The 62303-nt window shown below is 35.3% G+C and overlaps 7 protein-coding genes across 15 annotated transcripts; 3 read left to right on the top strand and 4 right to left on the bottom strand.

The window, feature by feature from the left end:
- The first annotated feature begins 1576 nt into the window (after window positions 1-1576).
- On the top strand, window positions 1577-5012 carry LOC110785750 (zinc finger protein CONSTANS-LIKE 15). Its single transcript, XM_021990256.2, has 4 exons — window positions 1577-3085; window positions 4030-4221; window positions 4317-4561; window positions 4661-5012. The coding sequence occupies exons 1-4, from the start codon at window positions 2084-2086 to the stop codon at window positions 4785-4787; spliced, it is 1566 nt and encodes a 521-aa protein (XP_021845948.2). The 5' UTR covers window positions 1577-2083; the 3' UTR covers window positions 4788-5012.
- Window positions 5013-11750: 6738 nt separating this feature from the next.
- LOC110785751 (leucine-rich repeat protein 1) lies at window positions 11751-14700 on the top strand. The gene is made up of 7 exons (XM_021990257.2): window positions 11751-12103; window positions 12226-12358; window positions 12566-12637; window positions 13627-13770; window positions 14022-14093; window positions 14179-14250; window positions 14342-14700. The coding sequence occupies exons 1-7, from the start codon at window positions 11842-11844 to the stop codon at window positions 14418-14420; spliced, it is 834 nt and encodes a 277-aa protein (XP_021845949.2). The 5' UTR covers window positions 11751-11841; the 3' UTR covers window positions 14421-14700.
- Window positions 14701-15145: 445 nt separating this feature from the next.
- Window positions 15146-19823, bottom strand: LOC110785748 (uncharacterized protein At2g33490). The gene is made up of 10 exons (XM_021990255.2): window positions 19342-19823; window positions 19085-19157; window positions 18896-18970; window positions 18694-18755; window positions 18528-18596; window positions 18352-18380; window positions 18053-18260; window positions 17695-17955; window positions 16210-17188; window positions 15146-15614 (listed from the first exon to the last, which is right to left on the bottom strand). Exons 1-9 carry the CDS (start codon window positions 19447-19449, stop codon window positions 16235-16237), a joined length of 1839 nt encoding a protein of 612 aa, XP_021845947.1. The 5' UTR covers window positions 19450-19823; the 3' UTR covers window positions 15146-15614; window positions 16210-16234.
- A 5262-nt stretch (window positions 19824-25085) lies between these two features.
- Window positions 25086-30015, bottom strand: LOC110800932 (uncharacterized). 8 transcript variants are annotated; one of them, XM_056830921.1, is made up of 6 exons: window positions 28816-30015; window positions 27747-27817; window positions 27499-27548; window positions 26502-26594; window positions 25587-25796; window positions 25086-25460 (listed from the first exon to the last, which is right to left on the bottom strand). In XM_056830921.1, exons 3-6 carry the CDS (start codon window positions 27510-27512, stop codon window positions 25148-25150), a joined length of 630 nt encoding a protein of 209 aa, XP_056686899.1. In that variant the 5' UTR covers window positions 27513-27548; window positions 27747-27817; window positions 28816-30015; the 3' UTR covers window positions 25086-25147. The 8 variants fall into 8 exon arrangements, with proteins under 8 accessions (XP_056686899.1, XP_056686898.1, XP_056686901.1 ...); XM_056830920.1 differs by having other exon boundaries at window positions 27499-27597; window positions 29121-30015; XM_056830923.1 differs by having other exon boundaries at window positions 29121-30015.
- Window positions 30016-30169: 154 nt separating this feature from the next.
- LOC110785747 (pyruvate dehydrogenase E1 component subunit beta-1, mitochondrial) lies at window positions 30170-35040 on the bottom strand. Of its 2 annotated transcripts, none has more exons than XM_021990253.2 (16): window positions 34805-35040; window positions 34525-34581; window positions 34377-34430; window positions 33720-33800; window positions 33603-33629; window positions 33417-33479; window positions 33206-33292; window positions 32464-32589; window positions 32173-32306; window positions 32027-32099; window positions 31859-31924; window positions 31636-31674; window positions 31426-31550; window positions 30967-31081; window positions 30712-30810; window positions 30170-30566 (listed from the first exon to the last, which is right to left on the bottom strand). In XM_021990253.2, the coding sequence occupies exons 2-15, from the start codon at window positions 34573-34575 to the stop codon at window positions 30742-30744; spliced, it is 1110 nt and encodes a 369-aa protein (XP_021845945.2). In that variant the 5' UTR covers window positions 34576-34581; window positions 34805-35040; the 3' UTR covers window positions 30170-30566; window positions 30712-30741. The 2 variants fall into 2 exon arrangements, with proteins under 2 accessions (XP_021845945.2, XP_021845944.2); XM_021990252.2 differs by having other exon boundaries at window positions 34377-34436; window positions 34805-35039.
- Window positions 35041-36507: 1467 nt separating this feature from the next.
- On the top strand, window positions 36508-48071 carry LOC110785746 (uncharacterized). The gene is made up of 2 exons (XM_021990251.2): window positions 36508-36893; window positions 47604-48071. Exons 1-2 carry the CDS (start codon window positions 36750-36752, stop codon window positions 47724-47726), a joined length of 267 nt encoding a protein of 88 aa, XP_021845943.1. The 5' UTR covers window positions 36508-36749; the 3' UTR covers window positions 47727-48071.
- Window positions 48072-56510: 8439 nt separating this feature from the next.
- LOC110785745 (NAC domain-containing protein 83) lies at window positions 56511-58296 on the bottom strand. The gene is made up of 3 exons (XM_021990250.2): window positions 57727-58296; window positions 57292-57629; window positions 56511-56996 (listed from the first exon to the last, which is right to left on the bottom strand). Exons 1-3 carry the CDS (start codon window positions 57905-57907, stop codon window positions 56637-56639), a joined length of 879 nt encoding a protein of 292 aa, XP_021845942.1. The 5' UTR covers window positions 57908-58296; the 3' UTR covers window positions 56511-56636.
- Between the last annotated feature and the right edge of the window lie 4007 nt (window positions 58297-62303).

Below are 62303 nucleotides of genomic sequence, written 5' to 3'. Positions count from 1 at the left end.
TTAATGTAAACTATTAGCTTAGTTTTTAATTTTAATTTTTTTATCTTTCTTATCTAGACATTAATTTATAAAAATGTTATAATAGTACATGTTATAAACGGTTTGAATTAAACGGATCGTAAGCGGGTTACAATTTATAAACGATTCGATTTAAAACAGATCGGGTTGTAAACGGTCTGGACTGAAAGAGTTCGGATTGTGAACGGATTTTTTACTTGTAACATTTTCTTTATAGTACTGGGCCGTGCCTGTCCCTGGGCGACAGCCGAGTGCCTTCTCTAAGAAATAATCTCGTAACTATTATCCACCGCATTAATCAATAATTTAAATAATGAAATGAAAAACTAGAAAAATAAAGAAAAGAAAAAATAAAAAGAGTAGAAAGGAAAATAAAAAGCATTAAAAAAAGGGGAAAGGGTAAGAGAGTGAGCTAAGAGGATGGTGGAGGATTTTGGAGGATTGAGCCACAGCATAATGTAGGGAGTAAAACGTCACCAAGCATGTCAGCATACCTTGAAATCTTGAATGCCGCAAATACAAATATTATCTTTCTATTTTAGAACCCCAGATGCCAATCCATGTGCTTTTTTTTAATATTGTTGTTACAACTTAATTACAGGTACGGAGTACTCCATATTTTGTATTACTACTCGACCCTACTCAGTACTCAACCATCATCATCATCATCATCATCTTCCCCTTCGTCTTAATCTAAAAGCGACCTTTTCAATTTAATGCCAATTCTTCATGTATATTCACTAATTTTATCGACTAACAAAGAGTACTACTTTGGTGATTCCGTTTCATAATTTTATTTTTAGTTGGTTTCATAAATTTTTTAACATTTATCAACTTTACTTTCATCTTTTATTGAGGCATAACACATTAACAAAATTTATGGAGTATGTATTCACACTTTGCCATTTGAAGCCAAAGAATAAGAATTGATTGTTTAATGTGTTAACGTGAAACTATTTGGGGTCGCATGCATAATCTTAAGTTTAAAAATGAAATCCATAGCAAAATAACCAACCTACACCAAGAAGTTTACTATTTTGGTTGGTAATTGTTAAATCAATGCTCTTTAACTAGTTTATGTTTATATTCTGTAAATAAAAAGTAAATAATATTCTGCATTTCTACTTGAGTATTTTCTCTATTATTTTTCTGAAACAAATTTTTTCTTTATATATCTTTGTCCCATTCTTTCGTGACATATATTTCTCTATTTTTGAAATCTTCAATTTCAATTTACCCCTATGGTACAACTAATCGAATTTTTAAGGAATATTTTGCAAAAAAGAAAGATAAAAAGAATCTAAAAAAATTACAAATTATGGAGTATATTCGCTTAAGTGCTTGTCAAAAGTCATAAAGTACACATTTTCAGTATGCTAATTATAGTAATAATAGTTATGATGAAAATGGTCTCAAAAATTAGTTATAGTTACTAGAATTGAGGATTTATATTAGGATCACATTAGGGTTAAATTCTAAATTTTGAGTTACATAGTTTGACAAAAAGTACATCTGATCAAATACCATTAGCAACAATCTCCATTTTCCACGTTGATGTTGACTTAAATGGAGAAAATGCACACGTAAAATTAACCTATTCAACCAACAAACAAATAAAAGAAACAAACTATCAAAATTTCAAAAATTCTTTGACTCTACTAAAATTGTTAATTTGAAAAACACGACCTTATTAATTATACACCAGAGTATACCGGGTGAACAATACTCTCACACTCCATTTCGACTAGTACGGAGTACATCTGTACATGGCATGTGGCTTAAGAATGTATCCACATCAGCACCAAAAAGGTAGTAAATCAGATATTTAATGCAAGATATACTTTTTATTATTTTTTCTTGTTTTTTTCGGGTACCCCCAAATTTCTCTTTATATCATCCCATCCCCCCCATCTTCTCTTCTTCTACTTCCTTCCTCCCTCCCCTTTTCCACAAACCCATCCTTCTGTATAATTCTCTCAACCATTTTTGTCCCTTTTTTTTCACTAAAAGAAATTAATTAAATTGTTTATCTCGTTCAGAAAAAGAAAAAGAAAAAGAAAAAGAAATGGGAACATCATCAAAAGGAGTAGGAGTAGGAGTAGTAGTAGTAGTTGGAGAAGAAGAGAAAATGCAGAGTGTAACAACAAAAACTGAACAAATAAAAAATCCATGTGATTTCTGCAACCAACAAACGGCTGTTATCTACTGCCGAGCTGACACCGCTAAGCTTTGCTTGTTATGCGATCAGCACGTCCACTCTGCCAATTCCCTCTCCAGAAAACACGTCCGTAATCTCCTCTGCGACGGTTGCGGAACCCAACCCGCCACCGTCAAATGCTTTACTCACAACCTCCTTTTCTGCCACGACTGCGACTTTGATCTCCACCTAAACGACTCCTACCCTCACGATCGATCCGTTGAGGGCCTCTTCAGCTGCCCCACCGCCTCTTACCTAACCACCGCCATCGGCCTCGATCCCGCCACCAAGAAACCCACAAAACCCGCCGTTGATGATGATTCACTCCTAATCATCGACGGTGACGGTGCTCACGATCCTTGGGCGGATTTGCTGGTACCAGCTCATCATAATGTCAATGTGGGACCCACTTTCCCATGGGGATTTGATGATAACGCGAATGATGATCCTGGGGTGGTTAATGGGTTAATTAAGAACTGTTTTAATGGGAAAAAACAGGAGGCGGCGATGAAGCAATATTTGCACCTTCAAAAGAAGCGCAAGGATTCTGATCAAGAGACTGGTGATATTACTAATAATCCTCTGCTTGTTGTTCCTGCTGTTGCTAATGACGATTTTATTTTAGGATTAGAGAACAATAATAATAATAATAATAATAATAATAATACCACCTCTAATTACGATATTAATCAAAATCAATCAATCTTGTTTCAACAACAACAACAACAGCAACAAGATGAAGCGAATTTCACATCTTTCATGGGGTTGACAACAAATAATACTATAAATAGTAATAATGCTATTAATGTGGATGGTCCTGCTGCTGGAAATGTCATGTGGGAATCTAGTCCCACCAATCCTCCTATACAGGTTTGTTTGTTTAATCTAATCTTTTTGGTTTAAAGTCTTGTTTTGAATTAATTACAATCTAAGTTTGATTTAATTAAATAGAGAATTGTGTTGGTTGCCTGATTTGGTGGAATGCTTACCTGAATTAGTAAGTATGATATTTGTCTTCAGTAGGTTTACCTGATTTAGTAAGATTGTTAATTTATGTTTTGTAGACTTTCCTGCTTGGGTAAGAATGATATTTATCTGTGTAGAATGAGATCAGAACACCAATTTAGCTAAGCTTCCCTGCTCGATCTTTTGAAGTAGTAAATGTAATTTTCGAGCGTTCTTTGATCTTACTCTGTGACTCAGGAGTGATTTCAATTATACTCCGTAATTCGTATATAAACTAAGGTGCTTTTTTTGTTTTTGTATGAACGATTAAATTAAAAAGTTAGACAAATGCAATAGTTCATGGAGGTCGTCTATCCTCCAATAATACATCAGTAACAAACCCTCCCCTCTTTCTTAAAATGAGAATTGGATACTTAAGTACTACCTTATCCAGAATTGAATAGTTTGATCACATTTATATCATTGAGCACTTGGTATTTTAGAATGTCCGGAAAAAGTTTTCACCTTGGCGAGTAAAGTAGTAGTGATTTATGAATAGACTCGACTATATGCTTCGATTTGTTGATCATTAGTTGCAATCCTTAAATCTTTACCAATTAAGCAGGTTGTCATCCACTAACAATCCTGACCTGTAATCGTACAGAATGCGGTTATCTTGTGTACTAGCTAGCTAATTAAGGCCATTTGTACTTAGGATTTGTCTATTGATTGATCTATCACATTCACATTGTAGTGGTGTTAATGTTTTTCTTGGTTATTACTTGAACAATAAGTGAACAAGTAATTATTTGATTACTCAATTGCTCTAGTGAATAATGAATTAACGATGTGTATTTTGAGTGGTTCAGATATGGGATTTCAACTCAGGGAGAATGAGGGATCATGAGGAAGGCGGAAGGTTAAATATTGGGTACCGTGAAAGTGAAGTTGGTTTTATGATCAACACTAACAGCTACAACAACTCACTTGTACCAGAAACTGGTTTGCCAACCTCAAATCTCTATGACATCAATTGCTCGGATGATATCCGAATGTTTAATGTATGTAACCCAACCCCCTTATGAATTATATACTGTAATTGACATATAGTAGTTTGTATGTTACTGAAATTGGGTATTGTTATTTGTAAGTACAGAGTAAGATGCAAAATTCAGCAGTGAGTCAGGGTCCAGCAACACCGGAGAACAACAATGTGGCTATAATAAGGCCATCATCGGGTTCAGTTTTTGGTAAAAATAAAAGCATAGATATTCATTTTATGGATCAAACTGTTTTCCTTGGAGGTGAGAATGGAGTAAGAACAGAGGCCGACATGGAAATGCTTGCACAAAATAGAGGCAATGCCATGCAACGTTACAAGGAGAAGAAGAAGACAAGAAGGTAGCTAGCTACACATTTCTTAATTACTTGATTTTATGATCTAGATTCTAGACTAAGTGACTAACTCTAGTTCAATTAATCTGTTGAATATATGAATAGATATGAGAAGCATATACGTTATGAGTCGAGGAAGGCAAGGGCTGATACACGTAAGAGAGTCAAAGGACGATTTGTCAAGATCAATGGTGCTTCATCTGATCAATGGTCTCCTACTGATACTGTGTAAATATTTTCAAGATCGACTTGTTTTTCTTCTTTTTCCGAACAAGTTTTGTCTACTTCATCATTCTTTTATCCAAATCCAATACAGAATGGTGACGTTTCACACGCCATTTTTAGTTCTTGTAACTCTTATACCCAGCCATGTATTAGCTAGCTAGCTGTAAAAATAATCATAGAAAATAAGGTAAGGAATTCACTGCTAATTTAAGAGCAGTAGAATTTGAATAAAGTACATTTGCTTCTGCTAATAAACAACTTGTTAGATGAATTATGGTCATAGCAACTAGCTTTGTTTTTTGTAATTGAAAGTTCCTATGGCCAATGGGACACACTAGCTGAAACACTTGGTTGGTGCATACCAAATAAAAAACAAAGATATGATGCTGTATTGCTGTGCTGTGCTGTGATGTTGGTTTAAAGAATTCTGTATAAAAAATAATGTAAGAAAGAATTCTGATCGATTCATTCCGCTTGTTGTCTCAAGTCTGAACCAAGAAAAAAAGACATGGTGTTGTTATTATATCAACTGAAATTGTGCAACTGTTAAGAGCCTTAAAATACATTATCGTTTGAGAAACCGAGCTAGCTAGCTAGCTAGCTGTGAGATTGAATTCAATATAAATTAGGTGTATTTAATTCGTTATGTCTGTCAACAATCAGCTGCATTCGATCCCCCACCTCTTGGTTGAATTTCTCATCAACGGGATGTTTATTATCTATAAATACTCCAACAGAATGTTCAAACTAAAAAATCGCATCATCAATCGTTCTGATTTTTTTAAATGAAAATTCAAACACTTTGTTTGTCATATGTACAAAGGGAAGAAAAGATTGTAAAATGCTTAGTCATTCTTGTTGTAGTTTATGTGTTTTCAAGGCTAAAATGAATAACAAGAATGTAAGATTTACGGAACTTGTTGTGCCGTGGTAACCAAACCATTGCCTTGAAAACGAGATTCGGTGCAACCGGGGTGCACAATTGTATTCACCGATTCGTTCCCTAAGGTTTACACAACTCTCAACCCACAATGGCACTCTTGGGTGTGAGATGGAGTTACTAGAACTTAAGCCCAAAAGAGAGGAGAAAATAAGATGATAAGGGAATGATTTTTCTGTAAACAACTCAAGAAATGAAGCATGTATTTATAGGATCAGTGGAGAATACAAAACAGCCCAAAGAAACCAAATGACTCAAAGGAATCCAATAGTATTGAATCACCGATTAAACTCATGATAATGAAGGGTTTATAACCCCCATAATCAAGAGAAATAATTGACCAACTTAATCACCATAATCAGAATGATAATTGTCCATAAATCATACTTAAAAGGCTATTATAAAAGAGGAATCCAAAGAAAAGATAAAAAACCGGACAACACAAAAAACTGATCTTGAAACCTGCCGGTTTCCCAAAACCGGCCGATTTTCGGTGCACTTCAAGAAATGTCTTTTAAGTCCGTTTTTCAACTCGCGCTCAAAACCTGCCGGTTTTGGAAAACCTGTCAGATTTTGAGCGGACTTTTCCATCTTTAAATTCCAACAATTCTATGGTAGCTATTAATTAATCAAACAAGTTATTATGCGATCTGTCAGCAGTACCGGACTCCTGGTATTATATACTTTTATTAGGGTTTAAGGTTAATTTGCTTGCAAAGGTTCACTTTTTCATACCTCCTACGCGGGATTTGGTATTACACTTCTGTTTGTAGTCTCCATCACCATTGGTTCTGTGAATGGAAATAACCAAGGTATGCATATAAAATTAACTCCATAAATTAGAGTGTGTTTGTATTTTAAATAAGCTACTTTGGATGATAAATTATCAAATGATTGATTTGAAATTCGGATTGGGCCAGAAATATTATTAAAGGACTACATTTAAAAAATTGCAAAACCTATTTTAGAGTTGGGCCTGATCTTTATGAAAACCCAATTAACAATGACACTTTTTTATTTGGGGTTTGCACACTGAATTGAGATGATGGACCATAACAAATCTGGGTATACGATCTGTGTCAAGAAGCGGTAATTTCCGTGTTAAAAATTCTACTTCATTGGAACTCATTGGAACAAAAATGAGAGATCTCCAACCTCATAGTTAGGGGTGTAAACGAGCCGAGTCAACCCGAGCTTTACCATGTTCATGTTCATGTTCATTTAACTTATGCGAGCTCGAGTCCGAGCCCGAGCTTTTAATCAAGCTCAAAAATCTGTTCAAGCTCGATTCGTTTAAAAGATTTTGTGTTCGCGAACTGTTCATGAACGGCTCATTTATTAATCGAGCCGAGTTTATAAACAAGCTTTTTTCATGAACGAGCTTTCTTAAACAAACTTTAGAGTATAACCACTTGAAAATCTAACAAATTATAATCATATCTAATAATAAAGATTAAACTACATTACTTTATTTGATAAACAAACTAATAATTTAGAAAGAGTCAAGGAGCATTAATTTAGCAATTAAAATTTTATTTCACAATATTTTTATTCTATTATAGATTTCAAAAGTCAAAAACATGATTTTTATTTATATTTGAAAAACGTATATATGGTAAAATATGATACATAACATAACTAGACGAACTTGTTCACGAACATAAATGAACGAGTTGTTCATGAACTTAAATGAACGAGCATACCTATGTTCATGTTCAAGCTCGTTTATTAAGCGAGTTTCAAAAGTTGTTCAAGCTCGGCTCGTTTAATAAATGAACGAACATGAACGAGTTTTAAACGAGCCCGAGCCCGAGTAGTTTATTGACCGGCTCGGCTTATTTATACCCCTACTCATAGTATTAGAAATTCATTATTAATGTTCGAGTTCTTGCTTGGTTCTAAACTAAATACAAAATGGAAGTAACATTTCAATCTAGTAGAAGTTCAATTTTCCTTTAAATCCAAAAATCCGAGGAAATAATCTAAACAGTTAGTTTGATATGTGGGATAAAGAAGATAATTGAGGTAGGAATATACCGTGAAAATGAGATATTATCCCCTTTATCTTTATGTTCTTTTTTATAAGACGCAATGATTTTTGAGAATGAACTTTGGTAATGCCAAAACCTCGCGGAAGCGCCTTTGAAAAAGAAACGGGTGATGTGTTACATTATTCCTTCCGTTCCTAAATAATAATTAGTATTACGTAGGCATTCCTAGGCAACGTAACATTTGCATTATGAAGCAAATAATCAGAGGGAAGAAATCAGAATTTAATATATGGAAACTAAAGTTTGAATTATATATAGAGTATGATTAAGTGGGACTTTTTGGTATGACTTTACAACAAAAGCAAAATTGCACTTCCAATTTGAAATTCTATTTCTCGTTGGATAATTAGCTACAATTTGTTTACTTTTACAATGAACGCTTGGGTCATAAATCATCATTAATTTTGAAACTACCAAAAATAGAGAATTGTCATTGACTTTCAATTATACTCCGTATATTTCAGTATAATCCTCATTTATATATTCTATATGCCGCGAGAACATTTTCATCATATAATTAGTACGTTGTACATTGTTTATGATACAAGTACAACACATAAGTAGTAGAAAATTGTCACATATAGTAAACCAGACTTAATAAACCATCCTCAAACATGTGTATGCAAGGATGCTTTGCCAATTGTCAATTCATTTAGTACATAGTGTTGACACACGTTTATAAACTGTTTAAATAAAATTGATAAATTAAGTTTTCTTTTACTTATCAAGCGAATAAGTTTGGATGAATCATATAAAGTACAAAAAGTCACAAATATAGTTCTAAAATGTCTATAAATAGATTCCAATAATTCAAATTTGGGTTAAGATTTTTCACGTGAAAAGAAGTAATATACAGAGTATAAGTTCTTACACGTACATTCATGGCACGAAAGTTGCATGAAATAAAACTAGCAATAATGAACGATGAACATGCAAAAGCTACCATAAATCATGCGGAGGTAATTTTACATTCGATGTTGATGGTGATTGCAAAACTTTTAGGTTTGAAGAATGAAAACCTTTCCAGAGACTTCTTGACGACTTTAATTTTGGATGTTTGAAAGAAATTCAATTAAAATTCAAACTTTGATTTAACTTTACTTATTATTTTTCAATGTAGTGCGTGGTGGCGTAGTCAAGTCACCTCTTTTGAGGAACAAATTCTTTGTTGGTCATACTATTTTCCACGACTTTAGAGTTTAGACCCACCATTTCTTCATTGTAATTTGTCTTTTCCTCCATAAAATTAAAGGTGAACTCTTTTTCCATAAAACCATAAATTAAAGTAAGTGAACATATAAAATCTAATCCATGCATATATCTTCAGTCTTTATCATAAGGGATTATGGACTTATGTGGGTTAGTTTTGGCTTTATCTAATTTTCAAGTAGTAATAACATCAAATAACTGATTTTATCAAACATGTTTTAAACAAATAAAAAGTCGAACAAATAACAAAAAGACAACACAAAGATTTGTTCAAACCCACCTTGTGATGTAGCCAATCGTCAATAACCAATCGCCAAACAAAACTAATAAATTGGCGTATGTGAGATATGTCTATATAGATTAAAAATGTAAAAAATGTTTTCTAAGTCACTTGGATTCTAAAATAACAAATTATTTTAACGTAAAAGAACAAAAATAATAACACTCCAAGGCACTGCTTTATTCCTTAAGGGCTATAGGGTATAAACAAAAATATGTTGGTGATATCTTTTTATCATTATCCAGGGAAGCATATATATGTCCACGAGTCATCTAGTAATACTCAATGGAGAATATAATAATATTCCATTTGTAATTAACCAAATTAATTAATCCGTACTTTTCTAACCTCAAAATTTCTAAAGGACAGTCTATATGATACGGAGTATATTAAAACGGAGTCTACTAAATTAGTTTCCCTCCTAATAGTCCCTTCTAAACACCATTAGCTAAACTAAACTAAGTACGAAGTATATCCTTTTCCGACCTTGGTTAATACTGGAGGATATTGCGCGGCATTGTGTAAAGCGAAATATACCATTACTCTTAATCTTGTTCGTGTAGTGTCTTTTGGTGAGGAACAAACAAACTTGGGAAACTCATAACCCTTGTAAGTAAGACTTTGTTTATTTCACCTTATTCTTATTACTTATTACTTATTAGATCAGATCAATTAATCAGAACAGACCAAATCAGATCAAACTCGATAAAAAGAATCGAGCTAAAACGTTACAAATATATTAAAAACACGAGTGTTATTAAACAATAATTAATCATTCATAAAATTGTAATTAATTTGTTGACTATTATTACTTTGAAAACTAGTTTAACATAGGATACCTAAAACGAAGTACTCCGTATTTTTTTACTCCGTATATATTAATGATTAAAAACCGAGTATGGGGAGAGAGATATACGGAGTATATATGTAGCATTGTAGTGAAATTAAGAAAAAGGGAGTATTCCATATGCCATATAAAGGTAGGCAATCGCATATGGCATAAGGTGTGAAATTAAAGAGGAGAAAAGGACTGCCAAAATACATAAGATGATCCATCGGCTCTCACGAGGCTCCGCTGTTATAATATGGATTACGTACTCGGTCTTGTTCAACATCCAATAACTCAATAAGTACGTACGTCGACTATTCACGTACCATTTTTTTTTGTACTCATGCATATCTTACTGACGTGTTTAATAAAGTTGCTCGATCATTTTTCATTTTTCATTTTTCATTTTTCAATTGGAGACTCAATTGTTGGTGTAGTCCAAATTGTCAGTGTGTAACAGGTTTTATGTCCATTATTCCCAACCTATATTTGATATGGAGTACAATGATAACTCCTTCACCATTCAAATTAACACTCGCTTTGACCCTCTAATCCTCAGTTCCTCACCGCACTCGCTTTGTTTTACTTGTATAACTACTAAGAGTACTAAACACTATGTTCCGAAGAAGTCAAAATCGCATGCTGTTATGTTTTTAAAACAAAAAAATTCAATGAAATGGTACATGTTTTAATTGAAATGGTACACTGTTTTTCATAAAATGATACTCTTTTTAATGAAATGGTACATGTTTTTTTTATCGAAATGGTACTCTGTTTAACAAAATGATACTCTTTTTTAATGAAATGGTACTCTTTTTTAAAATAAATGTTACAGTTTGGGGTTATGATGTGTTTGCTCACTCATCACAGCATGCCGTCTTGCCGAGCTCCTACGTCCCCGTTTTCTACTTTGGTTTTTTACTTCTCTGCACTATATGTGGACACATAAACTAGTCCGTCCAATAATTATGTCTATAAATATCGTAAATGACTCCATTACTTTTATACGGAGTATTACCTCTGCTCCTACCTATACAATATTGTTGTAGAGTGGCCAATTTGATACGAAGTAGTAAGTAAAAGAACGATAATGAGTTCCTAATAACACTTCCATGTTTTCCTTGATCAACCTACCCAATAATCACCGGTATGGCTTTGAGTTAGACATCAAAAAAGCAAAAATGATCTAGTGCATCAAATGCTTCACTCATGTAAATAAATGAATAAAAAAGTATGTCGTGATAGTTTCATCATCGGGTATATCTCAAATCACAAATTATCACAATTCATTGAAGATATCCCACATCGCAAATTAGTTGAGTATTAAACAAGTGAAATATTTTAAAGCCTCAAAATAGCTACTAGTTGGATCAATTTCAAAACGTATACGTAATTTCACTGTTAGTTTATACTACTCCGTATATGTATAAAATAAAATACTCCGTAGAATGGCATCTATAAAAATACGGAGTAAATGCTTTTGAAAAAGGTACTCCCCACACCGTACTATATTAAGAGTACATGTAAATACTATATTGCAACCTCACTTAACCACCTTTGATTACCTCTAATACCGATAATTGTTTTAGTATTACTCCTAATTTACAGAACATTGATACATCTACATATGGATAGATAATTCGATCAGTGGTAGATAATTTACCCGGTGGATGGTGGGTACACAATTTATTTATTTTCTTTTACCACCCCCTGCCCTCGGTGGTAAAAGTTAGATTAAAATTCAATGGTTTAATGGTTAAATTGAAGGGCTCTATGAAAGTGGCGTTTATAAATAAATGGGATAGAGCGAACTCCGAAATCACACAAAAAACAACACTGAAAGTACAGTCTTCTTGTCTCTCTTTCTCTCACACAATCAGCGTGCTCTCTCTAAAACTGCACTTTCCTGTCTTTTCCCACTTTTTCTTTAACCCATTAACAATGGCGATTCATGCATTTCTCTTCTTTCTTGCTATTTTATCAAAGCCCCTCTTTCTTCATGCTAATTTAGAAGGTATTTTATTTTGCTAATTAATTTCCTCTTTCTGGGTTCAAATTTAAAATTTAGTTCATGTTCATTTCTTCATCAAAAAAACATATAATTTGACAAATTATTTTTCTTTTCTGGTGCAACAGGGGATGCACTCTATGCACTGAGGAGGTCAGTAATTGACCCAGGAAATGTGTTGCAAAGCTGGGATCCGACCCTTGTTGACCCATGTACTTGGTTTCATGTCACCTGTGACCATGATAATCGGGTCACCCGCCTGTAATTCCTCTCTCTCTCTCTCTTCACCTTTCAATTTCTTCATTTTAATAATTAATTAGCTTAATTTATACTTAAACTAGTTCAATTCAACACAAATTACTTCTTTTTTGGTTAATATTCTATTAAATTGCTAAAAATCTGATAATTTTAGCATTTTTATCTAAATTTTGTGGCTAATTAATGGAAATAAATGGTACTTCGTAACAGAGATCTTGGAAATGCAAAGTTAACAGGAAAATTAGTACCAGAGTTGGGAAAGCTTGAGCGCCTTCAGTATCTGTAAGTAATTCTTCCGTTCCAAACTAATTGTCTCTTTAATTAACTCCTTCAATTCCTAAATAATTGTCGTTTTTACTGTCTTAATTGTTACGGAGTCTAATTTAATTTCAATCAAATAAAGTAGTGATATCTATCTATATTCTGCACATTAAATGATTTACAAGTAATTCTCTGGTTTTTAATTTTTCAGATCTAGTATTTCCTATTTTACCTGCCATTTAATTTATTGTTTCTTAAATTGACATGTGCATTCTCTTGCCTGCATTCATGCTCATCTCCTTACCATCATAAAGTTTAAAGGAAATTTTGAAAATCTTTTTTTTCTTTTTGTTCTTTTTGTTCTTTTTTGGGTACTAATGCAAGGGTATTACAATTTACAAATGAGAAGGGGGATTCGAACATGTGACCTTGTACACAGACACTCAGTTTTAACCACTAGGCCAAGACTACTCTCGAGAATCTCGACTAATTATGTTTAAAGGTGTAATTATGTTATGTTATCGTTGTATCGAACGCAATGAACAAGTAGGACAACTGATGCACCCGTCTTGGGAGAGTCGGCTTTACGAGTTTGGACTTATTGTAGGAGAATTTTTGGAACGGTGTAATAAAAGGGGTATTTTGAGTGTAAATAACTCGGTCTCAGAGCTTGGTTAATCTTTTCTCAAGAACTAGTAGTTCAAGTGCATTAGTCTTGCCCACTTGAGCTTGGTTAATCCTTTTTTGTTTTATCTTAGATGTGCTTTAGTAATGACAAAAATGACTATTGTAATTTCACTATCATTTTAATATAGAATTATGTGGTTGTGGATGAAATTCGAATCTACCCACCACCCATAAATTGAGCACAATGAATATTGTACTGGTCTCTTTTGTTAATTTGATGGCTCCACTGTGTTAATTAGTACTATAATAAGTTGGTAGCAATTAGTATATCATTATGGATGAATAATTAATTGAACCATTGATTTTTGGTGCGGTTTTGACAGGGAACTCTACACGAACAACTTTGTAGGCCCGATACCAAAGGAGTTTGGTGGCCTAAAGAGCCTTGTGAGCTTAGATTTGTTTCACAATAATCTCACCGGTCCAATTCCTTCTTCGCTTTCTAAGCTCTCCAGTCTTAAATTTCTGTAAGTATTGACATTGCTAAGTTCATTTTCAGTTCTCCTGTTTGGCATAACTGTACTTAACCAAAGATGGCAATGGAAACTCATGTAATCAAGAAACCGTGTTTAATCAACATCTTCAAAATTCAAATGTACATGCAAAACACGAGCATCATTTCCAGATTAATATGCTGTAAACAATTTGATATGAATCAAGTTATTCATTTCAAACGGTGTCATTATAAAATGTCTAATGACGCCTCTTGTGCATGCAGGCGATTGAACCACAACAATCTGACAGGAAGAATCCCTAGAGAGCTTACCAAGCTTGGAAACCTTAAGATCCTGTATGCCTCTCAATCATATAACATTAATCCCTCTTTTAGAACATTTAAAACATGTTTACTCATAATCTTCGTTTTGGCGCTGCAGAAATGTATCAAACAATAACTTGTGCGGTACTTTTCCAACGTCTGGTTCCTTCTCCAAGTTCACAGAACAGAGGTGATCACAATCTACAATCTTCTAAGTAATCTCTACTGTATTTTATCAGTTGGACTGACAAATAGGTATTTTCCTGCAATTGGTATTGCAGTTTTGTGAACAATCCCAGGATAGAAGGACCGGAGTTGATTGGGTTTGTCCGATACGACTCAGGAAGAGATTGTAACTGAAGTTTGAGAAGAGGCACTAGATTACTTGGCAAAGTTAAAACCAATTATGTCATAGGAGTATTTCATAGTTAACATTATACTGCATCAAAAAAGGATCGATTACGGGCGTAGAGCCGTAGTCATTTAGGGTCTGTTAAGACAACTCTAATATTGGATGAATCCTTGTTTTGACTTAAGGTTATCAAATGTATTATATCTATTAATTAACACTCAGAACTACTTGTTTTGTAACTGGTTCAATTCCTGAGTAACAAGTTTATTGTGGGGGAAGATTTTTCAATTGGCTGAAACTCGAAAGTTGCTAATTACCTTTTCTTCTGCAAATTTTGATGATTATAATGCTAATTATAGGAACAGATTTCAATTGAACCTTCTGACCTTCAAAATTCTACTCCATTATCAAACTCTGCTTTTCTTCTACTTCAATATTTGTAAAATTTGGATGGAAACTAAGTTATAACATTGATTTCTTTTTCCAGAAAAGGGGTTTAGGGACTTAATAACATACTCAACTAACATTCCCTTTAAATTCCATACCATTTCAGTCATCTTTTAAAATCAAACATGTTGCCATGGTCTTGTCGCAATATTCTCAATAACTTGTCCAGATTCAAACGGTTAACTCGAATTCGAGTTATACGGGTATTCATCTGCTGCTCGGTTCAAACATGGATGTACAGAGAAATCAGAAGAGTAACCAGTCCCATGCAATGCTGCAAAAATAGTAAGGAGTAATTGGATTTTGAGTAATGTTATTATGGTGAAACAACATCATCATCTTACAAGCTTTCTCCTCTACAAAAAATACCCGAAAGAACGGGAAAACCCTATTATTAGAATTGATACTCCTATTAACAAATAAATATTATAATATCAAAATAATTATGAAAACATGTACAGAGGCCTAATTTCTGCAAGTACCATAAGGAAGAACTTTCTGCACAATTTCTACCAATGGTCGAACTTTATCATATACTTCGTAACATTGAAGAGCAGATCTCCAAACTTTTTTTTATGCCGTTTAATCTATGCTCTTTAGACAAACATGTTGTTTTACCTATATAGCTGACTTGTGTGCATTTTTATGGTCACAAACAAGAAAATTCTGTACAGGGGCTTGTTCTTGTGATCTTCTTCTAGGAGCCAACTTACAAGCAGATAGGCACAGTAGGAAGTTCTAACTACGCGATAGACCTGCAAGATTAAACAAAATATGAAGTATTAGTTAGCTGTAACCATATACTCTGCAAGGATGAAGCAGAAACTTGCACATATATTCTCGGTACCAAGGATGTACTTCATGTTATTGATTATAAACAAGCAACTTGGAAAATTAAAAACAACTGCATAAGGACCGCACTATTACTTTTTCTTCCTAAATGTAAAAGACACTAAATATAGTTGGCTATTGAGTAGAGTAATAGCTTCAACAACATTTGAAAGCATCAAAAAGGGTTTAAAGTGATCTATGGAGTAATTTACAAGTGTCCTGTCCTCTACAAGACTACAATTACCATGGAGTAGAGTAAGATTTTGGAGTAGTTTACACTGGAAAGGCATGGCACTGCAACGAAAATCCAAAAACTTACTACACGAGGCTACTTGCTTCATCCAAATTAAAAACCTACTTCTCGATAAGAAGCTACTCGCTTCATCCAAGTTAAATACATGTGCATATATTGATGACTAGTGATAAAAACTTAAGGAAATCGAAACAATAATGCCATCACAAATACGAATTATATGTTTAAAACACAACCCTCAGACAGAAAAACAAGATAAAGCTTACCTTTGGTAGAAAAAGAAGCCTAACTTTATGTTGGATGCTGATTTGCTAACATCATTGGTGTCAAAGGAGGTGAGAACATATCACCGGACTTGTCTAAACCAGGGGAAGTTTCCAAAGGCCTGGATGACGGTGATTTTGTTGCTGTCCCTGGACCACTTAAGGGCATGGAGAAATAACCGATATGTGGAGGAGTTGGTAGTCGAGATGCTATCTTAGGCAATGAGAATTTACTCGTAGTTGAATCCTCTGGACTTCTTGAAACCAACGGTGCAGAAAATCCAGTAGTGTTTGAAGGTCTATAAAGTAAGTTCAATGGAGGCCTAGGAAGCTCGTGAAGCTCACTTATTCTTGGAGAGGTAAAAGTTGGTGAGGCAGTAGGAGATATCACTGGGGAAGAAGATGACCGATGCACAGAACTCCTCAAAATGGGTCCGGAGGAAAATGGCGGAACACCAGCTGCAATTACAGGATTTCCAGCTGATATTGAAGGCTTAGTTGACAAGGGCTTGCTAGTCAAAGGACCAGAAAAGGATTGTAATTTGAGTTTTTTGCTACTTGATGCGATCTCAGGCTTCCGTTGCTGCGCTAAAATACTCTCAGTTAAAGGCGGGGGTAGTCTGTTATTATTGCTTTCTTTCAATATTGGCTTTGAGCTTAGGATGATAGGCCCAGACAAATTTTCAGTTCGTACAAGCTTTTCATACGTGTTGGGCACCAGAGGGGATGAATGATATAAATTTTCAGCTTGCAAAGGATTTGGCTTGGTGCTTGAAACACGATTCTCAGATCTAGCAGAAATCCTACTCGTATCACCTGGTTTAGGCAAAGCATAAGAATGGAACTTCTTTGATGACGATGGCTGCAATTGTTTTATCTTTTCAGCTGGTTCAGATTTCCGCTGAGTAAACAGTGGGGCTGATTGGCTGAGGATCCTCTTTTCTCTTATAAATGAATCTTCATTGCTATCTTTCACATTTTTCTGCAAATATCCAGATATCAGATGAGAATCACAGTTCTCTAAATAATAAAACTAACATTTTGTGATTATGAAACACACAACACACTCAGAGATCCCCAGTACCACATACAGAGTAATAGTCAAGACAATCAATGGACGCCTGGACGGGACAGAAATATAAGAACCATATCATACGATTATGCAACCATTTTAAAAAGACAGAACATTCGCTCAAAAAAAAGACGGAACATAAAAATAAAACTGAGAAGCCTTCCTAGCTCTCCAAGTAGTTATGGGTTATTGCCAAAGCTAAGTATGCAGAAGTCAGCAGAAAATATAGAGAGTTGGGAGAAAATATGGGCGAGTACATATAAAAGTTGTTTTGATCACCAATGCAATCTCTGTGTTTTAAAGTTCTTGTTTCATGATTAACGGGTTTAGCACAAAACTGATAAGTAACGGTTAAAAAGACATGAAAATAGATAACATTTGGAAATTCTTTCGACCAAAAGCAAAGTACTAACAACCTCCATATTATTTCTTGCAGCAGAAGAAAAACCGGGCTGCCGATCATTACGTTGATAATCAGATCTGAATTCTTCATCATCTTCCATGCTAGAGACGCTGCTATAATCAAAGTCACCGTTATCATCGTCATATTCAACATCCTCTGATTCATCATCTTCAAGGCCAGTGAACTGGTAATCTATATGTTGCTGATGAGTAACCACATTCACCTGTGGTTCAACTGCCTCAAGAGACTTATGAGCCTTCCTAAAAAATGACAGCTGTTTGCAAGGAAAAGCATATATCAATACAAGAAGTTCAAAACCATCAAAGACTATACTCAGATAAAAATGAACTTCTCAATGATCAGACAACAACCTGAGCAGCATGATGGCGTGCTGCCTGAGTAAGAAGGCTTCTGGACTGCCCTTGTTTTAAAGATTTCAAACGAAAAACAAATAAGGTAGCTTCTTCATCAAATTCATCTTTTGCTTCTTGTAGTTGCTGCAATGAAAATGTTTCTCCCTTCCCACTTTTAGATCTTCCTTTTTCCTTGTAATTTGTTTTCATGATCTCATATAACTCCCTGTAAAACCCCAAATGTGAGCTTCAGGGGTACTGTTTTTAACGGGGAAAAGGATTAGAAATAGATATTAAAAACCTTAAAATCAAATCACCTTTTCTCATCACATTGATGCTTCATTTCCTGCAACACAATTTAAAATATTTCGCAATCCATCAGATACGAAAAAAGATAAATCCAAATTAACAAATGACATCAAGAAGTCCTCCTTCAGCACTTATTTCAATATGAGTCTAACAAAACTAGAAAATAGTAGCAACACAAACTAACCTCGACGGTGTGAAGCTCGTTTATAAGGGACTCTGATGGAACTGTGATTGTCTGAAAAATATGATTTCGCTGAAAAGTGAAAGAACAAGTTTAGTGATATACTGATAATCCAATCATCCAAAGAAAACGAAATGCATTGTATGTGCATACTACTAAATGGACTCACATAGCTATCAACAAGCTTTTGAAGTTCAAACTGCACTTTACCAAGCATCAACATTACTTTACCTGCAGGCAAACAAACTTGCATGATAAGAAGCTAACAACTTTACGATTTTCAGGTTAAAAGGAGGACACTAACCATGATAGTACATCATAATGACAAATGACAACATACTAGTAGATAATACATGAAGTATAAAGCTCACCGGATTCTTCATCATCATTCAATGCAATTTTCTGAAGAAGGCAAACACCCATCTCCCGCAATGATTCAGAAAACTCTGAAAATTTAAGAATTTCGTTTAGTAATTCAATTATCCAACAAAAACACAAAAATGACAGAATTTTAGGATAGTTGATGCTACGTTCATTCAATTTTTTAACAAACAGCATACCGTAAGCACTATTTGTTGCCGCGGCAGCAGCGGAGAGCAAACTATCATAGCAGTCTCTCATATCTTGCATAGCCTGTTTAATTCAAAACACAAAAATTAGCCATAATCAATTGTCGAATTGCTACAGCATTGCAGCAACTGTGATTCCAATTTCAATTACAATTAACATTCCCAAAATTCAATTAAAAATACGAAACCAAACCCTAAATTAATTTATTTAAAAGAAAAAAAAACAGAGAGAGGAGAGAGAAAGAAACCTCGGAAGCCTTCGCAAGCTCATCCAATTGAGCAAGAGGCTGAATTTTTCTATCCTTGCTGTTATGCTTATTATGATGATTAAGCAATTTCTTCAACGACGTCTTCATTTTGTCTCCCGTTTAATTTTGATTTCGTCAATAACAAAAAATAAATACCAGAAATTTCGCCGATAATTGAATTGCAGAGGAGAGAGAAAATGCGGAGCTCAAAAATGAAGAATTAATGGAGATTGAAATCGAAATTGAGATTGAAATTAGGTATTGTCACACCCTTTTTGTGTGTTCAACTAATGCGTTCTTCGTTCTTCGTTCTTGTTTCTTCGTCTTGGTGTTGGTTATTCGTGTGAAGACTTTTGTTGTTGAATTTTTCTATCTTCGTCGTCGACGTACGAATAGTCGAAATTATGGAAATCAGAAACCTTTATTTTATACTCCTCTTTTTTTCTCTCTCTCTCTCTCTTCCTTCTTCCTTCAATTTAATTACATTAAATTAAATGTGAACATTATCCCAAATAATACTTTTGTAATTCCAAATTTAGAAAGTGAATGGACGTAACTAATTTCAGAACTAACCTACTTATTTTGTTTAGGACAACTTTCACGTAATTAAGGATATGACATGTGTTTAATAAATTGTCCTTAATTTTAGTTGATTTAGTAGTACATATGTACTATTTGTGCACGGATTGTATAAAAATATCAATTGAAGTGAAGCAATGATATCCTTCACAATACTTAAAACAATTTTTGTTTGTTTCTGTGAAAATGTTTACTTAAAGATAGTTTCAATGATTTTTTTAGTAATATTTAATAGGCTGTCAAATTCTTATATTTTTTCATACTAGGATATAACTCGGAGAACTCGTATTGTTTTTAACTCACTAGCTTTCGTGTACCTAAGTTTAGAATTGACATTTTCATTTAGCATATACGTCTGCTTCCAATGTATTCTTTTATTTTTGTTCACATTGTAAGACACTAAGATCACAAATAGGAGAGAAATTAAGACCCAAACACACTGAATCTAGGAGTTTAACCAATCATACGTTTATACATATGCCCTCGTACTGAATCTAAGAGTTCAAGACCTTATTGGTGGCATTTGCATCTAATCCAACTCAAATTGGTGGAGTTGGTAGGAAATTCACCCTGTGACTTGAAAGTCATATGATAAAGTCTCTTCAGCAACGAAGTACTTAAAAGTGACTCAAACATAGTCTTATATACTCCGTATATAGATGGCTAACCTATAATATGTACTGTTTCACTAGGGTATAAGTCTTGTATCCTATAATATCTGCATACTTCATAACCATAAGTCCATAACCACAAAAGTGCCCTTACCTTTTTCAGACCATTACTTCGTAGGAGTACTAATTTCCAAAGATCGTGTTGACTTGGACTCCAAATATGTGGGGGCCACCGTAGTCTTGTTTCTTAATCCATATTTTGCCTCTCTTTTTTGTATTTTTTGAATTGAGAAATTCATCAAATTTATGTAGTGTATTGCCGAGAAATCCCATTTCAGAATCCAGTACTCCTCCGTCCCGGAATACTCGACCCGGTTTGACCGGCACAGAGTTTAAGGGACTTAGATTGACTTATTTAATTTAATAGGTAGTAGTTGATAGTGGGGTATTATTTTAATGTAGTTAGTGAGAGGTGGGTTAAGAGGTGGGGTTGGGGGAGAGTAGGGGTTGAATTTTTAATTATTTTTTGTATGGAGTAGGGGTAGGTGGGTTAATAAGGGTGGAGTGAGAAATAATATAATATTGTTAGAATATTTCCATTTTTAGAAACAGGTCAAGTATTAAGGGACGGCCCGATAAGGAAAACAGGTCAAGTATTCCGGGACGGAGGGAGTACTATCTATTCTATTGTCTCTCACGCACTTTCCTATTTCGGACATTTCTCTTCTTTTGGTATATTCCGACATAGTCTATAACTTGTAATTAGAGAAGCCATACGTTAAAGATTCTTTGTCTTTCGTATTGCTTGAGTAAAAAGTATTGATCCGTATTATTTTAATCTTTTGTACTTTATTTTGAATTGTTTAAATAATGTTAATACACCGTAAAATAATTTTTTGAATATTATTTTATATTTAGTATTGGAAATTTCATTAGAAACATAAAGATATATGAAAAATGACATTTTAGTAAGCTACTTAATTCAACGATAGAAATTATGAGCATCTCTATTGGTTTTCAGGTGCACCTACTGACCTAAAGTGTGGCTCAGAAGGTTTTTTTTTTTTGGTTCGTGTAAGATGAGATAATTCTCCTTGAAGAGGCTTTCATTAATTATTCACAATATATAGTAACCCTAAGTAACCCTACTTTATTTACAGAATATTGTCTAACGTTCGGTTGATCAGTTTTACACGTACAGTTGGAGAATTTAAAATAAGCAAATTAAAACTAATCGCTTAAAAGAAAACTTAATGAGTGATGGAGTATATCTTTCTGTAAACGCCGGATCAATGATCAATCATGCAAGTATGGGCAATGAAGTGATGAAGAAGGAAAAGACAGATGTGAAGAAGAAGACTAAAATGGTAATTTACGTATTTGCTTACGAGAATGATACGGAATATTCAAGTTTAGAAGGCCGCATTGTTTGCTTTGACTGCCAGAATTGAAACATCGAACATCAAAACATCATTTGTGTTTGATCAGTCAACAGTCAAACCCCCTATCAATGTCATACTACAAAACTTAGATTTATATTATATCATCATTATTTATGGCTAAACAAGTGGTCAATATATAAGAAACTCTATTCCATGCATCATCCAACTATTTGGCTACATTAACGTTAATTAATTTAGTCTTTATTGTGTGCCGTGTTACCATTTGAATCCTTAAAGGACCGGATCACTCTCATGGCCGGTTTTATAATTGTATGGTGCGCTCTCTTCACCTTGAAAATTAATAATTTAAGTAATATAAGTTTAAAACAAGTTACAATCAGGTCTTATGCATAAACTTCAATAACATCCTTTAAGTTTACTAGCTCTTTTGCAATCAGAGATGATCAAGTTTAATAGGTTTCAATCATGTCCTATTAGGTCAACTAGATTTAATAAGGTCAATTTAACCTGTATAAAGTTTTAAGAAAACATATTTTATAACTATGTACTACGTAGACCATAATTAGTCATTATAAGGCGGAGTTTTATGGTATGAATGAACTATATCCCACTTCTTATATGATAAGAGAAATGATTTTTTTAGTTTTTAAAGTGGAGTCAACGGCGACTAATATGAAATAGAGGGAATATTGTGACAAAGGAGAACTTCTTAGGAGAAAAGGTCCGCAGCTATTTAAATGGTTTGAGATATTCGAATGTTGGAATAACTGTTTATCAACAACAACTAACCATAAAGAATTATGCAATTAGTATTTGAATTTTGAAGAATCCTTTGACAAATGTAGTGTAAAGTCTTGGTGAACCCTTACTAATAATCAATGTACAACTGGAAGTTAGTTGATTGCACCAAAAAAAAAGTAAACGAAATCAAATGTTTTGCCCGCCGTTTCATTTGATCAAGGTTATATTATTGATTTGTATTTTGGTATTATGATCATAATTATGTCAACATTTCATAATCTAGATTGTCAACGATTATGAGCAAACTAATTAATTATATTTGATAGAACTAAAAATAAAGTCTTATATCCCTCCCTAAATTATAATGCGTACTATATATGAAGTACTAAAATAATATGATTAGACATTTTTTTTTTAAAAATGGAAAGAAAGAGTATTGGTCAAAAAAAATTGCTTAATATCGGATTGTTATGGTTTAAAATGGAAATAGAGGGGATATCAAATAGAGGGGATGTCGTTGCTCATTTAGCGGCTAGATTGGTTCTCCTTAACGGGATGGAACATGTTTATGTAAATCCACAAGGTATCATGTCCTTGGTGGATCTCGATTTAGTTACTTTTTTTTTTTAGGGTCTCAATTTAGTTACTTAATGAAGTTTAATTAGTGATTGCATTATTTGTATGAATAAATGAGGACAATTACGTTTTCTTACGAAAATTAAATTAGTAGAGACTTGTACTAATAGCTTAAAATTGCGTCCTAATTAAAAAAACAACAAAAGTAGTCAAATAGAAGTAGCTATCATTAGCGTGGAAGTTTTTCCAACAAACAATGATTCAAAGGGAGTACTCAACTAACTCGGTCACAGATTTTGAATTTGAGCTAGCTTTTACACAACACAAAATGGAAATTCAAACCAAATAGCCAATCCAATGTCAATCATAGCTATGTAATAACAATTGTCTTTCCTCTAAGAAAATGATGAAGCCATGTAAATGTAATAACAATTGTCTTTCCTCTCTAATACTCGAGTGGTCGGAAGATGGGACCATGGGGATAAGAGTTCCATTCTCTTTCGAGTTATCTATCTATAGTTTGATCAAAAGGTCTTGCGTGCACAAGTTGTACAATAAATTTATTGTACACCAAGATAACTTTAACCATTTTTTTTGTAACTTTAACTTAGTTATGATTAACTTTTATATTAGTAAATAAAATTGATAGATAAATATTTTAAAGGGTTAAATTATTAATTTTATACATTATTAGTGATTTTGAAGAAATAAGTTAAACTAAAATGAAAAAAATTATCACTTAAAAATAGATAACTTTTACATATATATGCTTAACTTTTAAGCATTTTGGGTTAACTATTACTCCGGTGTACAATATTTATTGTACACCGATTATAAATAAGAATTTGTGTAGTCTGATTAGGCGTGAAATTTTGGTCAATGGGTCGGTTTCGAGTTTGATTTCGTGTTGTTGTCAAAAGTATCAGAAAAAATATAAAACTTGATGTTACTACAAAATAATGTTAAATGGGTCAAATCGAGCTGAGTTTAGATCGAATTTGTGTTTTCTCTCAGTGACTTTATGTCAGATTCGAGTTAAATTATAGGGTATGGCCAGGGATTGTCAGCTCTAGTTTTGAGGTACTGGGAAGTTCGACGGAGTATGATTTTCCTAAAGAATGGAAAAGCGAAACATAGATAACCATTGTAATAAATAGTTCTATGTTAATAACAATACGTTTTTTGTTCTTAAAGGGTTGAGACAATATGACAATTGATTCCGTATATAGCAAGTTGAAAATAAATGAAGATAATAAGTAATAACATAACTCAAAATGGTACTCGACAGGATAAAAATGTTGTTATTCGGCATAATATCCATCTTATGGTTTTGTTATTGCAAAAAGTTAAAAAATGTTTAGGAATCAAGTCGATAGGTTTGCATCATGAGTTGACGACCAGGTGAGTGAGATGAGCATTAATGCATTATGCCATTATCACAACAGTTATTACAATGATGAATAAACGGTGAGGTCAAAAAAGGAATTAAAAAGGAGATAACATTTTGATGGTCAAATTCAAATATTAAAAGAGACGTGTTGGTTACTTGTAGTAATGCTCCAACCAGGAAGACACGGAGAGATAAAAAGCACTTGCAACAGAAGTACCACTATATTCTACAAGTATATATTTGTACGTGTTTTTGCATACTCATTTCACACGGATTCTATGTCCTACCCTATTTTGTTCCCACTTTCCACTCTTCTAAACTAAGTATAGACTATATTTGTTTCTTCTGTTGCGTAAAACTAATCAAACATGGATCATTCATCATTGGATGTAGTGGTACGGCTGGTATGAGATACTTATATGAATACAACAAACGACATTTCAATAATACTAGTTGTTGGACCACGCGCTAGCGCGCGCGGTCCCCCAAGATATGAAAATCAAATATCATAACAAAATTAGCAAACAAGCAGAGCGATTAGGGGAGAAAACCCCGAGAAAAGGAGTTGAGCGGAAAAAAAAATCAATTACACAAAAATTCCCCAAAACCACCACCCTTATGTAGATCACAAGAGCTACTACAATGGTTGCATATCTCACACCGCCTCTCGCCCACCTCTTTATATCCTCTTTAAACCTCACTGCATAAGTCGAGTTAAAAGGCGATAATCTCTCGTCTTTATGGCTGTTGGTTGAGATCTCCATGAAAGAAGACTCGCCATTGATCTTCGTCCTAGTGCTGGTTAACCTAACATATGGACTACAAAGACATGAGCAGTGTTAGACAAGCCAGAAGAAAACTAAACAAATGAATGCAAAGAGTAAAAGTCACAAACTTACGAAATTGTTTAAAACAATAAAGAATGCAGAACAGATCCAACAATACCTGATGTACAATTCCCAATATACTTTATGGTTGACAACAAACAAGCAGTGACAACCACTACCCCCATGCAGCAACACCACACCTGAAACACTGCCAACAACAGCCAAACAGAGCAGAACAGCTGCGCAACAGTCAATCACTGGAAGCATACCACCTTTGACTGACTGCAACAATCCTTCCAGCTGCAAAACAAACATCCTCATGCAGAAACTGTGCAGCCACCAGAAACCAACAACAATCTGTAAAATACCTATATCACCCATAATGTCGCACCTGAAAACATAGTAGAGCTAGCCTGACAAGAACCATAATAAAAACAGGCCAATCAGACTCAAAAAAATTCAGGAACCTAGCTCAGCAGAACAGGCAACCCACCACCGCAACCAAACGACACAACGAGCCAAATCTTAAGTAACTTATCCTATCCTGAACCACATAAGTTTCCCCTAAGATGACACAAATCTAGTAATCTACTTGCGCTATTTTTATTTTCAACCATTAGGGAACTTATATTCTCATGCAATAACACATTTGAAATCAGGGCAAAAACTATAAAAAAGCACCAGACACTATGACCCAAGTATAGATGTATTTGTATCTAGGGCGTAAGACACCAGAGCCCCTGATTAAGACATAAATAGGCAGAAACTGTCAAACAAAATAAACATTGATCCATTTATATATGTATTTGTAAACTAAACATATCTGGATATAAGTGAACCAAGATCTCGCTTATAAACTTATCCCCCCCAGCCACCAGGTTAATTGACAAACGGTGAATTAATTGAAGATAAAGAAACTTAAAAGCTTTTTCCAGCAAGACCATAGACGTATATGAATATAAACCTCATCAAATTCCTTTGCAAGTTATCAAACATGTGTTTCATTCTATCTGAATATTCAACTAACACTGACTTTCTTCTTTCATCTAATGAAGTGACCAACGTAGGTCTCAAATAGTTTTCCAAGGGTATAAGAGTGGTCCCACGATCATCCACATGACAGCATCTGATGCAAAATAAAACTATGTATCAAATCAAGATTACGGTGGATAACCGCAAAGACAAATATTTTTTTACTAACAAAACAAAGGTCATGCACCACAGATAGCAAGAGTTAAAAAGAGATAGACATTAGGGCTTAGAGATTAGACCTTTAGCCGGTAAGCAATACTCTTACTCTTTACCCCTCAGTCTGACATTCCCCCCCCCGTCTTTACTTTCTTTTTCCTTCCTTCTCTCACCCTTATTTCTCTCTCTTTGCTTTCTCTTGCTCCTTCACTCACGTTTCTATGGTTTCACATTTTAGAGGACGAATATGCTTACTTGCTTGTGTTATTGCTCTTTTTAAAAGAATAACGATTTTAAAAGTGCTATTTGTGTCTCTGCATTTCCCTCTCTCTCTCTCTCTCTCTCTCTCTCTCTCTCTCTCTCTCTCTCTCTCTCTCTCTCTCTCTCTCTCTCTCCCCCACATCCTTTCCTTTTTCAATTTTTTGCGTTTTATAATTACTGCAGTCATATTTAGTATAGAAGGTTGAACATTAGTAAATGGGGGGTAATGAATAAGAGTAAATGAATCCAAAGACTTGGAGATAGTAGAGAGAGTGTGAGATACGGGGCTGATGATATGAAATTGAAGCAATTACATTGGTTTTAAGTGATAAAGGAATAAAGGCACATAGCATAATGGCATGCACAAAAGCGCCGAACCATGATTTTGTAATTTACCCATAATATTGTTGCATTGTTTCAACTTTAAATGGAGATATAATGACAACCAAGGATGATTTTATGCCCATTAAAAATAGATATTTATAGTTGATATATGGAGTATAACAAACATATGTAGAACATACAAAAAAGGCAGAAAGCTATCAAATTTATAATATACAGAAAATATCTAGAACGCTAACCTTGTTAGGCACATGGAGAATTTTGAAGCGTCTAGCCTCTTGAACTTAATCTAAGAAGTTGAGTAAAAAGGTACGCCATCAGAGGACGACAATGATAACCTAAGAAAATAAAACAGTAACTACACAATCATTATTGCACCGTGAAACGGTAAACCATACAGGAATCTGTGCACCAGAAAAATCCACGCAGAACAAAAACTAAGATGCAATGAAGCTAACAAAAGTACGGGAATGATCAAATGACGTACAGAGTTACAGGTACTGTTGTCCTAGTAATGTGTGTCAGCAAAAGTGAACTTTAGCCACATTCAACAAGTGCCTGCATTGTCAAAATATAAATAAGATTAACAAGCTTAAATCAAAACTCCAGGAAAGCAATTGTACACTTCAAAGTATCCTCTTTGAAAACCTACAGTCTCAAACATCCGTTCAAAGCATGTGAAGTTGTCCCAAGAGTTGCGTTGTTTGTTCTTAAAAACAGTATATCTAGAAATTGTTAGAAACACTACTATGCTTTTTTAAGCTCCGAAATAAGTATTGTAGACCATTTCCCCTAAATTTTCACCCTTGTCTTTCTTACTAATCCTAGCTCTCCTATCCCCTCCCCTCCACCAGAACCACCACATATTTTCTCCTTTTCACATCTTCATCTCTCTTGTCATCAAATCCTCAACATCCCTTCTATAACCTCCCATTTTGTTCCTAATCCTTATCTGCCACCCTCTCACAAGTCAAATTGTCAATTATCTAGTTCATAGAATCATAGATTCCCTTAAACTTCACAAAATCCTATCAAATTTCGCTCTTTTCTACCACAATGGTGTGCTATTCGACATTAACGTTGAGTCAGCCATAACCTGGTCGTAATTTGTTACTCACATATCAAACATAAGTACACATTAATTTCTTAAAGCTAATTCGACCCTAATTTTCTTATTATTCAAATTTTACTTCTTTGTCAGAAAGTTAAACACAACAATAATTTTTCGAAGGAAAACATTGGAAAATCTAAAAGAAACCCAAATCTGAATCAGACCCAAATATATCCAAAGTGAAGTCTATAATCAGGGGAACATAATGTGGTTAATTCTAGTAATCCTAAGCTAAAAATTCAAAGAAATTTGAAGAATATTCAAATATTCACAAATACCCATATAAAAATAATAATCAAAATCAACAAAATTAGACAATTTCAAACAAACAAATAGAGGTGTTTCATTAAAATAAACAATAAAAAAATGCCGACAATGCATAGAAAACCCAGATCACAAAAATAATCCCCAAAATCGGTAAAAATAAGAGAGATAAAGTAATTACTGGCACCAACAATATTTGAACAATCTACCGTTTTTTGGGAGCAATAATGGCCACCCTGTTCGGCCATCGACAACTCTCCGTTAAATCCTCCACAGTACCCATTTAAGCAAATAATTGATGGTGTTAGTGCGTAGTATTGGGAAAAGTATCAACACAAAACGAAAATCCAATAAAATAAAAAAAGAAGAACGGTAAACATATTAACAATTGAAAAAAAAATTAAACATTTAATAAATCAACAAATCTGCGAAAAATTAAATCAAATACAATCAGATGATTATAAAAGATGAACAAGAACAAATTACCCAAAGAAATCGATCAGATGACCAGATGTTTCGCATGTCCCAGCAATGAGAGATACATAAAGAGATTTCGCGATTGAGAAACTGAAGTTCTGATGGAGAGTGATGAGAAGAAAAGATATGGTGGTCCTAGTGGAGAAAGGGGCGGACGACGGAGGATGGAGGAGAGAGGAGAAGGGGCAGATCCGCATATGAGGGATAGGTTGAAAGAGAAAGTGAAAATTGGAGGAAATGGAAAGAATAAGGTAAATAAGGGGGGTCACGTGGAGGAGAAGGAAGCACATGGGGCAATGAATCAGGAAATAAAGAAGGGAATTTTTTTTTTTGAAATATGCAAGAACCAAGGTTTGAACCTTGGTTGATTGAGCAAGTAGGATAGAGCCATCAAAGGGAAGCAATTTGGAAAAATTTTCTTATAAATAGTGAAAATCACCTATATGTGACTCAAAACACTATGCTTAAGCATAGTGTTTCAAGTTCATACATTTTAAAGGTTTGGGATTTCTTCCGTTTCAAAATAATTGCATCTTTCAAAACAATATAAATTACAAATGGGAACGGAGAAATTCGAACCTGAACATATCGCATATAAACTATCAGTCTTAACCATTAGGCCAAGACATCATTGGTTCCATCATTTTCACTTTTTTTTTTCCTGTTTGACCGTAATATATCAACATAGTTGAAAAATAAATCATAAAATATTAGACATCCTTGTATACAAAAGTTACTAAAATAAATGTTTTCAATGTTCATTAATCATTATCATATTACAAAAACTGAACATGCGAAATTCTAAGCTGCAAGTCTATAGGTTTTTTTTTTTGTAAGAGAGCGTCGTAGCAATCCTCGTCACCCCTTGGGAGGGACGAAGCCCTGCCGAAGGAAGGATAAGATAATTTCATAACCAAATAATATTATGACACATAAGTATGTCATGTCATCATTGTGACACGGCTTAACGGTCGCATGTAATGATCTTTATCCCATGACCTCAAGGTTCTAGGAGGACTAGGAATGGCTCAGCCGAAGAGATGACAACAACAAAAATCTCAAATAAACAAGGGCTTCACATGAAAATGATCAAATCATATCAGTGGACAACGCGAAGCTCAACACAATTCAAAGAGAATCTCACAAATGATCAACAAAGATCAGGACATAATTCTAAATTGTAAGACCGATGAGAAAGTCCATTACACCAACAGAATTCCCTCATAAAGAGCGAAATTCTAACAACTGAACCATACTTGTGCCAGCAATACTGCAGAATATAGATAACAAAACCTCTGCAATCTAAACTACATAAGATGTGGCTCTAAGAAGCATCTTATATATGGCTCATACTTTGGCATAACCCTAACTATAGAAATTAAGGCTATTCGTCTTATTGTATTCTCGTCCCATTGCATACATCATACATGAGAGAGTTTATTGCTTTACAATACCCTGTAAAACACAGTTAAAAATAAATCAGCATGCTTGGCATACCGCAATACCTATAATAGCATATCTATGTAAATTTTCATATAGATGGAACATTTGTTTCTCTACGATTAGAATGAATATTTACTATCAAAACCAAGAAACCTACCTCAAAAGTTATATAAACGGTATAATAGGCTTATGCTACAGCTGCCATTGGTACTTCTCTGTAACATACCCGCTTTGCAGCACGTACTATATCTTCAATCTGGTGAATCCAGTCAGCAAAGCAACAAAAGATCATCAGAACTCAGAACTTAATAACCACCCTCAAATACATATAACCCATGCACCCAAAATAATGTCCCCAAAATTGTGAAAATAATATATAATTCACAAGACCATGATACAAAATGAAATCAACCTGGGGTAGAGATAACTTCTCAAGGTTAGGTGCATAAGGCATTGGAACATCAGCCCCAGCAATCCTTTCAATGGGTGCATCAAGATATTCAAAGCTATCCTCAACAACAGATGCACTGTCCAGAATGTCAGAGAACATAATCAGGTGTTGCAAATTAAGCAACTCAAGGAGATCAAACATAATGAAAGCTCGTATCAGCCTTAGTATTCCTCCTAGGTGCATCAGGAGTTTCAAAGTTAAGTATTGTTTAAGGATTTGAGATTCCTATTGTAGCTGATACACTCATCAAAGTAGTCACACGGATACTGCCTACCCTAAAGACTACAACATTAGCAAATAAAGGTAGTACACATCAGGGCGAAGAGTGGTTGTTCAAGCTGAATGATGACTGACACAACTTATCCACTTTCACCATAAACTATAGCAAACTTCTAAACATGTCATGCGAAGACCACAAACCAGATTTCAGCTCCAACACCATGCTGTGGGAACCCTTCTTCAACAGTTATCAATCTGTTTGTTTTTCTGACAGAATCATTGATTGTAGCTCTATCCAGAGGCCGAATTGATCGTAAATTAATGACCTGAAAAACAATAAGTTTGTCATGTTTGTCACTTAGTACTTAGTAGCATGTCTAATCAAGATCAAATATGACCAGAGACTTTTACCTCTGCGCTAATTCCTTCCTCTCTTAGTATCTCTGCAGCCTGGACATTAGAAAAGAGAGAGACAACAAACATTTTAGAGGATAACACCCCATCTTAACGAAGACACAATTATACCTAAGGTTTGTGCGCTCAACAGCAGCTTTTAGAAGGGCTGAATTTAAGCAAAAAGACACCAGACTATCATATAAACAAAAGGAGGGATGAAGAAAAAATGCTCACTAACCTTGAGAGCAAATCCCACCATCTTTGAGAATGCAGTTATTGTCACATCCTTCCCTTCTCTTTCAATCTGTAGGTGAGAAATGATACAGTGGTTCAAAACTACTTACAAGAAGTGAAATGCTGCAACATTTAACATACTAAATTTATTAAAATAGACGAAGGATGATACCTTGGCCTTCCCAATAGGTAGACAAAAGTTGGGATCTAGAACTTCATCAGAAACCGGAAATGATTCTCCATATCTAAGGACATATAACCACTTGAGAAACTTAAGTAACCACTGTAAGCACACACACAGAGACACGGTCTACTTACAGTAATTCATTCTCCAGAAAAACAACTGGATCGGGATCCCTAATGGCTGCCTTCAACAATCCACGAGCATCCTCGGCTGTGTATGGAGACAGCACCTTCAATCCAGGACAGGAGCCATACCATGGTGCATAACACTGCACAAAATTTAGGGGAAGATTATACGAGAGGACACACATCATAAACATGCCCGACAGCATAACTAACTCACCACCGACTTCCTACAAATAATTATTTACTTCCAACTCATTGTAGAAAGAAATAAAGAGGAGAATTTGATATAAAAAAACATGCCTGAGAGTGTTGGGCACCAACTCCTGCAGCAGCACCATTAGGCCCCCTAAAAACAATGGGAACAGTGATCTGCCCCGCAGACATGTAGCATGTTTTTGCAGCAGAGTTTATTATGTGGTCAATTGCCTGCCATAAATCAAAAGAGAGATTAGTAACAAAATCTACCATATTCCAAACATAAAAGCCCAAAAGAAAAAGTAAAAATAAAAAGAAACAGCAAAAGATTACATCCTTTATATCATTCTATACAGCCTTTCTTCCCTTGCAAAGAGAATTTTATTCACAGGCAACAAATAATCTGAAGCATTGTGCAAGGAACATGGAATGATAAGGAATAGGCTTCCAGAAAAAGCATCCCTGTACAAAGCTGGGATGGAAGAACAATATGTGTCAACTTACGCTTCTTTTGTCCTACAAAAATAACTTGAAACCCAGTCTGTATGTGGGATTGTGGGAACTTCAGATGAGATAATGGTTATATCAAACAAAGTATAGTTATATGTCTGACAAAAATTACTGCCTTCCAAGTTTCAAGTAGAGGTACAGATATATCAATCAAAGTATAGTTATATATGTCTAACAAAAATTACTGCCTTCCAAGTTTCAAGTAGATGTACAGATATATCAAACACAGTATAGGTATCTTGAGTACATTTTTGGAGAATTTTTCTTGCACGTGTGAAGGAAAGGGGAGCTTTATTCAAGGGAGCGTGGAAGAGAGAGGGGCTATATGCCTATATACCTGCATGGCAAAGTTAAAAGTCATGAACTCCACGACGGGCCTGAGCCCATGGTAAGCAGCGCCAACACCAATACCAGTGAAACCAGCCTGTAGGACACAAGATAAAGAATGGGTCGAGCCAGACTTAGCATGCGCACTCATATGACTCATATCTAAAAACAAATCAGCTGATTACGATAACAAAAGATTGAAACATTAGGGGGAAATTGACCTCTGTGATTGGTGTATCAATAACTCTGAGGGGACCATACTTGTCCAGTAGTTTTTTCGTGATCTAAGAAAACAAGATTCAAACCGGAGAGGTGTAGTGTAAGGAAGAAAATAGCAACGCTCTTGGAGCAATTCCAATACATAAATAAGTAGAAACCTTTTATTTCATATTTTTAAGAAGTCTTACCTTATAGGCACCTTGGTATTCCCCAACCTGCATATTCAATTGTTCACATTTAACAACCTCAAGGAAGATTAAAAGTTGAGTTATGTGGATAACATTTCTGAATCAAATTCTACATACCTCTTCCCCCATCAAAAATACATTAGGATCAGATGCCATCTCCTCGTCAAGAGCAGAGTTAAGGGCGTCCCTAACCGTCATCTACGACCCAAAGTAACAAAAGCAATACACATAATTACATCAAACTTGAAGAAAATCCAAGATAAAAGATAACATAAGCCAAAAACAACACATGAACCTATATTTACCATTCACACTTCTCTTTGGCATGTACTGGAGAAGATATGTACTACAACAACGACAAGTTTGGAGACGACTATCAATTACTACCGACAATTTTATACTCATGTTTTACTGTTTTGGCATAGAGGTTCCATCTAAAATATCACATGATGGTGAAAGTGTGAAACACATATAAAACTTAAACCCTTACAGGCTTACAGCAACAATATTGATGTCTTAATCCGATGGTATAGCTACATGATAAACTCTTATAACAACAAGATTGATGTCTTAATCCCGGTGATGGGCTCGGCTACATGATCAAACTTAAACCCTTACAGGCTTACAGCAACAATATTGATGTCTTAATCCGATGGTATAGCTACATGATAAACCCTTATAACAACAAGATTGATGTCTTAATCCCGGTGATGGGCTCGGCTACATGATCAAACTTAAACCCTTAAAAATTAACAAAAGAAATAATAAAAGCACCTGAGTGCCAGAAGTTGAGTAGCTTCTGACAGCCAATACAGCAGGTTTAATCCTCTGCAACTGCAATTCATCAACAAATTTATGCACGAAAATACGTTGATTATTATAAGAATATATTTATCATGAGACAGAAAGATTCCCCACATACCGGCTGAGAGAAGCTTCCAGAAACCAACTTCTGCCTCACAATTCCCATCATATTTACCTAAATTTTCCGATTTATCGTCAAATTCAGACCAACAAGAAAACACATAAACATAAATACATAATCCAATCCAATCATACTTTATTTTTGAAATTAATTAACTACACAAGAATTTGCAAAATTTAAAAGTATAAAATTAACAAACATTCCTGCAAAAACGCAGAACATAGAAAATAAATAAAAAATGACGAGAAATTAGTGATCATCGGAAATGGCGACGTACCTTGAGGTTGTGTAACTGGTAGTAGAGGATTGTGAGTTTGAGAAAGATCGTGCTTCTTCCAGCTGATTCTAATGGTGATTAATTAAATCAAGAAATGAATTGATTGTGATTATTTGATTATTTTGATTATAGTCTTTCTTTTGATTTCTGCTTTTGTTGTTGGAAATCAATTGATTATTGTGATGGTTCTGAGCTTACCAGGTGTTTAGTTACCGACTTCCCGCTATTTGTTGCGGTTTGGGCCTTGGACTTCTGGACTTCTCGAATACTTATTGGAGTTTAATGATGAATAGATTGGGCTAATATAAGCAAATTAACAAATTGTTTGTTGGTTCAGTGGTAATTGAGATTGAATTCGACAGGGAGGACTCCGTGTTCGATCCCCCGCAATAATAATTGAGAGGGAACAGGAAATTATCCACTCAGAGCTCGCCCCGAATCCGGATTAGCTCTATGAGTGAAACGGGTGCTAACACCAAAAAAAATATAAGTAAATTAATAAGGCGTGTTTTCTTCAACGAAATTTGTTTAGATAAATTAAATTTTGGATAAGATAATTTGTGATTCTCTTATAAGTTCATAAATTTTAGACAAGAATAAGGCATTGTTCTTTTTTACTTTATTTCAGTTTCATTTAATTCAATTCAATTCAGCTCTATTTAGTTTAGTCCAGCTCAGTTCAGAATAATAGGCCTAAGTTTTCAGATAATTCTTGATAATTTCATATGAAATACGTCTTCTATTACATGTAATTATAGTTCAGAGTGTATCCACGCGTATATTTAGTCTTTTGCAAGAGCATTTCCAGTGCAACTTGAGAAATGGTTACAACAATAAAGTCGACAATTTTATTAGAAGCTTAGTTTTTAAAACTATCTAATACGAAATAGCTACTCTTTCATTTTTATATTCATATTAAGGTTGTACTATCTTAGCTTATTTTCACTTATTTTAAAATGATAAGTTAAATTAACCGCATATCACTATCCAAGTTCAAGCTTTCGCAAAAACTTTTACAATATGTGTTTGTATGCTTGCTAGCATAGTTGCATAGGACCAGGACTCATCAAACCTAACTCTCGTGGAAGTGTTAAAGAAGAATTCGATGTTTATGATGGAAGTGGAATTATCTTTGGTGTAGTGATTACTAATTAGAGATATGTTTAAAAAATATTTTTTGTGTTGTTGTGAAAGCGTCAATGTAAATTAAACATCTGAAATGACTGGAGAAAGGAATTTCATATTGCTCAGTATGGTGTGGTGGTAGCTAATAGAATGGGGGTATAAGGTGGTGAGTGTCCCAAGTGTATGTTCTTACGTGATACTCATCCGTCCACCATTGAAAACACCACTTTTCATCTGACTTTCATGTGTTAACTAGCATGCCGCCAACGTTCATCCTGGGCCGATACCTTAGGAGTTCTAAATCCCCTATTTTTCTATTTTATTCGTATAAAGATAGAACTAGATTAAGATTGTTTAATTTATTTATTTTACGTATGCTCATCATGTGAGTAGTATAGAGAATATTTCGATTTATCTAGTTGTAAGATGAGAATTTAGTAATCGGTCGTCCATAATTCATATACCCCGTAGTATACTTCATAATCCGTATGTATGAATGAGTATAATTAGTTTATTTATTTTTAATAAAAAATGAATTAGATAAAAACCCTACTCATCTTTTCTTAATTGATCAAAATCAAACCACCCAAGAGCGAGAGCACAACGGCACAAGCCACAAGGCCTACGTGACTGTTTTGTTACCACTCCACCACTCCTTTGCTAGTCACTACGGGAGGATTAGGGCGCCCAAATCGCAGGCGAACTCAAATACCCGAACACAAAACAACCATTATTTCCAGAAGACCGAGGTTGGCAGCCGCCTTATCGTGGTGAAGCACACGGCGGAAAAGAGAGACTGATAGTAGAGAGGAGAGAGAAAATGGGAGGATTAGGAGCTTTCTGGGGGACACGAATGATGGAGATTGTGAAAAAGCATGACTCTGGTGGTCTTCTTTGGAAGCGAATCAAGCTAACTTCTACTCGCAAGGCTAACGCCAAGAAGCGCCTTCGTCGTGTTTGGCAGGTAATGCTTTAATGGAGGTTCTATCTCTGTTAATTTTATCATATAATTGATTGATTGAATAATTGATGTTGTTTTACTTCTCGTCATTGCTACCAAAAAAACCCTATTTTGTCTTAGGGTTTATCCGCCACAAAACCCTTATTTCTGTTTGCTCATTTTCAATTGAAAATGAATTAACTAATTGCCGAACTTACATTGTCAAGTATGTAGGAACTATGACTATTAAGAACAATAATTAGAACAAGCTTATCTGTAACAATGTCGTGGCGTGACACCAATCACTGCCCTAAAGTCGAATTTGCCCCGCTAAGTACACGCGGACTCGTAGCAACCGACCCCCAGGGATACACGACTCCAATCCTTCGGTGTACGACGAAGAACTAGATTGAGAACACCCTTAAGCAATGCCCAGAACAATGGAGGTTTTTTGTGTTTTTATTTCGGAGAAGAACCAATTTTCTGTGTGTTTTCTGTGGAAAAAGATGATGAATTTATAGAGAGTTTTTGGGAAACTGTAACAGCCATAAACGGCTAGTGGAGCAGTTACCGGAGTAATGGGGAACTCCAACAGTCATAAAACGGCTAGTGGGGTTAATGGAGCAGTTTCCAGAGTTAGTGGGTTGATTAAGTCTCCTGACTTAATCAAACTGCCCTTGACCAAAAAGAATAACCCGGTCCACAAAACCCACCCCACGCCCGCGAACCGCATTCGCCAAGTACCAAGGCCCAAGGCCCACGGCCCTCGCCCGAGCCCGGCCCGGCGCGCGCGCGCGTGTGTCTGTGTTGTGACCACCCATGCCACTCTCAAGCACTCTTAAACAAATGATTAAAGGGTAGTGCAATATATAAAGAAGGTAGTATGTGGGTTTTTTATCAATGTGGGACAATTGGTTTTTTCATTCTTTTGAAGCATTCCTTTTTTGGAGGAACAAACTCCAACATTCCCCCACATGATTCAAAAGAAGGACGGCTTTGGTAATGAAAGATGTTCTGGGCAAGGGATACTTAGTTTTGCAAGTATCAATGTCTTGTGGACTTGAATTGATACCTAGTGCATACTAGTATGTCATACAGCCATATAAGGTGGATTTATCCTTGAACCCTGCATGGGGATTGTAGTAACACAACAGCGCACCAAACTTTTCTCAAAACAAGTAGTGTTCTCGCGAACTTTAATAGTCAGTGCCCCACAAGTTCCTGGTATTTCATGAACGCTCTAGAGGTCCTAAGCCAAGGGACCTCATAGGGGGTTGGGCGTAGCCCCCACATTCACATAGGTAAGTTCATCAGGTTTATACGGTCATAAGCCACCTCAATAGGCTATGAACTTATTAAGAGCTTTGGCTCATCCTTACTCATTTGACAGTAAGACAAAATACTACATCACTTTATTAATAGGAATGGCAGTAGTATACGAAACGCGAGTTCTTTTGTGACTTAGTTTGACCCATTGAACTTAGATTTCTCCAAGATGGGTATCCATCACAATTCACTCCTCAATAGGCTTTAAACCCATTCCTTGTGCTGACTCATGCACCATTTTCTTACAAAGGCCTTTGGTGAGAGGATCTGCAATATTCCTCTCCGACTTTACATACTCAAGTGATATCACATTATTTCTGATCAGATCTCTAACAATTGCATGCCTCACGCGAATGTGCCTCCTTTTTCCATTATAGGATTGATTGTTCGCTACCCCAATTGCAGCTTGTGAGTCACAATGCATGGACACTGATGGAGTTGGCTTCCCCCACAATGGTATGTCAGCTAGCAGGCTCCTTAGCCACTCGGCTTCTTGACCTGCCAATTCTAAAGCAATAAACTCAGATTCCATTGTAGATTTAGCAATACAAGTTTGTTTAGATGATTTCCATGAAATAGCACCACTAGCAAGAGTGAAAACATAGCCACTAGTAGAATGAATCTCATCATTATCTGACACCCAATTAGCATCGCAATATCCTTCTAAAACACATGGTGTCCTATGATAGTGCAAACCCCAATTGATAGTGCCTTTCAAGTACCTCAATAGTCTTATTAAAGCATTCCAATGATCACGATTAGGACTATGAGTATACCTACTCAATCTACTAACAGCATATGCAATATCTGGTCTAGTATAATTCATTAAAAACATCACACTTCCAATGATCTTGGCATATTGTTCCTGAGACACACTATCACCTTTATTTTTCTTCAAAGTAATATTAGAATCATATGGGGTTTTCGCAGGTGTACAATCAAATTGATTAAATTTCTTTAAAATTTTCTCAACATAATGAGATTGGTTTAAAGACAGCCCATATGAAGTTCTAATAATTTTTATGCCAAGAATAACATCCGCCTCTCCCAAATCCTTCATTTCAAAACAAGAATTTAAGAAGGCCTTAGTTGCATTAACAACATCTATATTGGTTCCAAAAATTAACATATCATCCACATATAGACATATGATCACACAACCAAACTTGTCAAGTTTAGAATACACACAAGCATCAGAATCATTAACACAAAAACCATCAGAAATAATAGTTTGATGAAACTTGTCATACCATTGCTTAGGTGCTTGTTTTAGACCGTATAACGATCTAATGAGTTTACATACCTTGTTTTCCTGTCCAGGAGCAATACATCCCTCTGGTTGCTTCATGTAAATCTCCTCTTTCAAATCACCATTCAAAAAAGCAGTTTTCACATCCATTTGATGCACAATAAGATCATGAATAGATGCAAGTGCAATTAAAGCTCTAATGGTAGCAACCTTTGTCACAGGAGAATAGGTATCAAAGAAATCTAGACCTTTCTTTTGATGATGACCACCAACTACTAATCTAGCTTTAAACTTGATCAAATTTCCATTAGTATCCTCTTTCTTTGTAAAAATCCACTTACTTCCTAAAGCTTTACAACCCCTAGGAAGTTCAGTCAAAACCCAAGTATTGTTACTCATGATAGACTCTATCTCACTATTTATGGCCTCTAACCAGAAACTAGAGTCAACAGACCTCATAGCCTCCCCATAGGTCCTAGGATTTTCTTCTAAAATAAATGCATCTATCTCATGCTCATTCAGAAACTCATTTTCAATAAGAAATGCAGTTATGAAATCAGGACCAAAACTAGACTCAGTTCTAGCTCTCTTACTCCTTCTGGGTTCTACATTAGATGATGCAATGTCATGATGCACAACAGAAGAAGATGGAGATGGAACAGGTAAACTTGCTTGCACATTCAATTTCATAGGAAAAATATGCTCAAAAAATTCAACATCCCTTGACTCACGAATTGGACCAAAACCAGATGCATCCTTAAGAATGAGTCTATATGCAGCACTGTTAGAAGCATAACCAATAAAAATCCCATCAACAGTCTTAGGCCCAATCTTACTCCTTTGGAAATCAGGAAGTCCTATTTTTCCTAGACACCCCCACACTTTAAGGTAACTCAGGTTTGGTTTAAAACCTCTCCATAGCTCAAAAGGGGTTTTATCTAGTTTTTTATGGGGAACACGATTAAGCACATAGCAAGCAGAAAGAATGGCCTCACCCCACATGTTAGTAGGCATACCCGAACTAATAAGCATAGCATTCATCATATCCTTAAGGGTTCTATTTTTCCGCTCAGCTATTCCATTTTGTTCGGGGGTATAAGGAGCTGTAGTCTCATGAATAATACCATTAGTTTCACAAAATTTCTTAAGGGGATTGCTATCATACTCTCCACCTCTATCTGATCTCAGCCTTTTAATCTTAAGGTTTAATTGGTTTTCAACTTCAGCCTTATAGATAAGAAACTTTTCTTCAGCCTCATCTTTAGTACTCAACAAATAAACCTTAGTAAATCGGGAAAAATCATCAACAAAAGTAATATAGTAATGCTTACCTCCTCTACTCATTGAATTCTTAAAGTCACCTAAGTCACTATGAACTAACTCAAGTAAAGAAGAAGTACGAGATACACTTTTGTTAAACGCTTTCTTAGGGTGTTTAGCCTCCACACATACTTCACACTTATCGAAAGAAGTATTGCTAAAGTCAGGAATTAAACTAAGTTGTTTAAGTCGTTTAACAGATGCAACATTCACATGACCTAGTCTAGAATGCCATAAAGAAACAGACTCAGCAATATAAACAGAAGCAGTAGGAGTTTTATTATCAGAAACAACATCAAGCACAAACAAACCCCCATTACAAAATCCCTTTCCCACAAAATCCCCATTTCTGGTGAGTACAAGTTTATCAGATTCAAAAGTTAATTTGATGCCAGCTTTGTTCAATAATGCACCAGAAATGAGGTTTCTGCGAATATCAGGTACATGTAAGACATTTTGCAAAGCAATGGTTTTTCCGGAAGTTAATTTCAGAAAAACCTTTCCTTTGCCAAGAACACTCACAGTGCTTGAGTTGCCCATGAAGACACATTCTCCTTCAGAAACTTTTTCGTACTCCTTGAACATCTCCTTGCTAGAACAAATATGACGAGTTGCACCGGTATCAAGCACCCATTCTGTTACGTTGCTCACCAAGTTTACTTCCGACACCACAGCAGCAATGATTTCATCCTCAACAAGATTGGCTTGAGCTTTATTCTCCTTTGCATTGTTGTTTGGTCCATGCCTTTGTCTGCAATCTTTTGCAATATGCCCGAACTTACCACAAGTGAAGCAGTTTCCCTTGAATTGCCTATTTCCCTTGAAGTTGTTGTTGGCTTGTCTGGTCCCATGAAGTTGATTAGAACCTTTGCCTTTCGAACCTTTATTATAACCTGCATTTTTAGATTCAACAAGGTTAGCAGTAGAAGAGGAATGATCCTGAGATTTCCCTTTGGTTTGGATGCGATTCTGCTCTTCTATCTTGATCCCAGAAACCAACTCTTGGAGGGTGAAATCCTTCTGTTTATGCTTCATGGAGTGAACATAATTCCTCCAGGAAGGAGGTAGTTTTTCAAGAAGACAATTGGCTTGAAACTGATCACAAAACTTCATTCCTTCAGCAATAATATCAGCACATAGATTCTCATACTCATGTACTTGATCTAAAACAGGCTTATCATCAGTCATACGAAAATTTAACCAACGAGAACAAGCATACTTCTTAGTCCCAAAATCATCAGTACCATACTTAGATTTTAAAGCATCCCAAATATCCTTTGCATTCTTTGACTTACTATGAATCATGTAAAGGGAAGTAGTCATATAATGCAACAACATACCACGACAGGTCTTATTATCCTTATCGAAATCCCTAATAGAATCAACAGGGGCTACATCAATAAGGAGAGTATAATCTACCCCAATTTGACCTAAGAAAAATTCCATTTTATCAGACCACATCCTATAGTTTTTCCCATCAAAATGTTGCGAACCGCATTCGCCAAGTACCAAGTACCAAGGCCCAAGGCCCAAGGCCCAAGGCCCTCGCCCGAGCCCGGCCCGGCGCGCGCGTGTGTGTGTTGTGACCACCCATGCCACTCTCAAGCACTCTTAAACAAATGATTAAAGGGTAGTGCAATATATAAAGAAGGTAGTATGTGGGTTTTTTATCAATGTGGGACAATTGGTTTTTTCATTCTTTTGAAGCATTCCTTTTTTGGAGGAACAAACTCCAACAAAGTAATCATGAATTTAGTTTATCTGTTGTTAGAAATTGTTTCATCTGACATTGTTGCTTTAGTAGCGCAAGTTTGAATGTATAAGCATTTGGTTTTGTTGCTGCTTATAGTTTCATTCATCATCAAATTTGGGTGGTTCTCCCCTTTTCCCGAATGCTCTACAATATCAAGGACCCAAATTGTTCTATTTTTCTAAGCTTTGTGATGTATTGCAAGATTAATGGACGTCTTCTACGAGACTCGTGACTATGAAAGAGTTTTGGAGCAGGGCTTTACCCTTTGGATTGAGGAGAGGCGACTTACTATGTTAGTAATTCTTAGCTTGGGCAAGCATCAAGTTTTTGATGCTCGATAACTGATAAGTTATTGAGGGCGATCTAGTGAGATGCTCGATTCAGCCTAGTGTGATCCAAAATTGATAGTGGCTTGCCTGTCAGCTGTTGAAAGTAAATGAAAAGACTTCCTTTCATCTCAAGAGAGTGCTGCTCCCTTTTTATTTGGGTTATTCTAAGAAGTTAGCGGTGAAACTTTTGTTTTGACTAAAATTTCGCGACCTGTATATCGCAGAGTTTTGGTGGAGTTGTGGAGTACTTACTAGTAATACTTAGGATGCCACAACATCAACATCCTTTTGGGGATTGGGGGAGGGGTGGGGTGAGGGAACATAGTTTTCTACAGTAGGAATATAAGTTGCTTCTTGGAGGCTTAGGAGACCTGATTATTTGGAGTTGAGGCCTTGGGGGTTGTGTTAGTGGGTGACGCGAACAATCAGGACTGGGTTGTCAGGTTTGTACTGTCTAGCGTTTATATAGGAAGCCTCACTAGGTTGTGTGAATAAATTGCAGAAATTGTTGATCAAGTGTGTTATTGAAATTATGCCAGTTCGTAGAGATTAGACACATTTGATCAGTGGGTTGGAGCACTGGGGCATGAAACACAAATGCAATACTGATTTGAGGGCCTTTTTCTTCCTTCATTTTGAGTAGGTATTTTCATTTTCAAGTTCCCACTTGGGGTTCATTTCAAAATTTGGAGAATTGTAGGTGAACTCCCATCATAGGTTGTACTGTACTGGTTGTACTGTAGTGCTGGTTTTAGAACTTGTAGTTCGTACTAAGATGTTCAGATGGATGATACTAATATGTTAAGATGTTCACATCATTCTATTGTGATCTTGGCTTGTTAGGGTTAGTGACAAGTTCTCTCTGGGGTATAATAAGGTTTTGTATGTGTTACTCTTGATTTGGAAACTAGTACTGTATATCAGCGTGGATATCAATATTCTGGTCTAATGTGAAGTGTCAAAGTGTGAGGGTGCATACTACTCCATTTTGGTTGCTTTGGTGGGAATACGGAGCTGTAAGGAATTAATTATGATATGACGTCATGAATGTGGATAAAAGAAATAGGACTAACCAAAATTTGGTAAAATATGAGATAAAATGTAACATTGGCAAATGACCAGGTATACTGGATTACTTTGCAAGGTTCAATAGAATAAACAGAAACATGATACGAATTGTAGACTAGCTTTGAGTATGGCTATGTGTTGTTTCTGTCCTAATATTATTGTTTATATCTGTTATATTCTGTTTCTTGAAGAGGTTTATGGAGGTGCTTTGGTGACAAAGAACCACCTCTTACTTGTTAGTGGAGACATTGTGAAGGAACAAGGAGTTGGCATTTTGAATTACTTATGAACTCAAAGCACTTTCTTCTCAATATTGGGCTACATCAAGTTTTTAAGTCCTTTCCGCAAATTTGTAGAACAACACAAAATTGCATGCCATGATGCAATTATTAGCTGACGCTTTGGTATGTGAAACAAAGGATGACATTTAACTAAGTTAACTATTTGGGTGTTAATTTAGAGTCAAGGATTTATAAGGGAGTTAGTGTTACAATTTACTTGGTAAAAAATAATGCGACGGAATGAATGCAACCACTTCTGTGGTCAAGGTTATGAGACATGCCCTGTGTTACTTCGACACTCCTCTTTTGGGCTCATACCCGTGTCGACCCGACACGACATTGATCCGGGTATGGAATCCGTACCGGATCCTTGGTCGGTCAGTCGGACATTGCTTGTCAGCCCCTGGCCCCCTGCTTTAAGAAAATATCCAATCTAGTTTTAATTAACCCTAGATGTGTTAATTAGGAATAAAATTCACTTTGTTTTTTGTTTAAAGCATGGGGCTACTTTAAGAAAACTTTTTCAATTCTTTTTTTCAAAAGAAATTTAATTGTTATTTTCTTTTTCTTTAATTTATTTACTTTTCTAGTAATTTTTTTCCATGTCCCCGTACCCGTGTCTAAAATTAGGACAGGGTCCCGTGTCTTGAAATTTTAACTTTACCGGGTCCGACACTCGAATCCATACCCGTGTCCGACACCCGTACCCGAGTCCGAGTAACATAGGACATGCCAATATCCAGGGCCTTCATTGCCTTTGAGCCAAGGTGATGATTGGGAGGCAACTTATATCCAAGGGAAAGGCCTCGGATGCCATAGGCCCATAGGGCCAGTTTGTAAAGGTGATTGATCAAGACAACTCAAGTAATTACCCTATGTCTTTGAATATTTTGAACACTTTATTTTTCGAGAGGTGTTAGATTAGTTTGAAAACTCTCTTTTTTGACATGGTCCCACAAATTTTAAAACTATAGAGTTTTTCTTACCTCACCTTTGGACCTACCATTTTGTTTCACATCTACTCAACCATCAAAATAATAAATTTACAACATAATTATCTTCTGAAACCGTGTACTAATAAATTTTCTAAGTAAACAAGGACGGGAGGAGTAAAATCGTGCTTGATGTTCGTTTTTGGTTGTGAAACTGCATATACCTTTAGGTCCATGAAATATGAATTTCGAATCTAGCGGTGGAGTCATGGGACCGCATAGTAAAGCCTCCAACACCCACTTTTATACCTGATATAAGTGAGATAGTGTAGTAATGAGAAATAGTTTCCTTGGAGTATGTCCATTGGAAATGTGGCCTCCCCTTCCCTTTATCCCTAAGGGGGATATACCGTGAATGTGCTTTAGGGTTAGCGACATAGACTTTGTTGTTTTTGCTTATGGGCAACAATTTGGGCTTTGAAGAATGGAGACTATGATAAGTGTCTAATAAGTGAGTGAACCAGTTGCGCTCTAGATCTTGTTCAACTAGTAGTATTTTATCGTGACCACTTTGACATGGAACGTCATGCCGTTTTTCTTCTTATGGAGGAAACTTAGTGGCCCTGCATATTCCTTGCTAGCACTGTGACGTTATACCTCATATGGTAATTATTTACTTAAATGATGGATCATAAAACTTAGATAATGCCCTCATGTTGAAGGGTGATGGCCCTGAAGGCTATAGTTATGTACTTCTTATTTCTCTTCAAGTTAGATACTAGTTATAGTTACGTGACTACAAATTGAATTTTGAAGTAGTCATGTCCATTTTGGTGTAGCAATGAACAGTATACTTGTACAAACTACCGGTATTCTAAGCTTTATCCAAATTGGCATATGCCTTAATCCTAACAACCAAAGTCCATCCATGTTGTTAACCCTAAAGAACATTCACTACATGTCTATATGCATCCCCTTTAGAGGTCAAGCCGTGAAGGTAAGGGGAGGGCACACTTCAACATATTCATTTACATATGTTGGGTCCTTAGTTACTCACTTGGATCTTGGGTTTCAGTGGATCCGCTTTTTGGAGTTTAAAATAGTGGTGCATCTCGAGATTATCAACCTCGAATCCAAGACTGGATAGAAGAACTACCGGCCTACCACGCCCAGGGCATATCTCCGTTAACCAGAACAGTTTGAGGTGGGAAATGGTGTACTTTTAGAGGTTCATGTGAGTGATGAATCCCGCTTTAAGTGTTTCATGTGGCTATTGTAGTGAGTCAGTGACTTATGGTGATAGTGTGTTAGCTAGTTATGCAAATGCAAGTACTTAAGATATTAGTGATTGAGCGAAGGAGGCCTCATTGTTTCATTCCTAACAATGGTGAAGTCTACATTCAAGTCTTCAACAGTATGTTGCTTTGTGGATTCATGGTCTCTCGTACTAGAAATGACAAAGGAAAGTAATTTGGAATATGGTGGTATCATGACTTAGATGATACGGGCATGTTAGGTGAAAGTTACATGATGCCTAATGCTGGTATATTAGTGTTTGTATATCAAAACTTCCAAAAGAGGAAGAGAAGGACAAGGATGACTTGGGAAGTTGACTTACTAATTTGGATTTCATTTGACCCTTGACACAAGTTTGTTGCTATTTTGAGATTCCTGTAGCAGTCTTCAGAAAGGGTCTGTCTTTTGTAGCTTTTGCGCATTTACATATTCTTGAACATGATGACTCTTCTCTCCTTATTTTTTGCTCAGTCTCTCTCTATTTTTTCCTTTTTTTGTTGTTAATTCTATTTTATTACGAAATTTTCGACTCGCCACTTGTCCCTGCTATTTATTTCTGTGTATACTTTATCAAGCATCTTTTGGAAGTAGCTTATCTTCTTGTTAGAGGGTAGATCTCCATTTATTTTACTGTTTGTGTCTTGTATCATATACTTGGAATTGTACCCAAATTAAGATTTGCAATTAGGACTTCTATGGTAAAATTATTTTGATCAGAGGATCTTATATTGCTGATATTATCAACACGAGGGAGCACCTTGTAGAGTGTAATAGTCAACTGAATAATTGTTATCTAAGTTAACAGTCCTGTCTTCAATCACGTGCATTAATCATTTCCTTATTGCTAAATTTTGGACTTCACTTCCCTGTCTTGCATGGTAGTTGCTGACAGTCAGTCTCTGTTGTATTCTGGAAATGACCCTTTTGTCAAAATTATGTAGTTTTGTTTGTCGGTATGGCGGTAACTATATAAATCACACAGCAGCCACTGCCTTGAATGTTTGTCTCCGTGTATTGTTTTTTTGCTGCAAATATAAGTGTTATGCGACTAACGCTTCTGGTGCATGTAGCCATGAAATTTGGATGTTTGGTGCTGCTTTTTTTACCGTAAATTGGGTAGTCTGATTCAGTTCTAACTTGTGTTTTGTATTTGACTTGTTGACGCCCGCTGTTGTAACAGAATGAAGCAGTACTCAAGGCCTGTTCAGGAGATCAACCTCCTTCAACATCAGATGGTCTAAACAATGGCATAGCACCCAGTGGGAGACCAGGCAAGATTCTTGAACAAAAAATTGAGGAATAGAGGATGAGCTTAATGATGCACAATAGTTATTGTTTATGTATTATCTTTCCTGCTTGAATATTCTTGAAAAATTAACGTGAAATTAGACCCATTAGTACCTAGAAATTTTGATTGCTTGACCTGAATAATCTTGTTATTAGGTAGCCCGGTCAAAATCATATTATTTTCAAACATTACTTGGAAGGTTAGACTTTTGCGTCAAAGCTCTTATAGTTTTTACTTTGACTTGTCTTGTTCTCAGTTCTCACATCAGTGGGCTGGTCAAAACACCATCAGTTCATCCAGATGTCTTTTTTTGTATTTGCATCACCAGATGAAATGTTATGATTTGTGAATTCTTACCTAGGTACTTGTCTAGCATTGTAAGATTGACTTTTAGACTGTTATCATGCTGTGATTTTTAGACGCATGCTTTGATGAGTATTCTTGAGATAAATGCTCAATTTTTGGTTCAAATTAGAGATTATGCCATCCATGCTGGTGCTATGGAACTGGTTCCATCTATCCAATATGAGTTGTTTGAAGGGCTGAAGAATTTTATTTGGGGGAGTCCAATGGACGTGGAAGAAAATAATTGCTGGTTATTAATTTTTATAACCTGTTGTAAGCAGAAAACCTGACCATATTTGGAGTATAGGATATACTGGTGGTTGGATTCCCCTGTTACTTTTTGCTGAATTTGAGGTGTAATGCCTTGTAAAGGCTAATAATAGGAAATCCCACTATGAAGTGTTGGAAGGTAGACTTTATATATCTCTATGTCTTTTGCTTGTTTGGCTTAGAATCAGATGAGTGCTTTTTTGTTTAGTTGAAAGGCTGAGGTTTCCATCTCTAAATTTGATATTCGTTGGTAGTTGGTATGAGACGATGCCCTTTCCTAGTTTAAAAGGGTGTTGGAACTACTTGGTGGAGTATTTGCCGTTTCAGTTTGTCTTTATGAGGTACATCTTCTGATGTAATATGGTGGTCCTTAATCTTTATTGACATGAAATCGACATTGAGGATAGCCATAAACACAAGACACCGTTCTTTATAGACTAAGACAATTCCTTTTGAGGTTATTCTTGGAATCAGGGGGATTGATTTTGATATCTAAGATGTTCAAAGACGTGAAACAAGAATTTCTATTTCCCTTTATTCCATCCATACAGATCATTAGACGTAATCTATGACATTGAGAGGTGTTAGGAGGACCATAAGTATAAATGAAAAGGTTATCTTCTTTCGCGAAGAAAGCTATTATCTTTCATGTATAAGTCTTTGTTGCTTCCACAATTCATATTATTTTTTTAAGGGAAACTTTCATTACGGCACCCTTACGTTTGGCTTACTTCTTAAATAGATTTATCTAATTTTGACTTTTGATTTTGGGGTATTTTAAGGTTGATGTTATCTCAAAGTTGTGGAGGCAGACTATTTATAGCAATGACTTTATAATGATGGCTGGTCGCTATACTAGAGTAAGTGAAAGGGAACAGAAATGACATCCTAATCACGCGTATAATATGGGTAATTAAATTTGGGTGTTACTTAAAATTTTATTTGTGTGCTTCCTTTGTACTCTAAAATGAAATAAGTAAATTTCCATGATCTTAACGCCTGTTTGTGGAATTTGTTTCTGTGCATTCCCACCCTTATTGTGTTTAGCCATACCTATCTTTACTTGCTCGCAAGGAAGACTGCATTGACACTTTGTGAAAAACTTACCTAGTTCTGTTACCATAATCCTAAACTCAGTAAACTGAATTGATGATCCTTTACAGTTGGGCTCTTCCTTGGGGTCCTTGCCAATCTCACGGAAACTCTTAGCACCACCATGAAGAACCGGTAGTAGTCTAGTTGGCCATGTCTCTTCTAGTAGATTCAATCAACATGACATAGTATTCCATAATCCATACTTGCCATCCTTCCAAAACTTGTGGAAGTAGTAGGCCTTTGCTAGAGAATTTCCACTAAGATCAGCCTCTCGAATCTTTGATAGTGTTTACTAGGTGTGGTCCTATATTATTAGCTTACTTCTTTTATCTACTAGGACCCAAGTATAAGTGGTAGGGACTTTATTGAGTGAAATAGTAGATGAACTACATTTCCTTTTGTAAGATTAGAAAGTAGAAACTTATATTGGATTATTTGTCTATTTTCAATGAGAGTTAAAATACTTTCTTTATTTAGTTTTTGGATTTTATTGGACTATATAAAAATCTAATTTGTCGTATTTCTTTTATCGTTAAACAACATATGGATGATGTGTTTCGATCCAGGATCAATTAGAAATAACCATTTTGTTATCTTAAGGATAAGGGGGCTTACATCTTGTATGTGGCTAGAGCTATTCATATTTTAGAAGCATTTAGAGCGACATTATTGAAGATGGACTGTATGAGAGTGAATAACCGTATTTACTAAGTACTCAAATCTCTTAAATCCTGATTCTCTTCCTACCTCGTCTCCCTTGCCGAAGAATGGAAATTTGAGTTTCTTACATGCATGTACTACTCACTAGTCACTACTCATTAGCCAAAATCCTTTATCACCCTCTTAAGTATTTACTAAGTACGTGAATCTCTTTGATCTCGGTTCTCTTCTCTTCCTACCTCGACTTCCTTGCCGAACAGTGGAAATTTGAGTTTCTTACATGCATGTACTACACACTAGCCAAATCCTCTTTCAAAACTTGCTTTGTTCCTTGATCCAAAAGAAGTGTTAAAGTTGAATAACCGTACTAACTAAGTACGTGACTCTCTTTTATCTCAGTTCTCTTCTTTTCTTTTCCTACCCTGACTTCCTTACCGAACAACGAAAATTCGAGTTTCTTACATGCATGTACTAATCACTAGTCACCCTTTCAATCACTTGTTTTGGTTTCTTTATCCAAAAGAACTAAATAAGTGTTAAGTAAGGTGGGTACTCTTCTCCCCAAAAATGACAATCAGCATGTGCTCCTATTTCTTTAAATGGTTTAGTATGTGCTGTATTTTCCGATTGCTGAGTGCAAAGTTTTGGTTCTTGCTTACATATTAAAAAATGTAACTTTTATAGGGCAGAAGTTGCAAAATATAGCTATACATTTTTATCCATATTGGAGAATTCCAATTAATCATATTTCATAATGGTGGTTGTTGCCGACTTTCCCAGCTCCCCATGTGCGAATCTTTGATGAGCTCATTTGCTTCGGTTCTTCCAAATTAACCTCTTGGATTAGCAACTAACCCTTCCTTGATTGACCTTTCAACTATTTATCTTATTCATTTTTATATGTACAATTGGCAACACTCCTTGTAGTAGATTTAGTGACCTATATCCTATATCTACCACATTTTGATTCTTTAATGGCAAAACCTCTTTTATTTATTCATTCTAAATACTTGTTTTTTGGTGTGCGCAAAAGGTTTAGCTAGGATTCGCTTCTTGGGTAACACTTTAACTGACTAAGCTAGTTGACATTCATTATTCACTCTTATTAGGACTTCGTGAGTAATGCTTATATGGTTGTTATGTCTGTTCTTGTATAGATGGGGTTGCCTGGTTGGGATACAATTCAGCTTGTCTATCCCCAATTTTTTTTACCAATATTCTTTTAGTTTTAATGTGATTTGGGGATAGAATTTTCATATGGTCATTTTTGTTTGTGTAAAAATTGCAAATCATTACTAGTAACTTTGAATTTTAACCTAGAATCTAATTTACAGAGGAGTTTGGTAAATACGGAGTAGTTGCATTGTAGGGAAAAGAGTAATCTGAACTTTAAAAGGTAAAGCAACCATCTTGTACTTCCTCGTCCTTTTTTTTTCTTTTTATTAGTCCCTTTTTATTTGCTACATACCGTTCAAGATACAGAGTATAAGGTTTCTTTTTTTGTTTGTGTGAAGTAGAATCTTTTAGGAAATGGAACTTCTTATGTTTTAGCACACCGAAACATCAATTTTTTTACTTATCATATATGTTTATTAACCATACAAGCATTTCCTAGTGCTTTCATTTATGTTTTCTATTGATACTATATTACTATCCCGTATCTATTACTCTCCCCGTCCTATATTATCTTTGACACTTGCCTTTACTAGGTATTCCAAATAACTTCACACTTCTCTTAAAATATATTTTATCTTTCTTTCATTCTCTCTGTTACCCCCTTGTCTCTTAATTTTCCCATAATTTTCCTTTTTGTTTGTCCCTTTGCGTTTACCCTATACCATTTTTGGCATGTTTTCTTTCCTTGTTTCTCCAGTATACTCTAAGGAGTATTAAATAATACAAATATAGAAAAGGGACAAAATCACTACTTCACATACACTTACTTTTGTCCAACTCTTAAAAAAGTGAAGTCTTTACTACTCCGTATGAGGCAAACATTAAGGGACCGAAGGAGATTTCCATACCTAAAAATTGTACTCCGTAAAATAATGCTCCTCCGTATAGGACAAAGATAAAAGATACTTTGAACTTTGATGTATGCCATTTGTTGAACTAGGCCGTAGACAAAATACACAGCAGTCGAATATTTAAGGCTTTAGATAAATATGTTGGCATAGTTTGTGATGACAATGATGAGTAATGAATCTTTACATTGACTTTAGTCCCTTTTCAAGATTTATTTATGACTTTAAACCCTATTCAAGGACTTAGCCCTATATATTAGAGACTAGAGTCCCATATGAAGGCTTGTAGTGCACGATTTAAACACTCCCAAACTCACAAGTCACAACCGTTATCAGTTTTTATCTTTAGCTTCTTTTCTGCAGTTTTTGTCAATAATACTTTATTATATTAATATAACCTCAATGTCTACCGAATACTGGGTGTTTAAGAGTTATGATCCTCTCCATTTCCTAGAAGAAATTCTCCGTACGGTAGTATTGATGCATGGTACCCATATGGAGTCAAGTGAAATTTGTAAATTCAGGGTTTTCTTAAAATGCAGATGAACTAAAATTGAAGAACAGAAAAGGACATGTCATTTTTGAAGAAAAACAAGGCAAACCCTTGAAAAATAAATGTGAAAAACAAAAGTCCAATCAAGTTGGCAAATTAAAGTGGGAGGGGGGTAAATATATTGGAGCCAGTCAACCTACACCATATTGATGAATCAATTCCCTGTCTGCTAGGTTAACACAGTTGTAGAAATCTCAAACCTACCCCTTTCTTTTGTCCAAGATACCCATTATTAGTAATCCCTTTTAGCCTTAAATAGCCCCCACACCTCTATCTTTCTCTCTCCTCTTCTTTTGTGTAATAAACCTAATGACTATACAACCCGGTTTGACCAACACAGAGTTTAAAGGACTTGAATTGACTTATTTAATTTAATAGGTAGTAGTTGATAGTGGGGTATTATTTTAATGTAGTTAGTGGGAGGTGGTTAAGAGGTGGGGTTGGGGTAGAGTAGGGGTTGAATTTTTAATTATTTTTTATATGGAATAGGGGGTAGGTGGGTTAATAGGGTGGAGTGAGAAATAATATAATATTGTTAGAATATTTCCATTTTTAGAAACAAGTCAAGTATTAAGGGACGGCCCGATAAGGAAAACAGGTCAAGTATTCCGGAACGGAGGGAGTAAGTAATTGATCAGATACCAATAAGGTCTTGTTCTTACCAGAAGACTGAAAAGACTAAGGATTTGTATACGACAGTCACAAATTTTTATTGTTATTTGTAACTCATTCAGACAAAAACATAATCTAATTGATCAAGTTGAAGCTAAGACCTAATTAGGGGAAATAGTTGAGTGAGCCGAGAGCGAGTTTAGATTGCTCAAGCTTTGCTCTTTACACTTCCATTCGAAATCAAGTTGAGCCTTGAACTTTGTCAAACTTAAAATTTCAAGTTTAACTTTCTATGAAATTCAATTTCAAAAATTGTAATCTTTCTTAGTTATAAGTACGTTTGTTTAGTTTTTTTTTAACTTAACACCTATTTATTTAAGGGAAGTTTTACTATTAATTAAATTAGATATTATAACATGTAGAAAAGAAGTTTTCACGAGCTTTGTTGTGCTTGATTTAATTTTGAAGCTGAGCTTAAATCGTTCACGAACTAGCTAGGCTCTTAATCACCCCTCTGCCTAAACCTGAAGAAAAAACTTGTCTTGAGTTCACAGTTATTTTGTGGTCTACCATGACGGCCCTGCCCACGACCCACGTGATTGACAATTGCTCAAATTTTCTCTCTCATCAGTTTCTCTCTCTTAATTGTCATGAAAATGATTTTAAGTGTGGGTGACGTGAAGAACTCCAACATCCATATTAGATGACTCAAATCCATTGTCGCAAGTAACCTTGGTCGGCAAGACGGCAATTAAAATTTCCCTTCTCCCCTTCCTCCTCCTACCCTCTTTCCATTTTTTTTCTTTGAACTTTTCTTATTAATCTTTGTGTATAAAGTAATTAGTGTGATTAAGAGTTCTTGATTAGCCCATAATTAAACACTTAATCGAGTCTCCTATTGCCGTCCTTCTCGTGTCCGACATCCACTTGGCGCATTATCATTGGCTAGTAGTAGTCCACTTTTCATAATCTTGTCTAATTACTTGTCTCAACACATACTTGTACTAGTACTATGATGTTGAGGTTTTGTTGCTAAGCATTATGTTCCAGCTTGATTATGATGAATTAATTAAGCATTAATATTAATAATGTACTACTCTAAAGAATGGGATAGTCATGATCATATAATAATTTGGTACATTAGTACAACTCTTTGGTTATGCGCTAACACTAGGGCAAGTCAACCGAAGCATTTTTCGACGTGTGTCATGAGCATATACGCAGCCACCATCGAATTAATTATGATATAATCTTATACGATACGGTGTCGTACATTTGATTAGGGGAATGAATTCCCCTTAATTCAAGTCAAAGTTTCAATGTAGTTGGAAGATGGTGGGAGAATCTTCCCTACCATTTTTTGCAAATTTAATGTCTAAGCTAAAGCTGGGTATAGTATTGCTTTATTATTATGTTGAGATTTACATGTAGGTTTCTTCCTGTTTCTGCAAGGAACTGACGTCTATTAGCAATCTAAAGTCAGATGAAACATAAATACTCCTTTCGTCCCTTAAGGATTACAGAACTGTAGATATTTACTTCATACGGCGTACGTTTTAAGTTTGTGTCTAGGAGACTGTGAATAGTCAAATGAGATAATCTTTACGGGGCGGAGGGAGTAGGAAAATGAATTAGTTTTATAAACTTTATTTTTGTATAATGTGGGGTAGACCTTCCAATTTCATAAACTTTGTTCAATTATGCAAGAAATTGCATACTTATACGTGATGACTTTTAGATAATTGGTTTAGGTACTTCCTTGTTTTCTTTGACATACCCTTTAATTTAATTGCTAAATTAGTGTCATTAAGCATTAAGCAACACTCAACCTGTTTAGAGTTTCCAAACTCCACCAAATTTGTTTAAAATTATCAAAGTCTTGTAAATATCAACCTTGAGTTTCTTTTGTTTGTTTGAATTAGGGACCCTACTTTGTGTTGGTTTCTTGTGTTTGCTTCTATAATTAGGACAATTGTAACAGATGTTTTGAAATTCTGTCCTTTCAATGTTTTGCTTGATTGCTTCTATAACTCAGATTCCCCATCAAAATAGTTTTCCCTTCAATGTAATTGTGAAAGTTATGACCTTAGGCTTATAGGAGGTTATAGTACATGTGTTTGAGATGTCTTGGAAACAAACTTCTCCTCCCCTAGAACTCTAGAAGTGGAGGGATTTCAGGGATGTAGGAAGAAAGAACCTTTTGGTTTCAGGAAAAGTAAAAACCGTGTTAGTTAGTTGTTATTGTTACTCTTGACTCTTCAACGGACTTGTAACAAGTACTACCTATTTCTATTTGATATAGGTACGGTGAACCTTTCTTTGTTTCCTTACCCGACTACCCGAGTGTAAGATATTAGATGAGTAGTGAACATGGATAAGAGTATACGACTAGTTAATTTGAGAGTTAAGTAACATAATTTAGTGCATCTTCTATGTGGTTGACAATTTAATCTAAGCAACATGTTCCTTCACGATATGTTCCGAATTCGGCACTTACTTTTGTAGATGAAATAGTTTACATAAAAATATGCTTAAGCATGGTAGTGTAAATTGCAAGATTGGTACATTGATATGGTATATTGGTATTGGCCCGAGTTTCATCGGATTCCCCCATTTCCCTCCATTGAGCCTATATGAAAGAACCAAGTTCGATTCCGGTAGATGTTGACTTTTTTTAGCTTTCTTTTCTCTCTTTAAAGATCAAAAGATGGGAAAACTGCAAAGGGGAACCTCGTGAAGGTATTTAAATCTTTGCAAAAAAATTATGTTCTTATTCTTATGCTTTCCTCCTTGAGAAAGAGATTAAAAAAAATAACACTGTATAAAATAAAAGTAACTCTCTTTGAGCAAAGTTTCTTTGTTACACACATGTATTCCATTCTTTTAGAAACCTTTAGCCAGAAAACTATTCCACTCGTGTCAATACTTTTCATCTTTTTTCAAGCCGTAAGAAATTGAGAATCGCCCCCTTTTAACCCGTTTTCGTTTCGTAAATTGCAAGCAAACACACTTTCAATTCACATTGGCACAATCTTTAGAGGATTGGTAGTAGTAGTACATATGAAACCGTCTCTTACAGTCCATTGCTTATGAAATTTCCCAATTACCACTAATAATATCCATAGCTTAATACTATTAAATTCTCCCTCTTGTAGTTTTTGACTTTTCGGTTCCGTTTGTTGGATATCAAGGATAGGAAAACGAGACGCTAAAACTTGTTTAACCGAAAAAAAAAGAACATGAAATATTTTTTGAACTTAAAAAGATTGGTTATTTTTACTAGTAGTACTCTACTTGTTACTTGCAAGTTGTAACTTGGTACATTAATTAAGTGCTAGTAGTTGGGTGGGGGTGGGGGGTTAACTGTTAAGGTTTTCTTCTAAGAAATGAGATGCTATTGCAGCTGCTGCTGCTGTCATCTCGCTCCTCCGACGACTCTACATTGATGTCGTCGGTTTTGATGTTGTCGTTACCGTCGACATCGGTGACGGCACTCGAACCCGAAGAAGAGGAACAAGTTGCAGGGAGATTCAAGTCTCTTGCCATGAAATCATAGAAAACTGGCTTCTCATTCCCAAGCATTTTGCTACAACCTTTGTCATCTTCCTCCTGACAAACAATCCCTTCTTCTTCTTCTTCCTCTTGATCATTTTTGGCAGCTGCATTGTTCCTTTTCTTAAGGAAAATCCTGCACAATACCCAATCCCCTGTTGCTTCCCCTGTTTTCTGCAAAAAAATTTAAAAAACAAGAAGTCAAATCACTTGAAAAAAGGGAGAAAGATTTTTTAATGATGTCTGCTAAAATGTGGGGACAATATCATAGCTCAAAAGATTCCCACTAATAATTTGCTTATAATTAATATTCTTAGTTTAAGTCATTAAGGTTCCATGATAATAATATCAATCATTTTTTTTAATTTTATTTGGGAGTGTCTATTCCCACTTCTAGCCTAATTAAGAATTTTAAACTCAGTTCCGATTATGGAGTACTAATTGTCATATTATTACACAGGTGGTTTACCTGTAGTAAACCCCGTTTGAAAGGTGAATTGAGAGCTTGTGGGTTGATTAGAGCTTGACTGGTGTCAACGAGGCGATACTCATGCATAATCCAATCAGTCCTTGACCCATTTGGAGGCTTCCCCCTGTAAAACACCAGAGTCTTCTTCATCCCAACTATAAGTGGGCTGTTGTTGTGGTGGTTGCCATGGTGGTGATTACTCTTACCACCAGCTACAACAGCCTTGTCTTTGCCAGTGGCTTTCCAGTACCCTGACACTGTTGCCCTGTTTGATCTGTTCCCATTTGGGTACTTGGCTTCTCTTGTGCTGAAAAAGTACCTCTCTTGACCTTTATCCCCTGCAAATCAAAAACTGTATAAGACCCGAGTTCGAATCCCGTCTAAATTCATGAAATGTAGGAGTGGTTAAAGAATACTCAAGAGAAGAAAAATTACCAGGCAAATCCCATGGGTCAGACTTGCAAACATCAACTTCAGGGATGATAGAAGCAGGCAAAGGACAATCATAAACTTTCCGTTTCAAGTACTGCACAACCAATTCTTCGTCTGTAGGGTGAAACCGGAACCCAGGTGGCAACCTCAACACCCCATTCTTCACAAAATTCATCCTCTCCATTTCTGTTTTTTGTTTGTTTTTTACCTCTAAAATGGTCCTGCTTCTGTAACAGTAAACTCAAATTTACTGTTACGAGAAAAACAGAAACTCTCAAAAACAGGAAGAAGAGAGTTTTGTTTGGGTTTTGGTCTGAGGAGAAGATGTGCAAGTTCCTAGAAACACATGTTCAGTACTTATAATAATCTCTCATTTGAGGTTTTGAGGAGAGAGAAATTAAAAAAAAGGGAAGCAGAAAAGGAGGGAAAAAAGAAGGAAGGGGAAGTATTTTGAGTTTGAGTTTGAGGAGAGAGAGAGGAGAAAAGGGTGGGTTCTTTATAGTAATGGGGGACTTTGAGAAACCAGAGACACAAACAATTTAGAATAAGGAAAGCTGAGTTTGGCGTAAACCAGACTCAACCTCTTTTCTCTTTGACGCAAACTATATACTCTTTTTTTTTTTTTTTCCAATTTTGTTTTTTTTTAATTGTTTTTTAAGGCACTATTTTATTTCTTTGACGAGAAACTATATTATTAAATTAATGGGTGTTGGTTCACTTCAGACGAAACTGATCATTTTGTGCATCTCAACTTTCCCCTTTTTTAATTACCTTGCAATTGTTAGGTTCTATGGAGTATAGACAATCACACACAACTTCTATCTGGTTGGAGGTTAAAAAAAAAAATACATGGTCTTAAATCTTAAGCTTTGCCCTCTTCATCTGGTCTGGCCTTACTTAAATTTTCTAGTTTATGGTCTTATTTAATCTGATTTTTTCTGGTCTGTTCTAATCTAAAGTGTGTTTTGTAGTGCTTTTGCTTTATTTAATCTAGGCTGATTTGATTTTTTTTTATCTGGGCTAAACATAAACCATAGTCATTCTGATCGGATAATACTCCGAATGTAACTTTATAAGGCAAATGAGTATTTTTAAACAATTTTGTACTCCCTAACATATGTATATTATAGTATTATACGATGGTTAACGGGTTAATCAAACCCTTAATTGGGTTGTAGATATGATTCGATATGATTCGATATGATTCAAATAATGTAGATATGATTCGATCATAAGTCTTTGGTACCGCCCTTTACGTATTGAAGGACATGAGCCCATGGGAGTTGAAGTTAAAAAAAATGGGTTGTTTTGTTTGAACTTCATTAAATTATTGAGTTGCTGCTATCAAATTACCATTTGTGCCCTTTTCCCTCTCCTTCACGCCTCGTATCAAGTTGAGTGAAAGTGATATGTCGGAAATCCTATGCATTATTCATTCATTTATATTTATGTCGAAAATTGTTTGATGGTTGGAAGGGTATTTTAGTCCTTTAAAATAATAGCAAAGTTTTTGGAAGGGTGGAGAGGGGAAGAAAATCGCACGCTTCAAAGTTGCGCCCTGTAAGCCTGAAGTCACCTTATGTCATAACTCATAACCCACAATTGGTGCTCACTAAAGCCCTGTATTTTTGTTACATGTACAAATATTTTCCCCATATACAAATATACAATAATACAAGTAATTGGAACTCAGTTCGAGCCTCTACCATCTGGCATCTGCTTCTGTTTGGAGTGTATATTCCCTTATCTTCCCCCCTACCCTCGAGCTTTGACTTATGTATTTCCACTAAATGAATTTGTAATAGGTGTCGATTTAATAGGATTTTTTACTCTTTTAGCTTACTTTTCTTTATATTCTCCGCTACCCTCAAACTTTGATTTGTGTGTCTGTGATAGATATCGGTTTAATAGGGTCTTTCATCTTACTTTTGGAAAAATATATATATATAGGAGTACTTCATATACAAGTAATTATATATGCCTTTATAAAGATCACACAACTTATCAGTGCTTTTGTTGTTGGTGCATCGACTATCATTGATCAACTTTGGGGCTGTTAATGGGGGGTTGCATCAATTTGATTGGGTTAGTATTGCATTCTTTTTGTTTTTTGAAAAGGCATTTAACATGGGAACCTTTAACATGATTGTTGAAAGGATTTTAAACCTTTCTTTACCTACTCTAATCTTTGCCCGCTCCATTAAGATATCTTCCCTCCAAATTTAGCGGAGTACGGAGTAATAGATTTTGATTTCCCCTTGTTCGTGATGCGATAGACATATGTTCTTCTCGTGTTGTTATCTAGTAACTGAATTTTTCCATATATACACTACGAAAAAATCTATATATGTAATTGCGTATGATGTACGGAGTATGTTATTTAGACATACGGATGTGATGAATTAATGATATGATGGGTTGGTTGGAGTATTTAGAGTAAAGTGGAGGATTCAATTGCAAATCTTCAAAAAGAAAGATTAACAATTAATTTTAGCTATCAAATTGTCAGTATCATATGCTTTTACATGTTCTAAAAACATGATAATCATTTTTAGCTAAAGGTCTTATTCTCAACACACCAATTTTATTTGGAATTTCATTAATCCAACACTATAGCCAATATTTGTAGAAATGATACAAAATTTCCACAATATGTAACGAATATATGCTGAAATTGCATGGTATTCCTTAATAATAACATATTTGGCTGGAAAGAATCAACTTCAAAGGTCATGCTCTAATTGGATTTTGATAGTATTTATTTTGTTATGCTCTTACAAATTACAATCTCACCCATTGTTTGATGTAATGTCAAAGGTCGTGCTCTAATTGTCCTTTTACATTCATGGATGAGTATTGGAATCGTATCGTATAACCTGAAAATGTATAAATTATGTTACAATACGATACAAAATCATTCTTAATACTAAAAGATATCCCGTACTATTTAGCTCGCATAAGGTTGATATTTAAGTAGTCTGATACATTATTTAAAAGGTATAACACAAATTGTAATTGATAAGATTCATACAAGGCTAATTAAGTAGAGAATTGAGATATGACCAACTTCAAAATGTAATTCTCGACCGAGGATTGTGATTTTTAACAACCACGACTATACCATATTCCAATATGAAAATTGTATCATAATTTTATTATACGTAGTACTTAATGGGAAAATAAAATAAAATTAGGAAGAAGAGTGAAGACTAAGAAGCATCAGGAAAGTGGGCTTTATGAAGAAGGGGCCTTTCTCTTTTGAAATTGACTATGCAATTAGGGATTCTTTTTCCCCCACACTTTAATTAGCCTTCTTATCCTTTAATTTAGTGAAAAAAGAATACTTTAGGAGCACATATATAATTAAAAAGAAACGAGGGTAGGTTTGTCATTTCACGCACCGAGGGGACCTCGAGTCGAAAGAGAAAAGGTGTGAGGACCTGCAAAATTGCCTCCAAAACGACAGGCAAAGACGTCGGATTGAAGGGGTAAGTGACAAAAGGGGCACCTTCAAAGTGATGCCCCATCTCAAGATTTGCTATGATTTTGTTGTCTCACTATTTTGGATCAGATTGCAATTTGCGATAAATCATTTAACTCTTTGAAAATGACTAACTTACCCTCGTGTTGTAAAGCTTACACTTTACAGCGATGTGCGTTGACATTTTGTGCTTTTCAGGGTATTTCTACTCATAATCTAAAGTATTCCCTCTGTCCATTAAATATTCGTACCGTTTTGACTTTTTACATTATTCACTTTGATCTTATTTTATTTTTAATATATTAAAACGAATTTTAGTATATAATATATTGTTGCTTTCATCTTAATATATATTTTCAAAATGTTAATATTTTTATAAGTTTTATAATATGTAGTTAAATATATTGGTGGTCAATGTGCATTGACAATCGTGTCCAGTCAAAACGGTACGAGTATCAAGGGACAGAGAGAGTATTTATGTATTCTCTCATAATCTAAAGTATAGGAGTACATGCCAAAGTGCTTACGGAGTATTTATTTATTATTATCAGCTCATTTACTTATCGTTTGTGCTTGATACGAAGTACGGAGTGTTTCCTTATTTGTACGTACTCCTCTCCACCTTTCATTAATACGGAGTATAAATGGTTATCGAGTACAAATATCATTGTCAATCGAATACGTTTGAAGTGCTTTAGAGCAACGCTAATTACTCAATAATTGGAACAACTTGCTCTACCGTTAATTTGATCCAGAGCAAATACTTTTGTCAAGTAAATTGAATTTGTAGAACTATATTGACCTTGTTCAACAAAGTCTTATCCAATAAAGTCAATGTCAAAAATTGACCTGATCCGAACCCGACCCTAAAATACTGGGGCCTGAACAAACTTTTATGACTCGTAATCCGATTTTATCCGAACCCGAGCAACCCGAAAAGGAATGGGTCAAAATCCGACCAAACTCGTTTCTGACCCGACCGATTGAAAATCATTGTATTTATAGTAATAAATGAGAGTATGAGAAAATTTAAGCATAATAGTCACGTTTTTATTATTGTTGTGTGTAATATGATTTTAATTTAAATTATACGCCATTG

The sequence above is a fragment of the Spinacia oleracea genome, chromosome 1 (genome assembly GCF_020520425.1).
Source record: "Spinacia oleracea cultivar Varoflay chromosome 1, BTI_SOV_V1, whole genome shotgun sequence".
Taxonomy (NCBI): Eukaryota; Viridiplantae; Streptophyta; class Magnoliopsida; order Caryophyllales; family Amaranthaceae; genus Spinacia; species Spinacia oleracea.
This window is presented reverse-complemented; position numbering and strand designations above follow the sequence as displayed.

Coding starts and splice junctions, on each gene's coding strand:
- LOC110785750 (XM_021990256.2), top strand. CDS start 2,084: ATGGGAACATCATCAAAAGGAGTAGGAGTAGGAGTAGTAGTAGTAGTT. Junction 3,086..4,029: donor CCACCAATCCTCCTATACAG/GTTTGTTTGTTT, acceptor TGAGTGGTTCAG/ATATGGGATTTCAACTCAGG. Junction 4,222..4,316: donor ATGATATCCGAATGTTTAAT/GTATGTAACCCA, acceptor TTGTAAGTACAG/AGTAAGATGCAAAATTCAGC.
- LOC110785751 (XM_021990257.2), top strand. CDS start 11,842: ATGGTTAAATTGAAGGGCTCTATGAAAGTGGCGTTTATAAATAAATGG. Junction 12,359..12,565: donor GATAATCGGGTCACCCGCCT/GTAATTCCTCTC, acceptor ACTTCGTAACAG/AGATCTTGGAAATGCAAAGT. Junction 14,094..14,178: donor CTTGGAAACCTTAAGATCCT/GTATGCCTCTCA, acceptor TTGGCGCTGCAG/AAATGTATCAAACAATAACT.
- LOC110785748 (XM_021990255.2), bottom strand. CDS start 19,449: ATGAAGACGTCGTTGAAGAAATTGCTTAATCATCATAATAAGCATAAC. Junction 19,158..19,341: donor AGCTTGCGAAGGCTTCCGAG/GTTTCTTTCTCT, acceptor TGAATTAAACAG/GCTATGCAAGATATGAGAGA. Junction 18,756..18,895: donor GAATGATGATGAAGAATCCG/GTGAGCTTTATA, acceptor GTTTGCCTGCAG/GTAAAGTAATGTTGATGCTT.
- LOC110800932 (XM_056830921.1), bottom strand. Junction 25,797..26,501: donor TCATTAGATGAAAGAAGAAA/GTCAGTGTTAGT, acceptor GTGGCTGCACAG/TTTCTGCATGAGGATGTTTG. Junction 25,461..25,586: donor TATTGGGAATTGTACATCAG/GTATTGTTGGAT, acceptor ATGTCTTTGTAG/TCCATATGTTAGGTTAACCA.
- LOC110785747 (XM_021990252.2), bottom strand. CDS start 34,575: ATGATGGGAATTGTGAGGCAGAAGTTGGTTTCTGGAAGCTTCTCTCAG. Junction 32,590..33,205: donor CTTTTAACTTTGCCATGCAG/GTATATAGGCAT, acceptor GATTTATGGCAG/GCAATTGACCACATAATAAA. Junction 32,100..32,172: donor TTTCTGGAGAATGAATTACT/GTAAGTAGACCG, acceptor ATATGTCCTTAG/ATATGGAGAATCATTTCCGG.
- LOC110785746 (XM_021990251.2), top strand. CDS start 36,750: ATGGGAGGATTAGGAGCTTTCTGGGGGACACGAATGATGGAGATTGTG. Junction 36,894..47,603: donor GCCTTCGTCGTGTTTGGCAG/GTAATGCTTTAA, acceptor CTGTTGTAACAG/AATGAAGCAGTACTCAAGGC.
- LOC110785745 (XM_021990250.2), bottom strand. CDS start 57,907: ATGGAGAGGATGAATTTTGTGAAGAATGGGGTGTTGAGGTTGCCACCT. Junction 57,630..57,726: donor TGACCCATGGGATTTGCCTG/GTAATTTTTCTT, acceptor TTTGATTTGCAG/GGGATAAAGGTCAAGAGAGG. Junction 56,997..57,291: donor TCAAACGGGGTTTACTACAG/GTAAACCACCTG, acceptor ATTTTTTTGCAG/AAAACAGGGGAAGCAACAGG.